The sequence below is a fragment of the Cannabis sativa genome, chromosome 1 (assembly GCF_029168945.1).
Source record: "Cannabis sativa cultivar Pink pepper isolate KNU-18-1 chromosome 1, ASM2916894v1, whole genome shotgun sequence".
Lineage (NCBI taxonomy): Eukaryota > Viridiplantae > Streptophyta > Magnoliopsida > Rosales > Cannabaceae > Cannabis > Cannabis sativa.
This window is the reverse complement of record NC_083601.1, coordinates 27384369-27456457: the sequence shown is the minus strand read 5'-3', so window position 1 is coordinate 27456457 and position 72089 is coordinate 27384369. Positions and strand designations below refer to the sequence as shown.

The window sequence follows — 72089 nt, the reverse complement described above, 5'->3', positions numbered from 1 at the left end:
CCAAAAAAAAAATTAATATATGTACTAACTCGTGGTATTAAAACCTCATGAGAATGCTTTATTAAATTAGTTGAGGGACCAACTCAAACTCAAACCCGAAATAGTAATATGTATTTTGTAATATGAATAGATATATAAATGAATATTAAACAAAAACACACAGAAGTGGAATCACATTTCACTACGACTACTCTACAATCTACTCCTTATGTTGGTCAACATTCAACAGTGAAGTGGTCCTATTAATTCCAACACCATTTCTAAAAATAATAATTTATTATTTCACTATTCATCATTTTTATTATAACTTTTTTATTTTTGTTTTTTAAGTAGATTTAAATAAATAAAATATCAATTTCGAAAATAAGTAAAAAATCCACGTAGTATAAAACTAAACAATGATATTTTATTTATATTTTTTTTAAATGAGAAAACTACACAATATAATGATAGTGTACAAACAAAACAAAACATTTTTCTTCTTAATAGTAAATGAGGATAGATACTCTTTTCCAAAAAGAGAAAAAGGAAATGAACTAAATAGTAAATACTGGCACTGCCAATAAGTAAGTGGTGTCAACTGTCATCACACACAACCATAAATAAAAAGCGCTTTATTATTTTCTCTTAACCATTTCGTTTCATAAAATGCTACTCTAGATAGTAAAATTTAATTGGCATTATTCAATCTAATCTAATTGGTAAAGTATAGATATTTGTATTTGTGCAGATTAAATTAAATTAAAAAATTAAAAAATAGGCACTTGTGCAAATTAAATATTGATTAATATGTAAAAATAATCAATCCATATATATTTACAAAAAAAATTTAAAAATTATATATACAATTAAAATTTTGATATAATAAAAATAGTAATTTAAAAATCTAATACACATATATTTTAAAATTTAATAAATTAAACGTATATTTCATTCTTATATATAATATTACTTAAACAAAATTAAATATTTTTTTATACATACAATTTTTTTTCTTTCTTTAAATTTTTTATTTTATTCCTATTTTTGTGAAAAAATATATTTTTCATAAATATTAAATAATTTAATATTAAAAAATAATCGATCTAATTCGCACTTTACGAATTGAATTAGATTGAATTTGAGTTATTGTGTGGATTGAATTGGATTTAAATATAAAATCACTTAGTGCAAATCGAATACACTATAAATAAAATAGTACGAATTGAACTTGATAAACACTTTTATTACTTTTTGATTAACTAATAATAATGTATTGTTTCTACATTATTTTTACATTCATTATTTTAGACATATCACGTTAATTATGCATAATACATATCATTATATTGTTGAGAAATTTTAAAATGTACGCGTAGTGTATTCTTGTAATCACAAATGTAATATTATTATTAGTGTAATCTAATATTAAATTTTACTTTAATAAATATTATAAATTATTGCTAACAAATTAAAGTAATATTTTATAGTGCTAACATCATAAATATCTTATAGCAAATCTCTTATTTTTTTATATATATATATATATATCTATTCTATATAAAGTGTGCCTATATAACCGAATTCTTAGTTTATGAGAAATTCGTGGGTGACTTTTTATTTATATTAAAAATAAAATAATTTATTATTAAAAATAAAATAATTTATGAGAAATTCATGGATCACTTCTTATTTATATATAATAAAATAAATCCCATTAAATCCAAAAAAAAAAACATCATTAAATAAAAACAAAAAAATGACTCAACATCAAATCTTCAATTACACAGCATGTAAATTACTCAACATCAAATCTTCAACTACACAATACATGTAATTACTCAAACATCACATCTTTCAATTATAAAAAAAAACAAATAACTTTTTAAGAGGGAAAATATGGTTGTCTAATAGAGCTAAAACAATATGTTTCCAGTGTGAAATGACTCAACATCAAATCTTCAATTACACAGCATGTAAATTACTCAACATCAAATCTTCAACTACACAATACATGTAATTACTCAAACATCACATCTTTCAATTATAAAAAAAAAAAAAAAAAAAAAAAAAAAACTTTTTAAGAGGGAAAATATAGTTGTCTAATAGAGCTAAAACAATATGTTTCCAGTGTGATGAAAAATTAAAGCAACAATTTTCTTAATATCAAAGAGTTTGTAAAATCCGAAAGAGTTTGGGCACAAAGAAATGATGTTTCTTTTTCTTACTCTTTTTAGAATCAATATATGAATAGTAATTTGAATTAATCTTATAATCTTAACTTTTTAATTCAATCAATAATTATTTGTCAGGTAATTATTAAGTCTTTTCCCTTTAATTTTCCTTTTATTGATGATGCTAATTTATTCATATTTTGATTTCTACAATTTTTGTGTTCAGACTATTAAGGTAGTGTTCTCCTAGGGGATCTAACGAGTTTTGTCCCTTCGCTAATGGCCTCTAAAAGTTCAAATTCCAATATTGTATAAATCTTCAATTTGTTCTATTTTTTATATTAACTGAAATTTTGCTACTTTTTTTTTTTAATTTACAACTTGATTGTTTATATCTTATTAGGGACATTCATGGAAATTAGGGTTTCTTTGAAATATACAATTAATGAGCATTACTTTTTGATCATAGTGTGTTTCCATGGCTGAAAACCTCAATAATCTCTATCATTTGATATCAAATAAAATAAAATTATTATGAAGTATACATTATGGTTATTTAATGAGTAATTAGTGTGTTGAAATTGTCAAGCTGATATTTAGAATTGTTTATAATTGAATTGCTACTTTGTCAAAATTAATATTAAGTATATTTATATGTTTATAGGTTTATCTATTTTCTCTTAGATCAATCATGCTCATATAGCAAAAAAATCATACTCATATAGACATGTTATTTTTATTTTGTAATTTAGATCTTCTTAGTCATTATTTAGTTCACTTAAACCTTTTCCGATTATGATAACTGAAGTTTTGTTTCTTTTAGGTACTCCATTACAAAGATCTGTATTACATGTATTATTTATTTTTGACTATGAGGAGGTGGATTTTTTTATTGGGAAACATATAGCGTGACAAATTATTGTTCATATATTGAATAATTATTTTTGATTAATGTGATTCATATATATAACTTTGTATATTGAATTCTTTATTCAAATAATTATTTTTGATTTTTACGTGATTATTTATTGTTCATATATCTAGAATTCTATTTGATTAAAGTTAAAATTATAAGATTAATTAATTTGTGATTTCTTCCTATACACATAATAATAATAATAATCTCACCGAATAACTAATAACATTTTTTCTTTAATTTTTAATTGTATAACTTTCAAATAACATAGAAAAAAATTAGCATAAAATTTAGTATACGTGCCTCGCACGTACCTTTTTGCTAGTATATATATATATGATACTAAAATTAATTAATATATTGTCAAAAAAGAAAGAAAAGTTATTTAAATTTAGTTTACTCATTTAATTTATGATTTTTATCTGATTTACTTTTATGTTTCTATAATTTATTTTTCAAGCAAATAATAATATCAAGATACTCTATCTCGAGTCAGAATATGATTCGATATTATAATTTAATTACTATTTTTTCAGTATTATTAAAAATGTGGATTCTTTTCAAATCATAAAGAAAATAAAAAATATTTATTATAGTTATAAGTTTTGTCTTACGGAAAGCTAGATATTAATCCGAAAAGATATTACGGAAAACTCAATGACCTTCCAGATATATAGCTTGTTTAGAAAGTTGTGGCTAGTTTGGATGGTCCTTCCAAATAGCTTGTCATCAATACGGAACTTCCAAATCCCAAAACGCTTATCCGGGATGCTTGAACTCGTCCAGATTATCAAATTCGGATCGACTCATCCGGATTGTACGTACAAAAAATGTGTTACTGAAGCTAACATGGAATGAGTTGCTGAAGTTTACTTAGAGACTTTAAATCTACAGAACTAGTTTTAGCAATAATGCAAATTAAATCTATATATATTTATCACCTTTGTAATGTATAGTGTGTATCTTAACAACTTGAGAAAAATTGTATTGTGTAAGGTTAGAGAGAGAGAGTATTAAACCTTTGAGAGAAAGTTCGTCTTAGAATCTCTATGAAAGTTTAAAAAATTTCTGTAACCTTATAAACAAATATCAATAAAGATATAGATGTTGTTGTTCTAACTTAGATATAAAATATTACACATAGTTCGAACTTGTTAAATCCTAATATCTTCTCCTCATTGATTTACTGTCTTAATTTCTAATTTTTATAATTCTTTGATAGTATTATTCTTAATTTGGTATTTTTTCATTCTATGTCATTGATTGATTAAAAAAAAGTTTTTAAAAAATACACGATCTTAGTTTACACGTGTATTATCAACTTGTTTCAGGATTTCAATTTTTATATTTTGTATGATTTGGTAAATAGCTGTCAATTTTAGTTATTAAATAATTTTAAAAGAAAAATTGTTACATCATCAAAAGTTACTTATCAAATATGCTTTTTCTGAAAGGATATTTATTTATTTATTTTTAGGGAAATACTTATAAAATATGCTTGGATAAGCATTATTCATTAACAAAAATAATAATAAGTAATTTCTAGATATAATTATTATTAATATTATAATTTTAAGAATAGATTGGTAACTAATACAGTGGAAAGTTGAAACCACTCTACCAAAAAAACAGAGAAAAGAAATAGAGGAAATTACACTTAGTATGAGATTTTAAGAGTTCTTATGATAAATATGGCACATTTAAGTTTGACCAATTTATATGGTATTTTTTTGTTTTTAAATTTTTTTATGGTATTTGATATGCCATATATATGTAATTAGGTTTCTAAATCCCATATTTAATGTTTTTATTTATTTAGGAAGTTTTATTTGTCATTGATGCCGTAAAAGTCACCGGAATTTACTGCCGGTGCCGGAAAAGTCGCCGGAGTAGCGGTCGGTCCCGAAAAAGTCGTCGGAGTTGCTGCCGGTGCCGGAAAATTCGTCGAAATTGGCATTGTCACCGGAAAAATCACTGAAAAATCACCAAGAAACTGGTTTCTTGAAGTCTAAGAAATCGGTTTCTTGGTGATTTTTCCGTTGACAATGCCAATTCTGACGACTTTTCTGACATTAGTTGCTACTCCGGCGACTTTTCCAGCACCGACAGTAAACTTCAGAAAAGTCATCAGAATTGGCATAGTCGCCGGAAAAATTATCAAGAAACTGGTTTCTGGTTTCTTGATGAAGAAACCAGTTTTTTGGTAATTTTTCCAGTAATTTTTCTGACGACAATGGCAATTCTGACGAATTTTCTAGAGTTGGTAGCAACTCTGACGACTAATACACTAGCAGCTACTCCGGTGACTTTTTCAGTACCGACAGTAAACTCTGGGAAATTCGTCAGAATTGGCATTGTCCCCGAAAAAATTATCGAAAAAATCACCAAGAAACTAGTTTTTTTGGTTCATCAAGAAACCAATTTCTTGATGAAGAAACCAGTTTCTTGGTAATTTTTTTTGTATTTTTTTTTTCTCTATTTGGTTGATTGATGAAACTGGTTTCAATTATTTTCAGCGTATATCATTTTTGTTTTGTTTTCATAATCTTTATTATTGTTGTGTAACAAAATTAGTTCTTTGATGAAGAAACCACTTGCTTAGTGAAGTTCTTGATGAAAAAACCACTTTCTTGGTGATTTTCTAATGATTTTGCTGGCGACAATACCAATTCTGACGACTTTTTTTACGCCAGCAATAACTCCGGCGGTTTTTCCAACACTAGGAACTACTCCGGCAACTTTTTCGGCACCGACATCAAACTCCAGAATAGTCGTCGGACTTGGCATTGTCACCAGTAAAATTACCAGAAAAATCACTAAGAAACCGGTTTCTTCATCAAGAAATCGGTTTCTTCATCAAGAAACCAGTTTCTTGGTGATTTTTCCAGCGACAATGCTAATTCTGACGACTTTTTCGGCGCCGGCAGCAACGCCGGTGACTTTTCCGGCACCGGCGGCTACTCTGACGACTTTTTCCGGCGCCAGCAGTAAACTCCGGTGACTTTTCCAGCACGAGTGACAACTTCGGCAATCACTATAGTTTTATTTGTTTTATTTTTTTAAAAAAAAATAAATATGAAGGGAATTTTAATATTTTTTTATAGTAATTTAATTAAGTTTTTATTTTTTATGAATTTTAAATTCATATTTCTTTTTAATGTTTTATATGGTTTTTTTTAGAAAAAAAGCCATATTTTTAGTTTGATTGGTTAGATAATGTCATATTTAATGACACTTACTTTGTATGCCATATTTATCATAACCTTAATAATTTTTCCCATATTTTTGAAAATAGCCCAAAGAAATATAATAGAAACCAATGACAATAAAGTCAAATATCTTAATAATTAAAAACATTAAAATATAATAAAGGGTCATGCTCAGACAAGTAGTAAAGTCAGGACAGATATATCATATAATAGTTGAATCGGAGATTTATATGGATTTATCATTACAAAATACAGTAAATAAATAAATACAAAATTTATTCTTAAAAAATATGTATAATCTTATCCTACAAAACTAGTATTTTTATTTATATTATTATTGTTGGAACCAGACAGGCATTTATAGTTGTAATAATGTATTGTTTATTTGATAAAAAAAGAAAAAAATAATGTATTGTTTCTAAATGTTCAATTTACTTCCCTTCCCCTTTTTAAGTATTGTTTTTTTTTTTATCAAATAAATAAAAAGAATTGTTAAAGGGTGGCTACATGTGGTATTTGAGTGTATAATTTAAGTTAAATTTAATTAAAAAAAATAAGTAAATATTATATTTGATCCAAAATTTATAATGGTGTTCTCATACATTAAGGTAAAATTAACTTTTTTTTATATAAAAAAGTGTAAAAAAATCCTAAAAAAAACATCAAATTTTTATTGAAAGTAAATAAAAATTATAATAAATAAATAAATAAAATGTAAAGTTATTAGTTACATTAATAAGTGACAAAAGAGTAAATAAAAAATTATATTTATTGTAATGTAAAATAAAATTTGACTTATATTTTGTTAAATTTAACATAAATTTTAACATTTACTAAATTTGGACTACTTTATACTTTACCACTGAAATTTATTTTTATGAAAATGTGCTAAAATATACCTATATACTATATTTTTTAGCACTCTATTAAGAATAATTTTATAATGTGTAATATTATTAACAATACAATTTAATCTCATGTCCTATCAATATCTATATATCTATATAATTTTGTTGTTAGGGTAGATGATGTGGCGTTCTCTCCTCTTAATCTTCTATTTTATCTAATTTGTGGTTTTTTTAATTTTTTATTTGTTATTACTTTTTTCCTTCTCATTTTCTTTCAATAGTGTAAACATTACAAATGAAACTCAAAACCGTTCCTAAAAAAATAACAATTAATAATTAATAATGATGTATGAATTATCATCTATTATCATTAATAATAATTAAACAAAGGAGTTATTATTTTCATTGTTATAACTATATATTTTTTTCTTCCAAAATAAGAATATGAAAAGATGATAACAATTGGAGAAAGAACCTATTGAGTGTATGCATATTAAGGTAAGCAAAGGTAAGCAAACGTTAAGGTAAACATTTAGTTAGTATCATTTTCATGTATGCATTTAGTTATATTTATTGGTTTCATATTAAACTAAGCAAACGTTTCATATTGAAATGAATGGTTACAAAAATATATATCAATGCCAATAATTGTTTTTTTTTATATGAGTGTGTACACATTTTTATTAGAATAAGAAATCAACTATAAACTCATCATGTGTTACAGTAGAGAGAGCGCTATATTTGTTTATATATATGCTAGCTAAAAGAGATGAGAGCTGATTTGACAAAAGCAAGACACAAATACTTTCGAGTTTCCTTCTGAGGTGGCTCTAGATTTGTAAATATATACAATATGTATATGCATATGTATATATATTCTTATAATGATGCAAATCCTATATATTTATATATCAATGTATGCTCTACTCTCTATGTATAATGATAAGAGAGTACACATTATATATGTTAGTAATAATAATAATCAATTTTTTTTTTTTAAAAAAAAAAAAATCCTTCTGATATTTCTTCTTATACATTTGATTACTTTGGTGTGTTGTGTGAGGAGAATGAAGAAAGCCACAAGTTAAGAAGTTTGTTCACAACATAGTAAAGTGATGATATGACCTCATTTAGCACATTATTCTTCGGGTGACATTCTAATTTTATGCTATTAGCATAATTTTAGTTTTAATTTATGTATATATCTATTAATATATATTTATAATTCTGTTGTTAGGGTAGATGATATGGCGTTTCCTCTTCTTAATCTTCTATAATCTTTTTGTTAGAGCTGGTGGGATGACACTTTAATATTTTTTCATTCTAATTTATCTATTTGCTCTATTTTTTCAATTTTTCAATTCTAATTTCTCTATTCTAACATTTCTTCACAATTTCATGCACAACCAAAAAAAAAAGGTATTGAGGTTTACCCTCCTCAATATATTAAAGAAAAATTAATATGTGTTTTCTTTTTGACACTATTTTGAAGGTACGCTAAAATCTCTGAATATATATATTTTTAGATTCACTTGCTTGAAATATCTATATTGTTGTACTTATATATATACTCAATGTTATATATGCATGATTAAGTGAAAATTTGTTAATTATTAATTTCTATCATGTTAAAAAAAATTCAATTGTTTCATTCTCATATAGCTAGAGCTTATTTCTATAGAATAAGGTATAATTTCTAACAAATTATCCTCAAATATTCAAGTTGGAATCTTCCTAACTCAATCACATTTTTTTTTTCTCTATGAAAGAATACAAGTGAGTGGCAGTCGGTGGAGACCCAATCTAATAACGACCAACTCATGTAGAGTTTTTTGTCGTTTCCATGGAGCTACTTAGCCTCCCTAATTTTTTTTTTCTAAGAAGCTCTAAAACATTAATGATTGGAGTTGTCTTTTTTGCCATTATGAACACACTCACGCTCATATACGCCTTTATTTTGTCGCTATGTTTTGGACATCGTTTGACTCAAGTATTATTTTTATTATTTTTTTAAAATCAAACTCAATTGTATCTTACTCTTATTTCCCCTTTCATTTGGTCAATGTTTTTGTTAGTATTCTTTGTTGGTTTTATTGTATTAATAAAGGTCGTTTTTATTCAATATCCAATTGAAAATTGCATAGAAAAAAAAAACAAAAAAGAAAGCAAAGCGAAGAAAAAGTCTAATTTGAATTATTATAGAGTGTTTGTAGTACACTTGGCTTTATAAAAAATTTTGAATCTAAAATATTACTTTTAGTAATGAAATATATATATATATATATTTATAGGTTTAAAATTGTAAAAATACATAAATCACAAAAAATAAAAATAAAAATGGAGTAATATAACTTTAAGAAAATTTTTAACCAGATTAAAAAATCTTGATATCAATATATAATAGTGATCATGATTATAATAAAAGTGATCTGTTTATCTTTTTGGTTTACGTTAATAAATTATTATGTATTTCCTTTTTTTCTTTTAAAAATTCTTTTGTACTGAATGTTTGTTTATTAAAATATATTTTTTATTACATTATTTTTTTGTTAGTATCTTTTAGAATATATTAAGGGGAGGGAGAAAACACCAAAGGACTAGCTCTAATGCCTTTTGACATCATATCATGATTTTTCAAACAGAATCATGTACAGCCTATGTGAATTTATTTCTTAAGCTTGCTTCTTTCAATTTTTAATAATTTATTAGCTTTTTATTTTATTTTTCTCATTTAATTATCTTTAAGTTTACTAAAAAATAAATAGGTAATCAACCAATAATTATACTTATAGTTGATAATAATTAATTTATTAGGAGCACATAAATATCATCCTATAACTTTATATATCATTATAAATTTGTAAAGTCTTTTTGTTGTGGTATTCATGAATGTCTAATCTATAAGAAGACCAATACCAAAAGCACGTCTATAGTTGAACTTCATACGAAACCAGCATTTTATACTAATTATACTCTTTTTTGGCATATGAATTATTTAAATTATTTTAATATTTTTACAAAATATTTTAAATAACTACAATTTATATCATTGCACACAAAAAAAAATATCTATATGCCTAAAACAGGAGTGCGCATAAAAAATTCATAAACAATATATATAATGTTAATTTTTTTTAAAAAAAAACTATAATATTTATACATTTTTTTTATTAAACATCCATTTTATTTTTGGGAAACTATCATATATAACTCAACTACTTTATTTCATCTGTCAAATATTATAATGTGCGCAATTATTTAGTATCGATAATAGTTCAGAAATACAATTTTATTGGGCAAATGTTCAAGGGAGAAAAAAAATAACAATTTATTACCATTATAATAATTTAAGTTATAGATTTCAAAAAAAAAAAAATAATTTAAGTTATACCATAACCATAAAGTTCACCATGAATTTCAATAGTAGTAAAATCATTTTTTTTTTATAGAGTAGTAAAATTGCTTTAAATAATAATAATGGGGGATTGTAGCCTCAAGTATAAACTATATATTTTTTAAAAAAATTAAGAGAAATATTAAAATATATATAATTCTTTAAATATATGCGATTCTCAATTGTTAGAAAAACCGCGCAAAGCGCGGTTATGTTTTCTAGTATATATATAAAGGAATGCACAAGAAGAGTTTAGGTGGCATTTTACTATTTTTTCTTCCTATTTTTCCTATTTTTTGGTATGTTCTCTTATTTTATTTAAAAAATAAACTACACATACAAAGTTAAAAGTCCCACATTGTTTAGAGATCTTTTAAGTGTTATGTATCTAGGTTATAAATAATACTTTTATTTTTCTACACATTTTTGTCTAAGATAAGAAATATTATTTTTTTTTATAGGTGATTGATTAATTTCTTACCTAATAAATTATATTCATAGATTTCTATAAGTAGTTATTTATCTTTTAATGATTAAATTTTTTATAATAATTTTTAGTTTTATATAAATTTATGAAATTAATTTAGTTTAAGAATTTATTTTAACATTCTAGATTTTTATATTGTTGTTTGTTCGAGTTAAAAATATTTTTTTACAACTAAAATATTCTTCCTATTTTTATATATATATAAAGGAATGCACAAGAAGAGTTTAGGTGGCATTTTACTATTTTTTCTTCCTATTTTTCCTATTTTTTGGTATGTTCTCTTATTTTATTTAAAAAATAAACTACACATACAAAGTTAAAAAGTCCCACATTGTTTAGAGATCTTTTAAGTGTTATGTATCTAGGTTATAAATAATACTTTTATTTTTCTACACATTTTTGTCTAAGATAAGAAATATTATTTTTTTTATAGGTGATTGATTAATTTCTTACCTAATAAATTATATTCATAGATTTCTATAAGTAGTTATTTATCTTTTAATGATTAAATTTTTTATAATAATTTTTAGTTTTATATAAATTTATGAAATTAATTTAGTTTAAGAATTTATTTTAACATTCTAGATTTTTATATTGTTGTTTGTTCGAGTTAAAAATATTTTTTTACAACTAAAATATTCTTCCTATTTTTATATATATATAAAGGAATGCACAAGAAGAGTTTAGGTGGCATTTTACTATTTTTTCTTCCTATTTTTCCTATTTTTTGGTATGTTCTCTTATTTTATTTAAAAAATAAACTACACATACAAAGTTAAAAGTCCCACATTGTTTAGAGATCTTTTAAGTGTTATGTATCTAGGTTATAAATAATACTTTTATTTTTCTACACATTTTTGTCTAAGATAAGAAATATTATTTTTTTTATAGGTGATTGATTAATTTCTTACCTAATAAATTATATTCATAGATTTCTATAAGTAGTTATTTATCTTTTAATGATTAAATTTTTTATAATAATTTTTAGTTTTATATAAATTTATGAAATTAATTTAGTTTAAGAATTTATTTTAACATTCTAGATTTTTATATTGTTGTTTGTTCGAGTTAAAAATATTTTTTTACAATTAAAATATTCTCTTAAATTTTAATTTGTTCAAAAGTTAAAAAATATATTTGTAAGAGGTGACACACTTATATGACTATATATTTGAGCATTTTTTATCATATTTTTTTTATTTATTTTTTAAAATTTTTTGTTACTTTTTTATTATATCAATTTTAGAATACAAAACATACCTATTTCAACAAATTGATTTTTTTATTATTATTATTTTATCATTTTTCTTATTTTTATATTTTCTAAGTTTAGTTTAAATTATTTAAATAGTTAAAATTATTAAAAATACTTTTTGTAGTTTACATTATAAATTAAAAACAAAAATATAAACTTAAAAAATGATTTATGTGGCATCCTATGTTAATTTTAATTGATGTTCTTTTATCCATTTTCTCATTGTTTATTAATAAAATAAAACAATCAATATCAATATATTTAATATTATGTTTAAATTCATGGTTGTACATTATAACAATAAATAAGTTTATTTTTTCCTAAATTATTACTAAAAAAATCATGTCTTTGAACTATTATCGATACTAAATATTTTTTAAAACTATTCAGGTTACTAAGTTGTGACCATTCTCTTACTTTTTGTCCTACATGAATTTTAATTTTTTTTAAAAGGAGTCCAAAGAATGACTAAATTATAATGATATTTTAAATTTAAATTTTAGTTATTTTTTTAATTGTTCATTTTACCAAATATTTAATTGGGTAAGATTGAGTTATTTTTTTTAGTTATAGGTTACAAGTCTAACACTAATCACACTTAAGCTATGTGGGACTTTTTTTTAAAAAATAAAAATAAAAACTCTATAATAAATATCTATATTATATGGAAATATAAAAAATACAAATAATTAAAGGTGACTAAAAACATCTAAAATATTAGAAAAAATTTAGTTGTTTTTTTTTTTATTTATGTAATCAAATATCAAAGATGTTGTCACATCATAAAAATGTATACTTAATGGAGTAACATTGAATTAATCAATCACCCATATAGTGAAAAAAAATGGGTGATATATTTATAGGTTACAAGTGTAACACTAATCACATTTCTAAGCTATGTGGGACTTTTATAGCATCATAAAATTATACTTTTATAATAAAGGAAAAAATATGCACTAATTACATTTCCTAAAGAATATAATATAGGGTGAAATATAATATTTAAAGAGAAAAATTTATTATTTATTATTTTCTATAAAGATAAATTCACATATTTCTTTTGAGATAAAAGATAAATAAATAAAAATATCAAACATCAATATATATCCTTTTCAACAATAAGTCCATAAAAAAAGCTATGACATTTAGTTGGTTTTTTTTTTTTTAAAAAAAAAAAAAAACTTTTAAATAATCTAATACATTAATAATTAATTTAATATAATTTTTGAAGTTAAAAATTTAAATAACATAAAAAAAAATATATTTTAAATTAAAAATTAAACAAAAAAAATACTAAAATTTAAAAGAAAAAAAATTCATAATTATAGAACTACATTAAAATTTTAACATATATTTTTATATCATTTAAAATTATAAATTCTATATTATATAGTAAAAGAAAAATATATTTTTATAGGGTAAAAAAAGACTACTTGATTTATAATGAATATTAAACTCATTTGTAGTTGTACTAATTATAAAATATATAAATTCATCACTGAGATTATATTGTAAAAATTATAATTAACCAAGTATAAATATATTTTTTTTATTATTAATTTGCTACTTTGTTTTCTTAAATAATATATTTCTTTTATAAATTAGGAGAAGGATTTAAATTGTTTCTTTTGGTTAAAAATAGAATATAAATAGTGTTTTAAAGAAACCTACATCGATGTAAGCATAATTTATTAAATTCTAAAACTGTTACTTTTTTTTTTTATTTTCTTATAAAAACATATGTAATTTTTTGGTTCCACCATTCTTAATATTTTTCACAAAATCACTATCTTTCTCTATATTATTTTAAAAATAAAAAATTATGTTTCTAATTTCAAAATATTTTATTTTAGATAATATCACTTAATAAGTACAATATATATATGTATGAAAAGATTATAAAATTTGAACAACACCGCGCAAAGCGCGGCTTAGTTCCCTAGTTTATTATATTACAAATAAATATTATAAAAAACCGCAAACAATTTATAAAGGCTACCTAGGCACCATAAAAATGGCTCATAGACAAATTGTTTGGAAAGAACACGCGAGAGGTATAAAAGGATGAAAAAGAATAAAAGTTAATTAATTATGAATGTTTAATAATCTATATATTTATATAATGCTGTTGTTTGGACAGATGACGTGGCGGCATATATGAACTCTCTTTATATTTTTTTATTTTCTTATATTTTCTAATTTTTCAAAAATTCTTTCATCTTTATTTTTTACTCAAAAGTCATATACACTATATTGATAAAAATTAATAAGAGATCATTAATACAATAAATAAAAGAATTAATGGCGTTATTATACCATCCCAAACTCAATATATCTTTTAATTAAAGAGATCATTAATACAATAAATAAAAGAATTAATGACATTAATATACCATCAGAAACTCAATATATTTTTTAATTATTTTTAATTAATATTAATGTTAAAAATATTAACAATTGCACCTTATTTATTTTTTTTTTGAAAATGCATTTGTGGTACTCACTATATTAAATGTAATATATTTTATGATAAACGTTAGTACACTATAAATATTAATTACTTAATTATGTACATGTTTCTAATTCTAATACAAAACTCAAAGGCCACAAATAGTTATATACCTATTTCTAATTCTAATACAAAACTCAAAAGCCACAAATATTAACAATTCTCCTTACATTTTTTTATTTTCTTATTTTTTATAATTTTTGAAATATTCTTTCATCTTTATTAGTTTTTAGAGCAATGATGTAGCAGCCTATCAAATTATGAATCTAATTTTCTTATTTTATAGATTTTCCAAATTTTTCTATTATTTATTTATTTTTTCTTATTAAAAGCTAATCACACAATTTATTACTTATTACTCTTCAACTTCTTTTTGCTCTACAATAATTCTATGCGCCTCTTCTCTTCTGTGGCTTCATCTCATTTTAATTTTTTTATATTTAAAAATTTAATAATAACAATAACTTATTATTAATTATTTATTAAAGGAGAATAACTAATAATTGATTATAACATTTATTAATTAATTTTATTATAAACAGATAATATCAATAAAAAATTGATTACAAATTTTATTAATTAAGTTACAATGTAAATTTATTTATTATTATTAAGAGCTATCATAGTATTAATGATAATAAAATTTAGTGACAACCTTTTAACTTACAAATGTTTACTAGCTACTTTATATATGAGCTCTCATATAAATATATGTGCTCTGTTGTAAATTATATTTTTGTTGGTGCTTTATATATGTAGTTTTCTTTCATTCTTTTTTAGTTTTGTTGTGGCAGATGTTAATTACTGTACTCATTTCTCTATGTATATTATGTGAACGCAAATGTATTTTCTTTTTTAGCTCTCAACATTTTCTAATTTCTATGCATTTTTCTTTTGGTTCTTATTGGAACACATATGATCTTTACAAAATTATATTCTTGATTTCAGGTCATTGAAGAGCAAATTGTTGTGTCAATTATTTGATAGCATTGGACAAGTAAGTTAATCCGAAAATTATTTGTTTAAGTTGTTTGTTTGTTTGTTTTTTTTTTTTGGTATTAACATATGATTTTTGGGAATTTTTTTTAATGAATTGTGAAACTGTATTACTCTTAGTTGCTTCTGTCTGGCACAACTAATTTATTACTTTCCAATTGTTTTTTTTTTTCTTATTTATTGGTATATATATTTATTAACAAAAAAAAAAAACTATATGTAAGGTACGTATACTTATTTTATGTTAGGTGTTTTATAATTTAATTGAGAATAGCTCAATAAATAATTATATAACTTAAAATGGTTTAAAAATTAATTTTAATTATTGTGTGGATTTATTTCGAAACCCATGGTGAAGCCCAATTTGAAATTTGCATAAAGAAAGAGAAGAGGAGAATGAGTTATTATAGTTTTTAATCTTCATCTCTTTCTTTATATAAACATTAATTAAAAATTTATTTAATTACAATAACATAATGAAATATTTTAAGTGGTTGAGATTAAATCTCACTCAAAATAATTGTAATTTTTTAAGTTGTTAATCTTTGTATTGAGAATACTATTTTTACTATATAGATATCACTATCTTTTTCACCTTGCTTTGTGTAAAATTAACATTACATAGTATTTATGTGGATAATATAGGATTCATGCCCAATTAATTATAATTTTTTAAATGAAATGCAACATATATTTTTATACTTTTCTAATTTTTGCCAAAACTTAAAAGTTTTTCTTTAATTATTTTTAACAAATATAAATAATTTATTAAATTTTGGTTTTTAAATTTTAAGTTTTTTACTTTACCCAAAAAAAAAAAAAAAACCTTAACAAATAAAAGTATTTTTTTAATTATTTTCCATTTCAATTTTTATATTATATTTTTTTATAGTTTAAAATTTAGAATAATTTTCAAGTTATGATGTTTAGTTGAGCTTGACATCTAAGATTAAATTGTTAACTTCAATTTATAGTTCTCTCATATGATAAAAATCTTACTTCCATTAATTATTTTTTATTTTTATCTTACATATATACTTTATTTGTTTTTTTATTCAAAAAATAATATGCCTAAACAAAACCGCGCAAAGCGCGGTATTATTCCCTAGTAATAATAATAATAACAGTAAAGTAATAATAATAATAATAATAATAATAATAATAATAATAATAATAATAATAATTAAGCGAAGGCGCGACTAGAAGAGGAGGAGAGTCTCACCCGCAGTCTCTCGTAGGTTTTTTTAATTTAATTTATTTTTATTATTATTTTGTGTTTTTCAAACGAAAAAAGAAAAAGAAAAAAGAAAATTTGAAAAGAGCATTAGAAATGGGTAACTGCTGCTCCGACGAAGCCGGTGGCCGGTCGGCAGTCGGCGGCACCTCTGCTTCTCATGCCAATCCCAACTCAGGTCCAAACGATGCCGTTGAACGATTCCTTCTGTATCGCGGCTACCAGGGCTGCTTCTCTCAGATCGAGGTTCTCATCTCTCAAACTCCGCCATTGATTCTTATTTTGTAGTTTCTCCGTTTATATTATTGAGCTATTCTTATTAAGTTTTTCTTCTAGCTTTCTTTGTTTTGTTGGTTCACTGGTAGATTCGAAAACGAGCTCAAGTCTTTTCGAATTGTAATTGGATACAGCTATGAACTTGTTCGGAGATCTCTGGCATTATTATTTGAATGTTGTGGATTCATCATTTTAGTGATTTTTTTAAATTATTGTTCTTAAAAGTGTGAAAATTCGTGCTACTCAAAGTGACTTTAGAAGCAAATTCCAGTGTACGAAGTACGAATTGAGTTCAAAACCCGTTGTTTATCCTAATTAGATTATTTTTAGTTTGTTTTAGAAGTTCTTTGAATTCATTTTATGTATTTTTTGTGCATAATTTATTTGTCGTCAGACTGATTAAGTACAGTGTTAGTTAAGCTTATTATCATTTGTTTTTTAAATTTCTTTAAAATTTATTTTAATGTTCTAAATTTTGCTCACTCGTGGTGATACAATGCAACGTGCAGTTATCTTTTTCTGCTTCCAGCTTACGCGATCGAGATGTGTTCTCCAAGGTTAGTTGTTTGAACATGTTTCTGTACTTGAATAACTTTTAATGGTACAAATAACAGTTCATAATCATAATATTCATTTAGTTTATTCTTGTCCAATGCTGCTTCTGAATTATAGCGAAAATTGTTTGGTTTTAGTTTTATGTCATCATCATCGAATTACAATTCTGTAGTGCTGTTTAATTTGATCTAGATGTTTAATATGACTTTTCTCTAATTGGCAAACTTATTTTTTCGACATATTCATCATTGATTAATCTATTCTGGTTGGTACATGTCATCTTTAATTAGACATATGATTTATATCTTGGCAGTTTTAGCTGTATAAAGGAGACAAGTACAATATTTAAGGTTCGATCTTATGCCCAAAGCCTACATCTGATATTTACCTAAGTATTCATTGTGTAAACATATTGGAGGATATTATAATAAAATCCTATAATCTTTAGAGATTTGGAGAGCATAGGGCATGAAGGTATACTGGAATTTTACAAGGTGTGAAGCAAGTATTTATTAGGAAAATTATTAATGGATTTATGTTGGTAACATTTCTCACTTGAGCTATGGCATCTCAATTGCTTTTGTTTTTTTCTCCTTAACACTTGAGGCATACAAATAGAGAGTGAGAAATGGTGGTGGGGAGCTGATTACACCTTGCAGAATTGCAGCTTGCCTCATATCTTGTAGCATGAAAATTTCAATATGAATTTCATTCTTTAGTCAAATATTAGTGATAACAACTTACTTTACTCTTAGAACAAGCAAAAATTTTGAAGCATTAACAGGCATTAGAGGAGTATTAAATGTAGCTACCATTAGAAGTCTTGAACAGATTTTATCTGGAGACCTATTATTGTTTGACTTAGTTGCTTTTTCCAATCACTGCTTTTGTTAATTAATAAGGACCATAGGGTCAACTTCGCCTTATCTTTGGAGGCTGCATCTTTTGCTTTAATTATTTAATGTTATTATTTAACATGTATTCCTTGTTTTTTACTTTTTGAACTTCAGAGTGATCCTATGGTGGTTATTTATACCAAAGGGAGGGATGAAACACTTATAGAGCTTGGTCGTACTGAAGTAATTTTAAATTCAGTAGATCCTACGTGGATCACAAAACATACACTCACTTATCATTTTGAGGTTGTGCAGTATTTAGTGTAAGTTTTAGAGCCATATTTCTTTTTCCTTAAAAAATACAATCTGCATCTTATTGGTTTTAAGATGATTGTATAGCTAAAGTTTTATCTTTATCTACAGGTTTCGAGTGTATGACATTGACACTCAGTTTCATAATGTAGATGTGAAGGTATAATAAATTTTTCCTCTTACCTACAGATGATTTTGAGGGAATGTTGTTGAATTACATATTGCAATATAATATTCCAAAGGCATGTACAACCTATCCAGATATGTGGACATGATAAAACTACCCTCTGTCTTGCTTTATTTAATGAGCTTAAAAGATTTCCAGGTTCATATATTTCTATTTTCTTTTAAATTTTTAAAACTATAGGAGAGTGAGCCAAGGCCTGAGCATTTTTTATCTTTTTACTTACCTGTAAACATTAGATACTTACTGTCTAGCCAACCCCATGGAGCTTGGTTTATTAGAATAAGAATATTGCATCATTTACATACAGTATTACATTTCCTCCCTTTATTGTCAGTTCACTATCATTAACTTCTTCTAGTATCAAATTTATCATGTAATAAAGTTTCTACTACTGTCCTGTCCATACAAAAAATAAAAATAAAGTTTCCACTACTGAGAATAATTAATAGTGGATGGTTTAAATGTGAAGAAGTGCAGAGAAAACTATGACCTCCTAGTATATGTTATAATCAGCAAGCTTTTCCTTCTGAAAGCAAGTTTTCATTATAACATATATTAATTAAGTTTGTGATGTTACATTCAAAAGAGGTCTAAATTTTCAATTTGTAGATGCACGCTTTCATTCTTTACTGAATGCATATATTACTCTTTTTACATGATACCAAAGGATTATAGATATAACTCTTTTTGAAGATCAAAGAGCTCACAGTTCTCAATCACTATTATTGTATTCGAGCACAAAATGTCTCTTTTTCAATTTGTTTCTCAACACCTGATTTACAATGCAGACGCTAAAACTTGATGAGCAGCAATTTCTTGGAGAGGCAACTTGTGCACTGTCTCAGGTATTACATAATTCTGTTAGAGTTCATATTTTCTTTTCCTTAACTGCAAAAGAACCTTCAGGATGGTCTATCAAACAAACAATAAATCAAGAGAAAGAGAGAGAGTGAGTGAGAGAGAGAGGATTTTTAGTTCTTTGAGACATTCAAACATGTGATGCAAAGTCAATGGACAATGAAAACCTACTTGATGCTCAGTTAAGGAAACTCATATATTGGGAATTTGAGATAGGTGATGTGAATTCTAAATATAAGGATAGCCTCTGTGATGTTATACACCTGTAAGTGCTCATTGTACAAGAAAAGCAAGGTAACTTGCTTGGAGAGTGTGCTTGTGGACCTAGTTTGGATGATGGAAATTATTAAAATTGTGCCTCTCCTAACAGCTATACCTTATGTATAGATTGGTTTTGTCTGTCCTCTTTCAGAGAGGCACTCATAATGAGAGAACTACAGTTCTCTTTATCAATAACAAGAACACCTCATTCATCTGTTATGATTAAGAGATTAAAAGGCAATCAAGGATTGATTCAATCGTTGTTTTTAGCAATAAAATCAGGGTTTTTATTATTCTGTGTGTGTATATATATAAAAATATTTGAATTAAGTATTTATTTTCTTATTTATTAGTGATTTGTTTCCTAGTTTTTTGCAATAATTATAATAAGAAATCAGCAGTGTTTTAGAATTTTCTTCTCTAGTATCTTTCTCACATGGTATCAGAGCTGGAATACCTTTGAGAGGAAAGCAAAATGGCCAGCTTTAAGCTGGCCCTCACTGGGTTAAGCAAGGATGCGAAGGAGGAAGTTGCTGCTTGAACTTCCACCGGCTCCATAATTAAAATAACTAGAGAAGGATAAAGAAAATGAATGAAATGGTCCTCTGTGTGTTATCTACCAGTAACAGAATTTTATTATTTCATATTACCTTCTCCTGAAATTTAAACCATCTAAAATGTTCAGAAAAAGAACATTACATTTTTCAAGTACTTTTTCCCACGAACATCCATTTTATCCATGCAGATAATGATTAAACAAGACAGGTCATTGACCATAGATCTTATGCACAGAGAGGAGTCCACCAGAGAAACTCGTCCTCGACACTGTGGAAAGATTACTGTTCGTGCTGAAGAGTCTGTTAGCTCAAAGACTACAGTAGAGATGATACTAAGTTGTATAGATTTGGAGTACAAGGATCTATTTTCAAGAAGTGTAGGGCCTACTGGCTCCTTATTTTATCTCTTTTTTCTTATGTTTTGTCCCTGTTTGATATTTATTTAAATGTCATTACTGAATATAATTTTCTTGCATTTTAGGATCCTTTTTTGGTAATCTCGAAGGTTGTTGACAGAGACATCACAATTCCTATTTGCAAAACAGAAGTTTTAAAAAATGAGCTCAAACCACAATGGAAGCCAATATATTTGAGTATTCAGCAAGCTGGAAGCAAGGTGAGTTATCTTTTTGGAGGTGTAAATCTGGTGCACGATATGTATGTAATTGGATACTTCTGCTCCAACTGGAGTAGATCCCACTTCATATTTTGTTAACAGGGATTGTCCCAGTTTCAGTATGGTCCTTGAGAACGATTGCGGAAGTGCCTAAATAACATTTTTATGTGTATTTTCTTTATTATATCTGTCAGTTCATTTTTTTAATTAATGCTAGGCCATACTATAATCATAATTGCTCCTAGCACTTCTTTTGGTAATCCTTTTTGCTATGTATATACTTCCATATTGGAGAATGGCATACAACTAACTCTCCTCTCACATACTAATTCAATAGCATTTCAATCTATTTTTGCATATTGAATTCTTCCATCTCTGTTTATTGACATCTTTTTTTTCCCCCTAATTGACAGGACCAGCAACTCGTGATAGAGTGTTTCAATTTCAATAGCAACGGAAAACATGATTTGATTGGGTAAACTTTTTATTTTGTCGACCTTCATGGTTTCTGGATTTCCTGATTTGCTTTAGCCAGGTGCTAAAAATGCTTATTTCCTGCTTTATCAGAAAAGTTGAAACATCATTAGCAGACTTGGAAAAACTTCAATTCAGTAAGCAAGGCGAACAGTTATATTTACCGACAGCTGTCGGACATCATCACGAGAACAAGGTTCTTACAACATAAACCATATTTTCTAAACCCTGAACAATCCTTTGCTTCTTGTTTACTAATTTCTAACTGGTAATGCAGGTATTAAAGAGCCGGTTATTTGTTGACAAGTTTTCCGAGAGTGTTCAACATACCTTCCTGGATTACTTAGCAGGGGGATTTGAATTGAACTTTATGGTCGCTATTGATTTTACAGGTCTGAATTATATATCTTCTATACTCAAAGGCATCTAGCCACTGTAGCTTTTAGGTTCTTGAATGCATTTTTATTAATTAATCATTTCCCCTATTTATCAGCTTCAAATGGAAATCCTCGCTTGCCTGATTCCTTGCATTATATAGATCCCTCAGGACGTCCAAATGCATACCAGAGAGTGAGAAATGGGTTCCGCTTTGTTTACTTTTCACAAGATATTTTTTTTAAAGCGTCCCTGTAATAAGCTGCCTAATTGTTGTTCAGGCAATCATTGAGGTTGGTGAAGTGGTACAATTTTATGATACAGATAAGCGCTTTCCAGCTTGGGGATTTGGAGCCCGCCCAATTGATGGTCCAGTGTCTCATTGTTTCTACTTGAATGGAAGTAGTCATTACTATGAGGTCAATTGGTTAAAGATCCAAGCTTGTTCTTTCATCTAGATGTTTGATCTATTATTGGTTGAATACATCCCTTTACTCACCATACATATCTGTATCTCAGGTTGAAGGAATTCAAGGAATTATGACAGCATATGCGGGTGCCCTACGTAATGTTTCTCTTGCAGGGCCAACTCTATTTGGACCTGTGATTAGTTACGCTGCATCAATTGCCAGCCAGTCTCTTGCAGATGGTGGACGGAAATACTACGTTCTGTTAATAATCACTGTAAGAGCTAGTGTTTCACATGAAACATTCTTCATTTGGTTTCTTTTCTTTGTAGATTCTAATGGTTGTCTCGGTTTATATCCTAAGCTATTATAATTTATAATTTTATTCATTTTAGCCTTCTCATTATGACAGTTCCTTTCTGCTATTACTCTATTCGGGTTATAAAATTATGCTATTTATTGCAGAACTACATTGTATTCTTACTTCATAAAATACCATTTCTGGTTCCTGAGCTCTGTTTCTGTTTTATAAAAACTGAACTCTTATAGGATGGAGTAGTAACGGATCTCCAAGAAACCCGAGATGCCATTGTAAAAGCATCTGATCTGCCACTTTCTATTCTCATTGTCGGGGTTGGAGGAGCTGACTTTAAAGAGATGGAGGTATCTATGCCAGTTTGCTTGGTTCTTGTCTAGATATTAGCAAACAAACAAACATATACTAAGTGGTTCTACTACAAATCATATTGCATACGAAGAAACTGATTTCCTTGCATAACTAATCGTCTGATCTGCTATTTTGTACAGATTTTAGATGCTGACAAGGGAGGCAGACTCGAAAGCTCATCAGGACGTGTTGCGTCTCGTGATATTGTCCAGTTCGTTCCATTCCGAGATGTACAAAGTAAGTTTCGCCATCCTTCACATTTAAATCAAAGCCTAAAATAAGTGTCAAAAAGTTGTTTTTGGGCAGTGGTAACATTCCTTATGCAGGTGGAGAAATTTCTGTTGTTCAAGCTCTACTAGCAGAATTGCCATCTCAATTTCTGACCTACATGCGAACCAGAGATATTAAACCAAATGTATGATCCTTTAAATTGTACATATGAAAATCAATTTGCCAATATTTATCTTCATGCATTTGGGAAAGAAAAAAAAAAACTTTTCTTTTTAATGCTGCATGGTAAGGTCCCTGTTTTTGTTGTGGAGAATGGTTTTATTTCGTATGGTCAAACATTTGGACTGGACTGAGATAAGATGGCTGCAAAAAATTTCCATGGCCTTTATGAAGACTTGGCAAAAGTTCTACACTTAAATGACACGACGATGTAAAGGATTACTGGGACAGCAAACATTGAAGTTTAAGGATAAGAGAAAATGTTTTAATTCTCTTTTTGAAAAGAAAAAAAATCCAAAAAAAGAAAAGAAGTGATACAAAATCATAAATTCAGGTCTTGAATTTTCTGATAGTCAAATTTTCAAAGTTGAGCAACAGAGAACTCTCCTCTCCTCGTCTATTTCTCTTGTACACAACAACTTTGGTGTGCATACTTTTTTTTTTTTAAATGAATTTGATTGATTGATCCATGGTAAGCTGTTCTGTTCTGTCATTACTTATTAGTCAATTAAAGAACAATTAAAGATGAGATAAATTCTATTTTGGATCTTTTGTCTTGCAAAAGTTACTAATAGAATTTTTATTTTGTTAAATGATAAAATGGATTTTGTTTTTTTCAAAATTGTACAAGTAAGGTCATGAACTGAGTTTTTATTTTAAAAAATATAAGTTTTATTTTGTTATTTAATAAAATAAATGGTCCAATCGATAATTTTTGTAAAATACAAAGTCTAAAATAATATTTACCCTTAAAGAAGCCATACTAGATAAGAAACCAGTGTACTGATTGCTCATTCTGTAAATAAAATCCCTTGCAGCGTTTATTAAGAGATTGAAAACCATGTACTTCATTAGTAATCAAAATCAAATTCAGAATTCAGTGTGTGATGAAGTTAGTTTTTCAACAAAATCACATTCATCATTTTCTTTTTTTATTAAAAAAAAAAACCACTTTACTGTATATTTATCTTATTTTGTGTGCAAACATAATTAAGCTTTAAAATTACTTGCTCAAAAACCTTTGACTTTCATTCTACATTATTTTTCTATTAAAAAACAAGCAAATCATTCCTTAAAAATGAAAAATGAAAAAGAATACGTTGACTTTGTTTTTATGAACGTGACAGTGTAACGTTGTTGACCAGCACCTCACTTGAAGAAAGATAAGCTTTGACAAAAGAGCTACCAGTTGAAAGCTCTCAATGGAACAACAAGATATTGTATGAAATATGAATTGAATTGGTGCAACACTTGATGAGAACCTCAAGTGATAAACCCAATTTTTTAATAAAATTAGCCTAAACTAACTTGTGAGGAGGAATAAAAACATAAAAATAAGAATATATGAAATTAAATTTAAATTTAAAAAAAATAAAAAAATTATTAATAATCTTTCTTTCTATTTTAAAATAGAATAGTTATTTTATTAAAATATTTAAAAACTACTATATTCTATACTTTAAAATACAAGCAAACAAAAAAAAAATGTTTTAATTCCATTTCATTTCATTGCTATAGTTCTACTGTAAAAAAAATGTGATGAATAGTTTCTTATACAATAAAGTTTCTTATAATTATTCTTTTAGTGTCTAGACAAGTTGTCAAATCACGAAGAAAACAAGGCAAGCGTTTGAAATATTGAGGAGTAAGGACATTAATTATACAATGTAATTCTAATCAAAGACTTGGTAAGTATGGAGTCAATTCTTCTAATCCTTGATTTATGTCAAAACACATCATTTGAGTTAACCGGGATTTGCGAGAAGGAGAAGAATGTCTCTGTCTCACATATCGAAAAAAAAAAGGACAATATTCATACAAATCTAAGAACTGGACTTTCTAAAAAAAAATGAAAAAAAAATAATTGGACATTAACTGGAAAACGGCAGTAGGCTGTAAGAAAAAACAAATCTCAATACAATCCTAATTTTTTTATATATTTGGATAATGGGAGAGAGAGAGGAGTGTTTTTTATTTTAAATTTTGTTTGATTTGCAATTTCAAATACAATACATTGAACCCGATTCTCTTATTTGTGATTAAAGGATTCAATCTTCTTTAGCTAACAATTAAATTAGACGTTGGAGGATATCCCTACTCAAATTCATATATAACAATTAAATTATAACTCTGTTTGTTTTAATATAGCAATTATTTATCTCAAAATTAAAAAGATAACCATAGGTGATAGTGATAGTGATAGTGATAGGTGCTTCTACTTCTTTTCTTTACGTTCGTATATATTTGTGAAAATTCGCTCTTAAAACCTCAACCACACTATTACTTTTGGTGTATCATCCTTATTTAGATCTTTTTGGTCTATCTATGGATGAGTGTGTTTTTTTTCAAGAAACGTTTTATATTACAATTTTGAGTTAGGCCACATGAGTTAGCATCAATTGATTGATGAGTATGTTGTTAATTAGTGTATTAATTTCTTTACATATTTGTTGGACTGTGTTCAAGATCATATATATTTTTATTCTTTACCTTTCTTTGATTTTCTAAAAAGAAACTATAATCAAGTACTAAGACAAATGAAGATGCAAATAAGTTATATATAAAGCTAAGGTAGAATTTGAAGAATTTGCTATGGTAGGGTGGGCTATTTGGAATTTGAAGAATTTGCTATGGTAGGGTGGGCTATTTGGAATTTGAATTATTTGGTATGGTGCATGGGTGTCTAGTTCAGATTGTGAAAAATTTGCTATGATAGGGTGGGCTATTTGGAAGGCAATAAATGATGTGTTTTGAAATGGTAAGGTTGTTACAGCACCAAAGGTGGTCCGTTAAGCCCTTGACTAATTAATGGAGAAATGCTCAAGCAAACAAGCAGTCCTCAATCCTCATTGTTACTTTTATGATCAACTAATAGTCTAATAATTAATAATAGTCATGAGCATTGGTCTAAACCATGTAGATCATGAAAAGGTCAAAGTGAATGTAGATGAAGCTCTTTTTGTGGCTATGGTTTGTTTTGGAATGGGGTGTTTAGCTCGCGGTCGAGATGGACACATGTTGGAGGCGTTTCGTACTAGTTGGTCTGGCGAGGGTGCAGCCTGAGATTGCTGAAGTAATCAGTGTTAAAAAGGCGGCGCTTAACTGGATCAACGCAAAGGGTAAAATGAGGTGGCGATGGAAATTGATTCCTTAGTAGTGGTTCAAGTGGTGTCATTTGATTTGTTAGTTCAAGAATATTGTAAGATGTATATTGTCTTATTTGAAAAAAGTTTTTTTTTTATATTTTACTAAATGATGTGTAAGTAAGGTCACTCATTCACTAGTGAGTGAGTCTTGTGAGTATTGTTTTATATTAGATTACATGTTTAATGTGGATAATGTTCCTTCAGATTTGATGTCTATTAATTATCAAAAGATTTGTTTTTATTCAAAAAAAAAAAAGTTATATAAAGTTAAAATATAATTTATTTAGCAATAAATTACAAAATATAATTTATAAAGAAAATGTCTCATATGTCATCGCTGCCATTTTTATCTTTTTAATTAAAAAAAATGTAATTAGCTAAAAAAAATTAAAAGTATGTTAAGTACACGTAGGATCAATTGAGCAACTATTCAGTCATAAGACAATTAATAATTACAATGAACTCATGAAAGCCCAAAGATTTGTATAGAAACAAAAATAAATAAATAAAAAGAAGATGACCAATCACTAATGTCACTTATTAAGTTTGAAAATATATATTAAATGAAAAAAGACAAATTGACTTGTATTATATTAAATTTCTGTTTAAAATGAATTTATTTTTTCAAAATAATAATAATAATAATAAGATGAATTGTCGATGAAGGAAGAACGGTATTTGATGAGATAGTGAGATGAGATGGTATCATGAATTAATCTTGAAAATATTTCAAGGTACATCTAGATAGACCGTTAAAACTCAATATTGTACCTATCATGATTTTTATTGAACAAAGTCAGCTACTTCCTATTTTTTCTTATATTGTATCCCAAATTTACTTCAAAATTTATAGATATTAATCGCCCCTCTAATTCTTTTTCTCTTAATTAATTTGATCTTCATTAAAACCCAACTGATCATCATCCTCTCTCTTTCTCTGCCATGCATATACTAATTCATGAGTGAAAAAAGAAAAAAACTAACTAGCTAACAAAAAGGAAGTTTTAGGTTCGTGTCTTTTTGTGATTATCTTGTATATATAATTCACATTTTAATAATTCTTATTAGTGATTTTGGTTTTGGAAAGATTTCAAAAATAGATTGAAAATTAAAAATATATAAATCTTATATATATATATAACTTACTTATAGCAAAGAACCTTATAATTAATTAAGAAACTAACTACAATTAATTATTATGCCCTCATAGATATATAGATTCTAAAGAAATATATATATATAAATATATAAATATATATATACTCAGTGAGGACTCAGAATTTTTATTTTCTGAGGTCTTATTTATCATAAAAAAAAATATATATAGCTACATTATAATCTAATGGTTCTCCCGATGTATACTTTCGCGATTCATTTTGTAATTTGTTTCTTATTAATATATTAATTTGTCGGGTTCAAAGTCTAATATAATTAATTTTCTACATATGATTTAGATATAGCTAATCTAGACCACCTTTCTCATTTATAAATCTCATATATATTGTTAAAATAGCACGAGTATCATGCATAATTGTGCTTGAATTTCTCCAAACTAATATATCATTTTTACTCTCCCTTGAAAAAAAAAAAAAAACTTTATATCATTTTCATTTTTTCTTTCTTCATCTATTAGTCGATGAGGTCAAGAAGTACATTGTTGTGTAATAATATTCATGTAATAGCATCAAAATCTACAATCAATATCGATTTGAACATATTAAGAGAGAAAAATATACAAAAACATCATCAATAGAAGACTATTTTTCTTATACATAATAATTTTAAAAAATCAAAAGAGTCGATCTATGCATATATCTATTCTATATAAAGTGTGTCTATATAACCGAAATTCTTGGTTTATGAGAAATTCATGGGTGAATTTTAATTTTTATTTAATAAAATAATAAAATATTATTTATATATAATAAAATAATGGTTTATGAAAAATTCATGGGTGAATTTTAGTTTTTATTTAATAAAATAATAAAATATTATTTATATATAATAAAATAATAATAAAATAAATTCTATTAGTATTTGAACTGACATTAAATAGCTCTTCCCCAATTTAAAAAAGAAAACATACCGTATCTTAAATTCCTAATGAAATTTTTATAGGAAGTATTTTAAAAAAATATATAATAAACAAAAAAAAATCTTCCTAACCGTAGGTTATATCACAATCCATATAAACTTTAACTTTAATTCAAAATCTTCCATACTCTCTCACACACATAGCTATCAATATGCATGGTTTACTCTTTTTTTTTTCTTCTTCTTTTTTCGTTACACCATTACAAAGTTCTAGCATTACCCTGACTTTAATGTTTGATTTATCTATTTTGTAGATTTCTCAAATAAATTAGTATCATCATCTACGTATTATTTATGCAATGGAGAGGTAAAAGTTTTATATTCTTTAAAGAGTATTGCTTAAGTAAGTTTATTTTATATATATATATATATATATATATATATCAACCATAAATTATATATGATCATAATTTTATTTATGTTTATGATTTTATTTATTTTATAGATTTCTCAAATAAATTAGTATCATCATCTACTTATTGTTTATGCAATAGAGAGGTAAAAGTTTCATATTTTTTAAAGAAGGCTTAAGTAAGTTTATTCTTTTATATATATCAACCATAAGTTATATATGATCATAATTTTATTTATGTTTATAATTGGAATTTCTATATTAATAGTATTATTGACTAAAGTATTATGTGCTCAATCTTAATTTCAATTTCAATAGGTATGTTCATTGTTATATATTCATATGAATTTTAATAATAAATAATACATATAATTTTTATTAATTATGGTTAGAAAAAAAAAAAGGTCACGTAGAACTTAACAAGTTTGCAGGAACACCGCCGCTTTGTCGACACTACCATATTCAATTTATCAACGAAAAAGTGGACAATCCAGATATATGCGGACCCGGCTAGAATGAAAACTGCAAAATACAAAAATTGCACTGTTGTCTCTATCGAAGCAAATGAAGATTGAAATCCACCAATGACTATCATTAGTTTCTTATCTACAATTTTTAGACAAATGCTATTTTCAATTATCAATAATTTAGAGATTGATTTTTAATTTTTTTTTTTATCTTACACCCATTTAAGTAATGTTTCTTTAAGTATTGGAACATCAATTTTTAATTTATTTTTGGATTAATTTAAGAACATATTTAAATCATCAAACTTTTTTAAACACTAATATATTGCATTCGGTATTCACTTTTAATTGACAACAATATAAACTATAATATTCAGATACACATAATAATAATCTCATCTAATAACTAATAACATTTTTTCTTTAATTTTTAATTGTATCACTTTCAAATAACATAGAAAAAACTAGCATAAAATTTAATATACGTGTCTCGCACGTAGTTTTTTGCTAGTATATATATATATATAAACTAGGTGATTGTTACGTGCCAAGCCACGTAGTGTTAGTTTTATTTAATATTTTAGTTTTTTATTTGAATTAATAATTAAAATAGTATAATTATTTGAACGATTTGTTTTATAAAAATAAAATATGTGTCAGTATATTTAGTAAGTAAAATATAGTTGTGTTATAATAATGTATGTTATTAATAGTAAAATGTACATTAATCTTCTAATTGAAAAAAGTTCTATTATCTCATTTCATATCTAATAATAGCTACACAACTATATATTTATAGACTTTCACATTCTTTGCAAATTACTAATAAGCACCAATAATATTTTCATATTCTAATATTTTTTAACCTTCTCCTCTTGGTGGTAAAATTAAAAATAAAACTAAAAATAAGCACAAACATATAAGGTAAATACTAATTACAGCCCATTTTATCTTTTTTTTTTTTTATTATTTTTTTAAGCCCAAGCCCAAAAATCTCTAAGCCAACACAATCAATCTTCTTTTATATTATCTTTTCTAAATATTTTATCTATATTTTTCTTTTTTAAAAAATAAATAAAAAAATTATTAATATTCTCCCAAAATAGGTTTGTTAGAGAAATATGTGGCTAAGATGATTTTTTTAATTTAAAAAGAGATTATTAATATTTAAAAGATGGTTTATTTAAAAGATTGTTTAATTTTTTGGTTTAATTATTGGGTTTATTTTTTAACGGGAGATCAAACCTAATCGTTAAATTTAACAGAATATTATTTTATTTTTAAGCATATTCTGTTAAACCAAGAAATGCCGTTAGATAGGCACTTTTAATATATACTAGGTGATCGTTACGTGCCAAGTCACGTACTGTTGGTTTTATTTAATATTTTATTTTAATTAATAATTAAAATAGTATAATTATTTGAACGATTTGTTTTAAAAAAATAAAATATGTGTCAGTATATTTAGTAAGTAAAACATAATTGTGTTATAATAATGTATGTTATTAATAGTAAAATGTACATTAATCTTCTAATTGAAAAAAGTTCTATTATCTCATTAGCTACACGACTATATATTTATAGACTTTCACATTCTTTGCAAATTACTAATAAGCACCAATAATATTTTCATATTCTAATATTTTTCAACCTTCTCCTCTTGGTGGTAAAATTAAAAATAAAACTAAAAAATAATCAAGGTAAATATCTATATTTTTCTTTTTTTAAAAAAAAAAAATTATTAATATTCTCCAAGATAAGTTTGTTAGAGAGATATGTGGCTAAGATGATTTTTTTTAATTTAAAAAGAGATTATTAATATTTAAAAGATTGTTTAATTTTTTGGTTTAATTATTGGGTTTATTTGTTAACGGGAGATCAAAGCTAATCGTTAAATTAAACAGAATATTCTTTTATTATTAAGTATATTCTATTAAACCAAGAAATGCCGTTACATAGGCACTTTTAATATATAAAGATATATAAAGATATTGCTTTATTAATTTCTTTCCTCTTTATTATGCCCTTTTTAAGATTGTATTGTTATTTAGTCCTTACAATTAGTTAATGATATTATTAAAATTTATTATATTAAATTATATGTTACTCGATAGTTAATTGTACTATACACTACTACGGTTTCCTTTTAGCATTTTCTTTTAATAACTTTTTTTGTTGTTTTTTTTAATTATGAAGTATGCATCAGAGCATGCTCTCTCAAATAAATACTAATAATAAAAATTGGATTTTTTTTTTAAAAAAAAAAACATAATTATTTAATAAAGAAAGATGAATGAAACATGCGGTATCAACCATTTTCTTCGGTATTCGATAGTGTGTTCACACCAATATATACTATACACATACTAGTTATTAGTTAGGCAACAAAATAAATTATATATATAAATTAATAAAGATGTTTGTAATTGTATATATAGCAAACCCTACTTCTCATCTTCGATCTTCTCTAGTACTCTTCTCTTTCTTTTTACATATTTCTCTCTCCAACTTCACTACAACTGTCTAGATCAAAAATTCCATGCATCTAGCCTTCCCAATAATAAGGTATACAATATTATTAGCTCATGTACATGATCACTATATACTATAAGTAACATATATATAAATATATATATATTAATTATTAATCAGCGAAAGTGGCTGATCGAAGAGGGAATTATCATGGTGGGAAGAGGCCCTTTCCTTCCGATGGTCAATCGGAAGATCAGAAAGAGGAGCAAGAACCCATCTTCCCAATTTACTCAGCTCGTTCCCAGCAAGACATGTCGGCCATGGTTGAAGCCCTTGCTCAAGTAATTGGGAGCAATCAAATTAACATCAATAATAATCATGGAAACCCTTCCTTTATCACAACCACACTACATAATAATCAACCCCAATTATCTCATGATCATCATAATAATCAAGGTAATATAAAAGTCTACTGTCAATAATATTATAATTATTATTAAAATTTTAACATATATATGTGAAGCTAATTAAGCTAGTATATTTATATTTATAGATAGATATATATTTACTAGTATACATGATAATCTCTACAAGCAATTAATCTAGCTCTAAACATTTTTATATATTATTTTCTTGATTTTTTGTGCATCTTTTCTAGATCTACATATATAGTTGATATATATCTTGTTTTCCGGCTTTTTATTGCATTATAGAATAAGTACTTTTGCCTTTCTTTTATTCTTTTTTTTTTATGTATGGCATGGATATGTTTTACAAACTTGTAAGCTTGTAAGGAAAGAAATATTTTAGAAAGTTACATGTTCATATTTTCTATAAATATATATAACTAAAAAAATCCCAATAAAAAGCTAATATTATTAGTTCTACATGATTTATCTAATTAGTATCTCAATTCATTTATATTAATTAATTAATAATTACAATTATAGATTAATTTTCCAACTATATCATTTTAGTTTAAATGTTGTATACTTATTTATATTGTTTGAAAAGATTTGAACTTTTTTCTAGAATGCAAGATTTTATACATATATGCATAATGCGTAGTACTTTATTAATAATAATTTCTTCATGATGGATCATATATATATATATATATATATAATGATAATATGCATGCTAAATGATGAGCAAGAGCTATATATATATTGTAGAATACACGGTTATAACTTTTTGTCTTCTTTTTTTTCTCCCTAATTATTAGTGGGAAATCAAGGTTAGAACATATAGGATATATGTATGTACGTAGTTATCATTATTTTATATTAGCCGACCAAAATAATAATACATATTTCAATATAGTGTGCGTACTTAAAGGTACTCTTTAATTATACAATGAATTTTTTCAAAATTAGTTTTGAGTTCAAACTATACAATATATACAGCACATGATAATTAATATTGGTTGGAACACGTATTCATCACATGTGTGTGAAGGGAACAACAATGTTGAGAGGAGAAGACACTACAGAGGGGTGAGACAAAGGCCATGGGGAAAATGGGCAGCCGAGATTCGGGATCCGAAGAAAGCGGCTAGGGTTTGGCTTGGGACATTTGACACGGCGGAGGCAGCCGCCCTTGCTTACGACGAGGCCGCTCTCCGCTTCAAAGGAAGCAAAGCTAAGCTTAACTTCCCAGAAAGAGTTCAAGTTGGAGGAGTAGCAACAACATCTAGTACTAGTCCTAATAATAATATTATTACTAATCATTATCAATTAGGTACTACTTATAATAATAACCTTAGTAATACTACTACTACTAATCAAGATTATGATCATCAGTCTTATACTACTACTGCTCCTCTTCCATATAATTATAATAATAATAATAATAATGTTATACTTTCTCATGATCAACAATATGGGCAGTTTAGTGGGTTTAATAGTAGTAGTTTCTATGGATCATCATCAGCTGGAGTTGTTCCTCATGATCATCAATATTCATCTCAACAACAAGAACATAATAATAATGAGCTTTTGAGATTGACCATGCAATTTGGATCTTCTAATTCATCATCCACTATGTCAGATCCTTTCAACAGTACTAGTACTAGAAGCAGAGACTTTGATGACTCATCCACTGATCATCAGTACTGGAAATGATGGTTTTATATATATCTATACATATATACATACGAAATTATATGTATCCTGGTCAATTATAAGAAGGGTCCGGGAAGAAACTACATCTCAAATATCTTTAATTATCTGTGATTGGATAGTACGTTTGGCTTTGTTTGTGTGTTTTTTAATTGGACAATTTGTATCTTATATATGTTGTGTATGATCATTTACCGTATCAAGGTGGAAGCCTTTGTTTTTGCATTTATTGTTTGAATTGTGTGTGTCAATTAAAACTTCAAGCTAGAAAGTTATTAATATATATATGCATGTGCAAAAGTTTGTTGCCCTATCTACTTTTTTATATGAATAATAAAGAAATACTTTTATTGGGATTTAAACTATTGATCTATTATAGCTTAACATTAATACACTAAAATTAATATTATTATATTTATAAATATTATTTTTATTATAAATATATGTCATAAGTATATATTTTGGAGCATTGATATTAGACACCAGTAAGTTTTAGTACTTTTGCGACATGTTGCGTTGCTATTAGCTAGCGATACTCCCTAAAAACTATTATATTAAATTATATGGGACCCGATATTTAGTTTGACCAATAACGATATTGACACATAGGAAGGTGCTAGACACCACTGGTGCCGTTTAGTATTTCTCGGGGAAGTGACTATCACCTCGCCGACTACAAAAGTGAAGATTAATATATTAAGAATAATAACTGATGTAAGATATATTATACATTTTCATATTGATCTGATCATGTATATATTTATATGGTATAATACATATTATGTGTCTCCATATTTTCATATATAGTACTATAATATTTATATATATACACTCATATATTTAATCAGATTATCATTTACGGTTTTGTAATCACATATATATACATAAAATCTATCAAGAATTTTACAGCAGTTTCAAAACTTAATATTGCACATATATATATATATAATATATATTACCAAGCAAAATATATCATATGGGTCATAATAAATAAAAATTTAAAATATTCATAAGTACATTAATATTATTTCATCTGAAATCAGAAATATATACATGAAATTTACCCTTTCAGTTATGTGCAAATGATATACATAATTATAATCATTTCAACTAAGAGCATAATAAGAATGTATGTATATACATACCATTTATATATCCCATATATATTAAGAAGGCAGTAGTAGAATTTGTATACGATATATTCATATATCTTTCTAAATTCTAAGAGAATTATAAGAGAGAGAGAGAGAGAAAGAAGAAAGAAGAAAAGGGAAGAAGCAATTAGAAGCTAATAAAGAAAAGAAATGAATGAGAATGAACAAATACCTCGAAATTAAATTATGTATATATGTACTGAGATCTGACCATTAATTATGCACAGTACAAATTTCCTTATAATTAAGAATATGTATATATATTATGTATTGAGTGTGTGTGCGAATGCTCTGGTGAATGAGCAAAGCAATATATATGTAATTAGCTAATAATATATACAACTAGCTAGCTAGCTGGGTAGATACGTTTCTTACGTCTCTTAATTAGGACATGTTTAAAGATCGAGAGAGTTAAAAAAAAAAATAAAAAAGTCAATTGAAGTTAACCGGCAAATATAACCATATAGATTTAGATTAATTATTGAACATATTGGATATAATTATCATTAAAAACACATTAATTAGACATAATTTAAATAATAATTTTTAGATAGATCGTCCATATTCAGTGAATAATATATATTGAGAGATTTTTATATAAATATTAACGCGTATATATGGTCATTGAAATCGGCGGCCGGAGAGAGCTAGAATGATGACAAATTACAAGTTATTAGAGGGATATATATATATCCGATCATAGTTATAAAACCAAGTTATACTTACATGAGATACACATATAGATATAAATGTATTAATAATTGTTGTTTAATTTGAATGGAATCAGTACGTACGTGGGTTTGACGCGTAAAGTTATAAATTTGTGTGTGCCGAAATTTTCTTTTTTTCTTCTTCTTGATTATATTACTCAGTGCTACTATATATGTTTTCCTTTGACCGGTCTCATCATCCATCCATCGGTTAATTCCTTCACTCAAATTAATGTTGTTATTACAAACACACTCATCGTTTCATCAATTTCCCATGTGATATAACTACAACGTGATGCCTAACACCACTCACAATAGTTTTTCAAAAATATACAAACTTTAAAAAAAATTAAAACAACTTTATAACAAATATTTTAAATTCTAAAAATATTTTATTAATTGTTTTAGATTTTAAAAATTATTTTTATATAGGGATATATGTGTATACACTACAAAAATTATTATTTTTAGTAACAATCTTTTAGTTACAACATAATTTTGTTTTGAGTAAATGTAACTTTTAATCATAATAAAAAATTATTTGTAACTAAAACATATTATTTAGATACAACTTGTCACTAATTTAGTTTTGTTCATAACAATATATTTTGACTAAAAATTAATTTAGTAACAACAAATTGTAACTTTTGTGACTAATTAATAACTTTAGCCATAAATCTTTTAGTCACAACATAAGAATGCTGATTTATAATTAGTTACAAATTTTTTACTTTTAGTCATAATTTGTTGTGACTAAAAATTAAAAAAAAATGTAATGATATATTATTATTATTTATTTAAAATGGATAATAATATAATAAAATTTTTAAAAATAAGGTTTTTATTTTAAAAAATTTAATGTATGATATGATGTAAAAGTGAATTGTAAAATAGAGAAAGTAGAGTTAACAGATAAGGTACATAAGTTATTGAGAGTACTAATAGTAAATTTTAAAGAAGCTTTAAAATAGAGAGATTTAGAGCATGTGTATTTTTATTTTAGTTCTTTAAATATTTTAAAATAACTCAATAATGTGAGCTCTCTTAGTAATTTATAATATTTATTAATAAAAATTAATAAACTTTTGATATATTTTTAACACAATAAATTTTTGATATTTAATTATATTATTAATAATATTTACATTAAAAATTAAAATATATATATGCACTATCATATTATTAGTATGGGTAAATATTATTTTCAACCCTGCGTTTTGCAAAATTATTAATTGGACCTTCTGTCTTGTTAAATGATAAAATAGACCCAGTATTTTCTAAAATGATAAAAATAGGACACTGAGCTCAATTTTCAACAATTTTATTTTTTAATAAAACTAACTTTAAGACAATTTCTAACACGAACAAATACAGAAAATAGAACTAATTTTGTCATAGCAGCTCTAGATTATATTATTATTAAGTTTTATTTTGACACAAAATCAGTTCAGGGTTCTATTTGTACAATTTTAGAAAATATAAGGTTCATATTGTCATTTAACAAAACAGAGGGTCCAATTGATAACTTTTACAAAACACAAAGTCCAAAATAGTATTTACCATATTAGTATTAAAGACTAGTATATTGTTATTAGATACCATTTTATTATTATATTAAATAATGTTGGATCTAATACAGTACAATATCTCTATATGAATATTTTAGTTAAAACTAACTTTTTTAATATGTTATAATTTTTTTAAGCTCCGTATTAATTGAAAGTATATATTTATATAAGAATAATTATATTTTAATAAGATATATACATATAATTTATAAATTTATTTATATAAAATGAATAATTTTATGTTCTAAATAAATGTATAAATATTATATTTACTCTATTATGTTATAACATGCCTTAAAAATTATTTTATTGTTATTATATTAGTATTTTGACTTTTTTTAATGTAATTTTATTTAGTTATAATTTTTTAATTAGTATATAATTTACTTTATTTTAAGTATATTCTTAAATAAAGTTTGACTGTATATATAACTTTTTCAAATACTGTTAATCAAAAAATTCTTCATCTTCCTCATTAATTATAGTTTACCAGTAGTCTATACTTTATGTAAAGTACTTTATATTGATTGCTTGAGATGGAAACATTCCAATGTTTTAATTTTTAATATATACATATATAAATAATATATAATATAGGGTGATTCTACAATGCACCCCTTTAAAAGGGATGTACTGATGCACCCTTAACTTGTTTCGGCATTCAGAAGAATTTTTTAGTCTAATTTTTTTTCATATTCATGTACGTTATAACTATTTAAGATATCCTACAAAATTTTGAAAAAATCGGAATAATTTACAATATAGAAAACAATGTTCAAACAGTCTATTTTACACGCGTATAAAATAAAATAGTCACGCGTGCAACACACTATTTGAACATAGTTTTCGGCGTGTTAAACTTTTCCAAATTTCTTAAAATTTTGTAGGATTTCTTAAATAACTATAACGTACATGACCATGAGAAAAAAATTGACTAAAAAATTATTTCGGATGCTAAAACAGATAGGGGTGCATCAATATATCCATTTAAAGGAGATGTATTGTAGAATTTTCCTATAATATATAGGACCAGAATTTAGTACTCTTCAGAACGGATACCAGAATTATCATTTATATACCTTTTACAATTGTGTGATATGTATATAGAAGACTTCTTAAATTAGCTATAAATATTAATTGTATTATTTATTGATGGGTACTAAATAAATTTAACTATAAATATTAATTTTAAAAATATTTAGTGATTAAATTTTAATTCGATGGTGAATAAAAAAAGATAAATTTAAATTTCTACGCTTAAATTAGCTACTTAATTAAAAAAAAAATTATCAAAAAATACATCTTTTTACACTATATCAAAAATAAATTTATATAAAAAATATTTAAATAAAACTCAATATTATTTTATTATTTTTTTTTTGCCGAATTTTTTTTAATATTTTTTTTTTCTGCAGATGGATTAACCTCAACATATAATGAAAAAATATGAAATTTTTCTAATTAAATAAAAAAATTAACCATAAAAACTCAAATTCTTCTAATATTAACCGCACCCATATATATATAAATATAAATTGATTCTTTATACAAATTAATAAGAAACGTTGATTTGGGTCAATACACAAAAAGTTATTTGGACTTATACTAGAACAAAAGATATGTATTTTAAAATCTGTTGCATGAATCCTTTTTGACTATATATATACGTACGAGCTATATATATAATTAATGTTTTTTATTTAACTATATAATTCATGTTGATCAGTGAAGTACAATATTTATTCTAATATATTGTTTTGTGTCTGTATGTATACACTTATACTATAATTAGGAATTTTGCTATTTAAACTTTTTAAATTATGCTTTTTTAATTTTTTTAAGAATTATTAAGATTATTAAATTTCAAAATTTTTATCTAATTTAATTTTATTAACATATCTCATACCCCTAAACTTTATGTATATGCATATATTATTGTGGACATTATTCTATATAAAATAAATAATACTCTATTTATCATCAATTAATTTTAACATAAAACTCTATAATTTTGGACGCAAATTAAACAAAAATATTCACATGATATAGATTATAAAAAAAAACACCAAAAAAGTAACTAATGTGAATGGGATGCCACCTAACTCAATGAATTTAGATTTACCTATCTACTAATTAGTAACTCTGTGAATTTCATTCTAATTCGATGGTTAATTGCATTTTAAAAAAATTAATTGATGATAATTATAATTACACACCTAGCTACTTAAGAAACTAGGTACTAGTTTACCAGTTTTTAACATGTACTCGAGACTTTGAATTAAAGTTAACATAAGACTTTCTATTCGAAAAAAAAAAAGGTTAACATAAGACTTAAAATATTAAAATCTAATTTTTTTTTTTGATAAGTAAAGTAAAATCTAATTAATCTCCCAAAAAAACACCTATAAAAGAACATAAATCCTTCTAAAGCACAGAAATTAATTAATAGAATGGAGCTACTCAATTTCACATGCATTTGGTCAAATATGAACAGCTGAAACGCGGAATTGTTCCACATTGATTTAATTCTGACATTGTCGCAATGGATAATGATGGTTGGCAATATATATATATCATTGTAAGTTGAATTCAACACATTTACTAAAAATGCCATATTTGTGGCTTTAAACTAGAAAATTCATTTGGCATAGAACGACTTTCTGTTTCTGTTCCTTTTTGCAAAAATAATAATAATAATAAGTGAATGACACGTGGCTTAAACAACAGTTTCAAAAATGACGTGTGGCTGCCGAAGGAGTCCTTGAATGATCTCCTAATTTCTACAAGGTGCAGACGATGCCTCGGCTCTGTTTTGACTCGATCACAGAAATTCTCTATTTTTATTATAAACTGATTAAGAGTAAATATTTACACTTTGAGTTTTGTAAAAGTTATTAATTGAATTTTATATTTTTTAATTTAAAATGATAAAAATAAAACTCTAAACTTAATTTTTGATAATTTTTTTTAATATAAGACCATTCTTAATACGATCAAATACAGAAAATGTAAATAGTTTTGTAATAACACTATTAGATCAAATTATTATAAAATTTTATTTTGATAAAAAATCAGTTCAGTGTTCTATTTATACTATTTTAGAAAATACATGTAAATTTTATCATTTAACAAAACAAATAATTCAAATTAGTAATTTTTGCAAAACACAAAATCCAAAATAATATTTAACTACTAATCAAATTAAAATGAAAAATTAATATACTTTAAATATCGAATCAAGATAACTAAAGACATAAATAAAGCAACTAGTACACCTTAAAAATATCCAAACCTTCAATACACCTAACTACTTGAATTGATTTTTTCGTGGTAAATGATACTTAAACTGTTAACCATTACATTTTCTTACATTAATTTGTAGGTACTCATCGTTATTGGTTAAGTGTAGAGATGGAAATTTATACCGCGGGGATGGGTAATCGCGGGGACCCGCCCCTAATGGAGTGGGGATTCCCCATCTTAGTGGTTAATGGGGCGGTGGTGGGGGACAATTTCAATACCCGAAGCGGGGATGGGGCGGGGGCGGGGATAATACTATCCGCACCATATCCGACCCCGATATAAATATATATATATATAATTTTTTTGGTTTTTTTTTCAAACTTTGACACATATTTAGTTTTTATTTTCTATTAGGTTATGCTTTTTTTAAGTAGGTTTATTTTTTATCTTCTATGAATTATGAATGCATAATAAATATTTGTGAGAATATTAGTTTAACTTATTTTTTTCAATTATTTTAAATTAATTTGTTTTTTCATTTTACCTTAATGGATACCCGATGGGTTCCCCATAACCGATGGGTATTCCCCTACCCCGAATCCGTTGGTTATTAGACGGGGATGGGGCGGGGATGGGGGCAGGGCCGGCCAGAGGGTGGGGCGGCCGGGGCATACGCCCCAGGCCCCACTATTTTGGAGGCCCCCGAAAAATTAAATTGATATATATACACACAAAAGAGTATATATATCTTTTAGTTCAACAAATATCTAGAGAAAGCTGTAGCACAAGTGGGAAGCAAGGAAGCTGAATTTTGTAGAGATTGTTGAGGTCCAAGGTTCGATTCATTGTTGAGACCAATTTTGGTTATTTTAAATTTTTTTGTGTTTTACATAATACATCCATATAAGAACAAATACATAGTGAAGAATTAGTTTAAATTTGTAAGGTTTATTTTATTTATTTATTTCTTTAAAATAAGAATATAATATTTTGGACCAAATATTATATTTTGTATATTTTTTGTGAAATTACTTTAATATATAATGTACAATAGTATTTTAAGGTACATACTGGTACAAAAATTAGAGAAAATATTAAAGGGAAATTACTCCATATACTATTTTTTTTATTTTTTTTTTCAAATTTACGATTTGGGTTTCTAAAGTGGTTGCAGCGCTAGTTGCAATAAGAGTTTCTATGTAGAATTTCGAAAAATGCAAAAAAAAAAAAAAAAAAAACTATTTTAAAGTGTAAAAATGAAAGAGCCCCAATATTATATTTAGTATATTTTTTTTATGAAATTACTCTAATATATAAAGTACAGTAGCATTTCAAGATACAAACTAGTAACAAAAAATTAAAATAATTTTTGATATACTATTTTTTTTTATTATATTTTTAACAAAAGTACCAAAATATATAGTACTCCAATAGAGATGTTATTAATAATTAAATATTACATTATCGAGTTAATTTACGTGGCAAGAAAAATTATTTGTTATATGGAGATAAAATAGTTAAAATCGATATTGTGTCAAAATTTAAATAATATTTATTTTAAATTTTTGTGAAAAAAAAAAAAAAAGCCTCATTTCAAAATTCGCCCTAGGCCTCTCAACACCTTGAGACGGCCCTGGATGGGGGTATAAATAGATAACGGGGATGGGGGCGGGGATTGCATTCCCCGTACATTAACCGACCAATTTCCATCTCTAGTTAAGTGTTATATCGATCGATCAAAAGACTATGAGTCACTTAAAAATATTTTGATAATTATAATTTGTAACTAAAAGTAATCTTTTGAATTAAGAATAATTTTCAATATTCACGAGAAAATTAAACTTTACTAAAAAAATTAGTTTTGATAATTACTAATTTTGTAGTAAAACTGTAAAAGACAACAGAGAGGAATGATAAATCCCCAATCTAGAATTCAAACTATTAGAATCACAAAAGTTTCATTCCTTTCCCTTACACTTATAAACTAAAGACACTTTTCGTATCACATTCTAGAATGAAAATGCAATTATAAATTGACCAAATATTTATTGTGCGCAATACAAAATATATGAACATTTAATTCAAAAAATACATGGATACACACAATAAAGAGATAAAAGTTGTAGAAGTGGTGACATTGTTGGTGTTCCATATTTGTTTTATGAAAGTGACATAAGAATATAATGGGCCGGTTAACTGGGCATGGCCCAATGGTTAGATGAAATTTGACTTTGAGAGGGGGTCGGCCCGCCAAGTTTGGGTCTTTCAAACTTTTCGGCCGTCTAATTTGTGCTTTGTTCTTTTCCTTTTTTGTCTTTTCAAGTTTTCTTTCACTTCTACGTAAACATTGTCTATAATTAAGTATAAATGATTTCTTCTAGAACTAGTAACCGAAAAACGAACATATTAAAATAAACTTCCAAGAGAATTTTGTCTTACTTTTACCCAATTTTTTTGGTTTGTGTCGTTGCTTTATCAATATCTTTTTTCATGATTATTTTACTGAAAAAATTAGTTTAAACTTTAAAAGTTGATGACTCAAAAAGTAAAATGGTGTTTTGTTCAATGTAATGAAATATTAAGGTAATAGATTAATAGTGTGTTCGTAGAAATATTTTCACTTTAATTTTTTTTTTTTTTCTTATAAAATGAGAAGTATAAGGGCTATTTTGTTGGCTAAATATCATTTTGGATCCTGTGTTTTGTAAAAGCTATTAATTGAACTTTTTATTTTGTTAAATGGCAAAATAGACCTTGTATCTTTCAAAATGGTACAAATAGGACCTTGAACTGATTTTTTTTTAAGATAAAATTTAATAATAATCGGATTTAAAGGTATTATGACAAAACTGTTTATATTTTATGTATCTATTCGTGTTAGGAATTGTCTTCAAGTTAGTTTTATGAAAATAATTCATTTAATAAACAAAATGGAGTCAATCTAAAAATATTTTTCTACCTTAATAAGTAGAGCTATAGAAAACAAACTCGGTAACTTTTTGAGTGTTAAAAAATTGTAAATGGTTATAAATTCAGAGTAAGTAACTTGTGTGTGGCAGCTGGTTAAAGAAGCCAAAATTGAAGTTTATGATTAGAAAGTAGAAGCACCGCTAGAACTTTCCTTTGTTTGAAGTAATAGTATAATAACTAATATCTTTTATTACATATTAATAATTAATTCAAGATGAACTTTCCAAAGTATTTTTGAAACATCGTGGGATATATAAATGCAATACTTTTGTATAATAGCATGTAGCATGTTGTCTTTATTAGTATTTTTTAAATTTTAAAATGAAAATTAAAATTATAAAATATAGATTAAGAAATTATAACTAATGTTATAAACTGGTAAATGTTGTGTTGGAGGCTAGGACTTTTGCTGTAGAGAGAGAAATTTGTTAGATTAAATTTTGGTAGGATTATTTAGCTAAAATTAATCAATTATAGTTAACGTTTTCTAATCAGAATATTCTGTCAAATATTAGAATATTCTGTTAACATTTTGACAGAAAAATAAATAATAACATTAAACCAAGAATTCTGTTACATAGCCACATTTTATATAAAAAAAAAATATTTTTAAAAAAAGTCACAAAATAATTTCTCATAAACAAAGAATTCGCCACATTTTACCAAAAAAAATAAATAGAAAAATTCTTTAGCAAAATATATATAATATATAAATAGTAGTAAATTATTATTTAGAATAAAATCAAACTAAATAATATAAGTATATTTAGAAAAGCCAATCGTAAATGTACAACAGCAAAAACTCAATCGTATTTTTTTTTTTGGATTTAATGGGATTTATTTTATTTATTTTATTATTATATAAATAAAAAGTAACCATGAATTTCTCATAAACTATTTTATTTTTATTAATAAACCATTTTATTTTTAATATAAATAAAAAGTCACCCATGAATTTCTTAGAAAAATTCTTTAGCAAAATATATGTAATATATAAATAGTAGTAAATTCTTATTTAGAATAAAATCCAACTAAATAACATAAGTATATTTAGAAAAGCCAATCGTAAATGTACAACAGCAAAAACTCAATCGTATTTTTTTTTTATTTAATGAGATTTATTTTATTTATTTTATTATATATAAATAAAAAGTGACCATGAATTTCTCATAAACTATTTTATTTTTATTAATAAACCATTTTATTTTTAATATAAATAAAAAGTCACCCATAAATTTCTTGTAAACCTAAAATTCTGTTATATAGACATACTTCATATAGAATAGATACTTGAGTTGTTGGGCTTTGAACCCATAATATTATTTTACTCATGTTATCATTTTAATAAAACATATAATAATTTCATGTATATTTTTCTGTATACTGGTGTCTTTAATAAATGAAAACAAGATAAATTAATTCATTTCAAAAACAAAAAAACAAGACAGATTAATTAAAACGATATTTCATGAGTGTGTTCTACAATTATTATCTAGGTATATTTTTATTTTTTAATATTTTAATTAAAAAGTATTTTTAAAAATAAATACTAAAACTGTATTTATTCTTTTACTATTTGAAATAAGAATAAAAATTTGAGAAAAAGAATTGAGAACAAAAATAAATTACTTTCAAAATTTATTTAAACACTTTTTTTCTAACTGTAATCTATTTTGTAACATCAAACCCTAATTCTAGTTCCTAGCCTAAACTCAAATCGGGACACAAATCCCAACCTCACCTCCCTACTCGACTCGGCTCTAGCTCACACTCTCCTTACTTAAATTAAAAACAAACGGAAAATTTTGAAGAGCTTTTTTTTTAAAAAAAAAAATAATAAAAAAAATTGTATTTTTCATTTATTTAGTTTAAACAATTTAAATAAAATTAAGAAACGAATTGATTAATAATTATCGTATACATTTTAATTTAATATTTTATTTTCTCAACATATAAAAATGAAAAATATTAAAAGACACAATAGTATCTAGTGTTAGAATTTGAAATAAGCTAAATAAGGTACTATCTCAAAACTAATTAGCAATGGGAGGACTAACTCATTCTCTGATATATTCTATTATCTTTCCACACATTAGCGATGTGAGACTCTTTAACATCTAGTATAATCTTATGTGTCAATATCACTATTGATCTAATTAAGTATCGAGTCTAAATAGTTTAATATAATAACTTTTAAGGAGTGTCGATAGTAAATTGTAAAACGATAGAAGGTGTTAGGCACCACTAATACCCAATAGCAATAATCTATAAAAATAAGACATGGATTTAAGTCCATCACAAGTAGCATAAGTATTATTCAATATCACTCATTGTAGGTACATCAGTAATCAGTGACGGATCTAAAAAAAAATTTTGTGGGGGCTTTTTATTATTAAAAAATATTTATACATATATTATAATCATTTTTATTAGATTTATTTAATTTTTTGGGGGCTTTTCTACTATTTTAGTCCATAATTATCAAATTATAAAAAATAATTTAATTTTTTTAAAAGGTAATATTTTTATTAGTGGGGGCTCATTAACGCAAGTGGGTCCGTCCCTGTTAGTAATACATGTGTTATGTACTTAATACTATTTATAGGGCTCGTTTGGTACGTCGTACTGTATCGTATTGTATTGTATTGTATTGTATTAGTATTAGTATTATTTAATATAATACAATGTTTAGTATTGACTTGTATTAATTGATCGTGTAAAGTTATAATATATTTTCAATACACTCGACCCCAACACCAACTACAGGTCTGGGTTCGGGTCTCGGGTCCGAGTTTGGGTCGGGGTCGGGGTTCAGGTTTGGGTCGGGGTCCCGGGTCAGGGACCGAGTTTGGGTCGGAGTCCGGGCCCCGGATCTAGATCCCGGGTCCCATGTCTGGGTCAAGGTCCGAGTCTAAGTTCGGGTCTAGGTCCGAGTTTGGGTTCGGGTCCGGGTCTGGGTCCTGGGTCTGGGTTCGGGTCGGAGATTGGTGTTTACTCTAAATCCTTTATAAATTTATAATACAAGCTAATACGGACCATTTGTTATGTATTAAATAATACAACATACATTGTATTAAAAATTTTGATTGTATAATATTATTTATTATTTAATACAATACAATCCTTATACCGCGTACCAAACAACCCATAGACACTATACTTAGCATTTTACGTCTGATAAAAATTTATTTGGTATGAACATTTCTAATCTTTGTAATTGTAATTGATGTTTATTTATTCCCTATCAAATCAATGGTACTGGTATTATTGGTATTGGCTTTTTCTGTATAAAACTTCCTCATTGAAAAAGTAAAAAGGCCCAGCACAAATAAGATCTCCTTCCACCCCACCATGAAGGAAAGCAAATAGGCCCAATGAAAGGCGCCCCATTTTGATAGCATCAGGGCGGGCCTTTCATAGTTCTTAGTATTTTCCTTTTTTTGGTTACACAGAATGGATGAACTAATATAGTTTCATACTGAAAAGGTCAAAATTGTGTACATAGAATTTTTTTAATTTATTTGAGACATCTCGTTATTAAAAGAAAAACTAAAGATAAATGATATTAAAAAATGTACACATTATTTATTGAAAATTATTTAAAAGAAAAAACAATTTAGGATTTTTGTTAAATTTTTAAGTCAGTTAAAAATAATTCCCAAACTATCTACAGTACTGTAAAGTAGTCCTATTAGGTTTTGTTATAAGCAAGGTAAAATAATAAATATGTCATAATTTGTGGGTAAAAATAATATGCATTAATATTCAAAAAAAAAAAAAAAAACTTTTAATGCAATTTAATATCAAAGTTTTTTACTTATTTTAAATTGATAATTAATATAAAAAAAAAAAATCACTAATCACACATGTACTATCGATCAGCAATTAATTAATGGCAACTTTAGTTGGTACACAAAAAATTTCATGAAAAATTTCAATTCCTAGTTGAAAAAAAAAATAGTTAATTTTGGTAATGAGAGAATAAGATAGGAGTTGTTTAAATTAATTTTTTATGTGTAGTTTTTTTTCTTCAATAAATTGTGAATTAAAATGACACTTCATTTATTTAGAGTAAAATTGTTTCTCCAAGAAAGTGGAAAAGTTTCTCTAACAAAAGATACGAAGATAATTAATTTCTTTTCTTTCTTTCATTACTTTCTTAATAAATGAGGATTAAACAATTAGATTGTTGAGCGAACTTAATTAATTATGAACTCTAGCTACGATTTCGAATGTGACTATGAGAGAATGTAATATTATGAACATAAATATAGCACAGTACTACGTCTACATATAGTATATACATACAGGAGTACGTAATAGTACTTAGGATAGGACAAATAAATATGCATCGATCAAAATCAAGTCAAATGCCACATACCATCGATGAAATATCAAGTAAAACACACTAGAAAATAGACTTAAATTACAGTTTACAGCATCATATATAAATATATATATATTGATTAGAAGGGAAGGAGATGAGCAGCGGAGGCAGAGCATGCAGTGGCAGTAGACGGAGCAGAAGGAGTTGAGGCAGCAGTGGCGGTCGCGGCATTACGCTCGGCGTGGCAGAGCTGACGGAGCTTGGTTGGGACGTACCAAATGGAGAGACGCGGATGGGTGGTGAAAATTGAATCGATGTCCCATGCAGCCTGGCGAGCGGCTATGGCCACGAGTGGCTTGTAGCACGCCTGGCGCCACGCCCCGACGTTCTCGCCTCGCTCCTTGTACGCCCGCCTCAGCGAATTGGACCCCTCTTCGTCGAGGCAATGCAGGGCGTAACAATGCACGTAATGCCTCATTTTTGGCTTGTTAATGTGGCTCGCCCCAGCCTTTTTTGCAAACCTAAACACCTCGTTTGTCACCTGTACGTACGCACATTTCAATCCATATTATTTATTTATTTATTTATATATTACAATCGCAAATAGTATTTTACCTAGTATAAATTATTGAGATATGATAGAATTAATGAAAGAACGGTTATGTATTGCCAAACAAAACAAAGCACATGTTTCGAATGTACTATAGCGTGTTATGAGTGTGATATAGTTAAAAAGAAAAAACCTTATGACCACCCACATTGAGAATTGTGAGTTTGTGACAACACTAATCCAATGTGTCAAAAACCGACAAGTCAATCATAGAGATTCGTCGTATGATTAGGTGTTTATGCCAGTTGTCAAAAGCGGGTGTTTCCACGTGGAGTTATATATATACTTTTGATTTAAAAGAAAGAAAGAAAGATAAGGACACTGAAGTAGTCTTCACGAAAGTAGACCACTGCCCAATACAGTAATTCAGACCAGCATGGGCAGAAAGCAACATTAACTATTAAGTGGAACGTACAAACACATACCATTTATATTCGCTAATTAATTAATTCAATTTATTTTATGTTTTTTTTTTTGTTTATAATTTTCACACTCTTTGATTTATTTATCTGGTTAGACTTGAACCCAACTAGTCTTGTTGAGTTGTCAAGTTCTGTTTGGAACACCTGCTCAACTCAGAAATGGGTCCCTAACAAAACCCATCAGTCACCAAAATGACAGAAGACCCCAATTTCCATCTCCCTACTGAACTCCATCCAGGTGAAACTTTCATCGGAAAGCAGCAGCATATATATATATAATATCTATTTTAAAAAATATAATTAATTTTAGGGTAAATAAGACTGTTTAATAAAAGTTATTAATTGGAGTCAATAACTTTTATAAATTGACAAATTAAATTTTGTATTTGTTTAAAAAAATGGTTAAAAGATATTATTGATGATTAACACGGACATTATATAATTAATTTTAAAAAATAATTTTTAGATGATTCGAACATCGTAAATACTCACACTAGCAATACTCAATAACAATAATTTTTTTAAATCAAAAAATATTATAACAAAACTGACTAAGTTCATAAATACTATTTATACTATTTTAAAAAATATAAAATCCATTTTAATCATTAAACCAACAATTCAATCAATTATTTTTGGAAAATACAAACTAAAAAATGGTTAATATTATTATTTTAAATAAGCAAAAAAGAAATTACCTTGGTAGGGCATTTATCACCGCGCTCCTTGGCGATGCTCTGGACTTGAAACAAGAAATCACGACACTGCTCGTAGAGATGAAAGAGATAATCGAGACCGTTCTTCTTGCCACGTGCAACCTCCCCAGGCTCCGTCACGATAAATGGATGCTCACGCTGTCTCTCGCAGGTAATCCTGATCTGATCGGAACTACAACTATTACTTCGACCGCTCTCCTTTCCAAAAACGACATTATTATTATTGTCGTCGTCATCTTCGTCGTATTCGTCGTCATCCTCCTCCTGATCCGCAGCGTCGTTTATGTCGTTGACGAACTCGTGAATGTTGCTATCCACCGCCATCACTCTCCTTTGTGCCCCCTTTGAGCTCCGCCGTCTCTGCTTCTTATTATTCCTCCTCTCTACATGAGAAATCACTGCCTGGTTCTCCCATTTTCCCCCTCCTCCTCCTCCGCCACTCCCCACCATCTCTTTCTCTTGTTGCACTGGCTCCTCCGACAGTCCTGATATATATGATATTAGTTAGTTGAAGTTAGTTACATTAGCTATCTCTTTCTGTTATGAGTTAGTTAGCAGCTCATCTTCTTTACTCAAATATTCTGTTCATCATTATACTCTCAAATTTATATATTAATAAATAATTCAAAAAAATATTAAATAAAACAGTGAATTTCTTCTTATAAAATTGAGCGCCTAGCCTAAGCACATGGCTTCTGTTCATTGAAGTAACAGCAAGTAATAATAATTTATAAAAGATACATACGGAGGGAAATTAGTTATATATATATACCATCTTGGGAGAGAGCATCGATGACATTGGTGGGGGTATCAGCGGAGGAGCGGCGGCGAGATAACTCGTAGTCTTCTTCCAGACGGCGGCGCTCGGCTCTAACAGCGGCTTTGATTCCGTACCTTTCCCCAACGAGTAACTCCCAGCGAAAAATATGTTGGACACTGTTCATCATATCATCGAGCTCCTCGTCCCTCATATTAGCCAGTGTCCTAACTGTGAACCCTAGCTCTGCTATTTTAGCCACCGTGTAGTACCTGATTCCGTACGCGTGGAACAGCTCTTCCAAGCCACCAAGCTCCCTTACCGGCCTAGAAGCCGCCGCTGCGTAAGCCGCCGCCGCCGGCACCAACTGCGGTACCCCTACCGATGAAGGAGACACTGCTACCCCTCGTGGGTCCCACTTGAAAAAGCTCGCCGTGAAAGTATCAGGATCCATTCTCACTTGCTATTTTGAGCTGGTTCTCTTCTCTTCCTTCTTTTTTTCACTATTGGGAACGTTCTTGTATAAATATAAATAAAATTATTAAGTGTATAACGATATTTTTCAGGGTTACCGAAATTACCCCCTTAATTTTTTTGATTTTGGTTGTAATAAAAAGAACAATAAAAAACAAATAATTATTATTATAAAGTTCTGGAGACAGGGTTGTGCTGAAGCCTGAAAGCAGCTGCTGGTGATGTTGCTTTGACAGTGGTGGAAAGTACTCCAACTATAACAATAAAAACAAAACAATCTAATAATTGTGGGTCGGGTCGTGATTCGTGGGTCCCATTACCCAAGAGAGGTTTTAATGCCACGTCACCATCTTCTAATTTTATTCCTAGTGTTAATTCTTGGTTTTGTTTTGTTTTGTTCTTACTATAAATTTTCGTCGCTATCAATAGTTCTATTTGGTGAAAGAGAGAATATATAAGATGATTAAAGCAATGTTGATTAATGGTTTTAGGAATGGTGTGATACCTATATCGTGAAATCACGGTAAGAATCAAAATGAGGTAATTTTGACCGAAAATTAAATGATGTTATAAAAAGAGAGTGAAATAGACATTGATAGTTGAAAAATTATTATTATATATGTTGGAATTTGGGATTGTCAACTCGGGGCTTCCCCATTCGACGATTAACTTAGTTGACGTAGAGACTAGTCTACAAGAGATAGCAAGCTATGTAGTGTGTATTATGTATTAAATAATAATTAACAAAAGTGACTAGCTTTCACCTCAAATCTTTTCACGCTGAAATGATACTACCAAATGTTTCTATTATTAATATTGTTTTCAAATATGTGAAATTTTAGAAAGAAAGGGAAAAAAAAATAAGTGTTGTCATGAGCATTATCACGGTGAAAATAACATAGAAATTGCCTTTTCAATTGTTAAGTTTCTGTATGAATATGATACTAAAATGAGCTAATCAAATGTGTAAACAAGCTTGAAGTAGAAACTAGAAAACGACAGTTCAAATATATTATAAATTCGAGCATATATATTCAACTATGTATATGTTGCGCGCAGTGTTCCATAAAATAAAATAAAAAACTATATTGCAATGCAATTAACTTTTTCTAGTTTTCAAAAAGAAAAAAAATTCTCCTTGTTTTTTAATTTGTTCACATTGGACAACATTATCCCAATGTATTTCACATATTTAGTAGTCTTAAATTAATTCTAAGTTTTGTGCCCTCTAATATTTAAGAAATTTTATGCCTGATAATTAATAATATATTTATTTAATATGGAATTAATGAGGATTTTGAAGATATATGAAGACCAATCATGTATATATTTGGTAAAGGGATCATAACTAAGAAGGATAAAATGTATAAAAACAAATACATTAAAAATAGAATAATAATTTCTTTAAATGCCTAGCTTGTTAATAATTTTTCTCTATAAATACCTAAGTTTGAGTTGAAATATTTAAGTTTGTCTTTAACAATATTAAGAAAAAAATATACTAAATAATACTAAAAATTCGAAACTATAAAACACTAATTACTAGCATGATATAAATGTGTGTGTATATTATATTTACTGTAAAATATATTTACGTTTTTATTTTTTTTTACTGAAAAAAATAATTAATAATAAAGAAAAAGAGAAAGAGAAAGTGAATATCTATGATGATGAGAATGCTGGGTAGATAGGAAACAACCCAACTAGCTTGAGGTTTATGTGCAAAGGGACAAATTGGTAAAAGTGGTAGACGATAGTTGAATTAATTACTTAAAATATAATATTATATTATTTGATATGGAAGGAGGTTCCAGTAGTACAGAGGAAGAAGTGTACGTAGTAGTGGAGACAGATGGTTTCTGAAAGGCTGATTAAAATTGTACTTTGAAAAGAGAAACATCACTACCCAACCGACTTTACTTGGCCCAACCCAACCCAAACATACAATACTATGCTAGGAGGTTTTGGTACAATACTATTCTATATAATTTAATATTATAATTATTGTAGAATATCTTTAATTATTTGTTATTGAAGTCGATTGTTCAATCCTTGTCCTCTTATGCCATGAGTATTTTTATGATCCCATTAGATATTTGCAAAGATGTTGACAGGCTTATGAGGCAGTTTTGGTGGCATACTAAGTCCTTAGAGGGTCAAGGTATTCATTGGAAAAGCTAGGATAAGCTTTATCTCCATAAACATAAAGGTGGATTGGATTTTCGCTATCTTCGTGATTTTAATTTATCCATATTAGGCAAGCAAGGGTGGAGGTTGTTGACAAATCCTACGTCTTTAGTGGCTCGAGTTTTCAAGACTAGATATTATTCCCAAGGTTCATTTTTTGATCCTGAGCTTGGAGCTGCTAACCCAAGCTATGTTTGGAAGAGTGTCTTTGAGGCAAAAACGGTTGTTAAAATGAGAGCTAGGTGGAGGGTGGGTTCTGGTTTTTCTATCCCTGTACTTCATCAACCATGGCTCCCTTGTAAGGAGAACCTGTTGGGTTTTATGCCCTAAATAAAACTCTATTTCAATGTAATCCAGATTATTCAATATCAATAAAGTAACAGAAGTATTTTTCATTCATTTGTGTATGTTTTGGTTCAATTAATCAATTGTTTGTCTATTTGATTTATAAATTCATCCAAACGTACCCCTTTCACATACTTGATCATGTTTATTGTGTTGTCAACACAGTGGAAAGTAAACATGACTATGTGAATAAAGTATTCCTAGATTTATCAGAACACTGGGTTTTACTGATATGACAATCTACAACAGAGTTTACTTGCATTTGGAGAAATGCTATGTTCTTTCCAGAACATAGGTTAAAGTAAAGCTCAGGTTGGATGCATGGAGTATGCATTGGAATGGACCGATATTGAACTTTGAAATAGATTTATGAAACTTACCGTAAATATCTATTCAATTCAATATCATAAGTTGATCCTAGATCACATGATCGAAATCCTGATATGGTTAGGCTCAATCTCGAGAGTGTTATTCGTGTTCTTTGATTTGTTAGTTAAGCCTAATTTTTGGTCAGGGCAATACATACATTTTGGGAACACGGTAGTACGATTGAGTGGGAGCGATAACATAAATATGGAATCTATAGCTTCTATCTGGCGAATAGTAAGCAAAGGGTGATTTCCTTCGAGCTTAACCAAACGAGATAAATGATTGAGTACTCATTTCACTTAGTTGAAATATCATTTATACAGGGTTAAGTGTTTTAAGGATAAAATACATTGTAGGGTGTTACGGTAATTTAGTCCCTTTACAGTGTAAATCATCCATATAGAGGATCATTGATCACATTAGGATTATAACAATGGATAACTAATGATGTGTCTATATGGTGGAACATATAGAGCCTTCTATATACTAAGAGTGCAATTCTGAGTTCCATGTGTGGATTCAATGAAGAATTAATAAGTCAGTGAATTTAAGTGGTAAATTCTAGATTTGCTTATTGGAAGCTCGGATATATAGACCCATGGTCCCCCCACTAGTTGAGATAATATTACTTGTAAGACTCATTTAATTGATTTTAATTAATCAATTATAATTCTCAAGATAGACTGTGTCTATTTGAGAATTTATCACTTATTAAGGGCAAAACAGTAAATAGAGATTTTGAAGGGCATATTTATTAATGAGGAAACTTTAATTAGTTTTATTATTAATAAAATAAATGACAATATATTATTTGATAATTAATTTTAATTATTAAATAATTAGATTTGACATTTATGTGGTTGAACAAAGGAATTGGCAGTTTTTGACAAAACAGGAAACTATCAATGTAGGAAAATGACAGTTGGAAAAGTGGCAAGCCTTGTTTCCACAATGCCTAGGCCGGCCACTTAAGCTTCCTTTTCTCTTTGATTTTTTCAATTTTAAATGTCAACTAATTCAATCATAGCCCTGGGTGGTCTTCTATAAATAGAAGGCAAAGGCTTTAGTTTTCAACAACACATTCACAACATTATTCTGACAGAATTTTCTCTCTGAAAATTCTCTCTGAGCCGCCACCCTCTCTCTCTCTCTATTCCTTCACTGTTTCGAAATCTATAAGTGTTAGAGTAGTGCCCACACACATCAAGTAATACCTCAATCATAGTGAGGAAGGTTGTGTAGAATTCAGAAATAACAAAGAAGGACTATCGGGCTCAGATCTTGATTATACTCTGCTACAGAAAGGAATCAAGGGTTAGAGATCTGAGTGGGAAGAGACATATATTCCGCTGCACCCAATGTAAGATTTCTGATACTTTTATGTGTTTGATTTTCCGTCGTTTTAGAAGTTCATATTTAGGTTGTTAAATCAACATACTTGTGAGTATATCTAAGTTCCTGATAAAATAACTTCCAACAGAACCCTTATGTGATCTCTTCTCATGTGGCTCTCCAAGAGTGCAGGGTCTATAATTTACTAAAAGCAGATTGTTTTCAGTGGGATGATGAAGTGGGATGATGAAGTGTTGGAGGACTTGTTTGAACAAAGGAACATTGATTTAATCTGAAGTATCCCCTGTCTTCAGCTTCAATTGAGGATACTTGGTTTTGGGCTTTTAAGACTTATGGTGATTACTCAGTCAAAAGTACATATCGAGCTTTGCATGTGAGTAGTGGGAGATGGAACTCTCAAGATAATTCAGATTTTTGGAAGAAGTTTTGAAACCTGCAGTTGCCTCCAAAAGTGAAAAACTTTATCTGGCGAGGTCTCACAAATTGTCTCCCAACTCTTTTTTCTCTTCGATCGAAACGTGTTAATGTGAGTAGTTTATGTCCTCTGTGTAGTAGGGAGGATGACACTTTTCGAAAGTTCTACCATAAAGACAACAATTGGCGCAACAAATACGCACAACAAGCTTATGTAAGTTTACATTGATATTTATTAATTTATGAACATTTCTTTCAATTTATTTTGTATTCAAATTGACTATTTAATTTAATTGATTTTTTTAGGACCAAGTGGTTTAGTTGGCTGCAAATCAACCAGTGCCCATTGAGGATCAGCCTGCTGAGAATGCTATTGTTGCGAAAATTATTAATTACTACGCAAGTGCACGCAATCAAGTAGTATACTCACGCAAGTGAGGTCGAACCACAGGGAATTGGATTAATTACTACTAAACTATACTTATAATTCTATTTGGCAAATCAAAAGTATTTATGATTGAAAAAGGAAGAAAGAAATTCAAGAAACTTAAAGAAACAAGTGAATATTAATCAAGATGAGAGAATAGGGAGACGAATCCTGTTGTTAAGTTACCAATGTTAATGTCTAATTGCTAGCCTTCTCTTGAAGTGAATGATAGATTATAAATTAACCTAGCTCTTTTCAGATCTTCTAGGTTCTAAATCTCATGCTCTCTAATTAATCTCTTAATTAAACTAACATGAAATCAGCATTAAGCAATAATTTAAATGTCACAAAGGCTATGTAAATACTTTCGTTTCACATCAAAACCTAGACTATCCAATTTTAGCATTCTCAATTCTCACTTTTCAGATTTCGAATTGAGATCATAAAACATGTAAAAGGTGATCAATCTTGCACATGGAAATTAAACACAAATATGAATAGTGTTCACAATCAAGATGGAGGAATGGCAATTATTCATTAACTAGGAAAAACTTAAACAACATTCATCATTCTCCCTAAATAGGAGTTTAGTTCAAAACATCCATAATCAAATCCATAATTAACATTGAAACAGAAAATAGCATAGAAAAATTAAAGAGAAGAGAAAGAACTAGTTGAAGCAATTGATTCGGGTCGCCACAAGCCGCTCTTCTAGCCTCCTTCTTTGTTTCTAGGGTTCTATTCTGAATAATCCCTAATTTTCACGAACTCCCTCTATTTAAACCAAGTCTCATCTTTAAAATTCGTGAAATTACGAAACTGCCCAAAAATCTCGTCACTGGGGTCTCCGTCGCGACTGGCAATGCCCCCGTCGCAACGGGGTTAAACTTTGGGACTTCGAGATTTTCTCTGCCAGTTCCCGTCGCAACTGGCAATGCCCCCGTCGCGACTGGAACAGGCAGCAACACAATTCTTGGTTTTTCTTCTCGATTCTTTCACCACTTTTCCTCAATTCTTGTACATACTTTCTTTAAACACCCGAGGACCTGAAACAAAAGAATCAAGCGTAATATAGTCCTAAAACTAGAAACAAAGAGTGAAAACTAACCGAAAATAAGACCCAAAACTTAGACTAAAATTAGCCTAACAAATTCCCCCAAACTAGATTCTTACTCGTCCTCGAGTAAGATAAATGCTACTAACTACTAATCTACTAACTGCGCTATAAGATAATCACAATACTACTGCTCATGTGTTGTTCTCTTCCATTGCTCAAACTAGAATTTCAATTCCACCAACTCTAACAATTAATTTAGATGCTCAGTTTTTCACATACTGCACAAACACAAGATGACTTCACAATCGAAACAATGTTATAATGGTTTTACTCTTTCCAACCATTCCACTACCCGATAACTCATATGCTTGCATGCTTACCTCTCTCCACTAATGTTGACAACATCCTTTCGGAATCAATAGGGCTTTTTGAGGTTTAGAAAGTATGGCTTAGATATTTAAAAAATGAAAAACAATTTTGGCTAAAGATATCATAAGCACAAAAATAACCCACAAGCTTCTTCTAATTTCAAATTTTCCAAAGTGCTCCCACAACTAACCATGATTGAGAATTTTTTTTTCTTTCTTTTCCCGACATCACTGAATTTCATTATTTTTCTTGAATCATGTTTTTTTTTCAGTGATATTGAGCTTACCAAATATCTGTTCTCAATCTTGCAAGTTTCTTTTTCTTTTTTTTTCTATCTGCTCTCACACCATGTATTTTGCTCCCCCAAACTAATTGTATAGCTTATGATGTCATTGATAAAATAGTGAGGACAAAATTAACAGTGTGGATACATGTATTTCGGTTCAACAGGTGAAGAACAAAACAAGTTTAGGCTCAAGAGGGTTAACTAAGGATAATCATTTCATGGTAGGCTTGAAAGGCTCAAACTATCCAACAAATGCCTAAATCATATTCCTATTGAATGTTGTCAAGGATTTTGCCTCAAAAGAATAAGACATGCAAGTTCTAAGCTATCCAGCCAATCTTACCACAAACCATAGTAAAACAATTATAACATAATTCACAGATCATCACATTGCATTCTTACATATGTTATACAAGCATCTAAACTAATCCAAAGAGTTAACAGAATTAAGCACACAGTTATTTTGTAATTTCATAGCACATTACAATAAACAGCAGCACACAATTATCCTCTAGCTTTTTGTCCATTCCTAACTAAAAACAGAAAATTAAAAATGCAGAAAATAAACTTTTTAAATCCCTCCCCCCAAACTAAAGATTCACATTGTCCCCAATGTGACATTAAAGAAAAAGGAAATTAAGGAAACTTACCTGAGTGCCACATCAACAAGCGGTTGACGCCCGTAATAAGCGTCATGCAAGACAACTTGAAAATTGTTGTTGTACTTGCCTTCAAGCTTGGCAAGTGATGAGTTTGAACTAAAATCAGCACCAACAACATAAGACTTTGGATGATGTGCTTGGGGAGAAGCCTTTCGTAGCTCGTAGAGGATATAATATGATGTTGATGAAATATATGGATTCATTGGTGGTTTATCAGTCAATATCCTTGATGAAGTCGAATCAATGATGCCATGTTCTTCTTCATCCTCCAATGTCACAGTTTCTACACTTTCATCTAACAACTCTTCTTCTTGTTGATCACTCTCCACTTGGCTATCCATACCCTCACTTGTGATTTCATATTCAATGACTTCCTCTTCACAAGGATCTTGATCTTCAATTGTAGGCTCATTATCTTCCTTGTATTCAAATAATGACCCTTTTTCATTGTACCAACAACTCTCATAACTTTCATCATTGGAGTTATTACATTCTGAATCATGAGTCATTGAATTATCACATAAGGATCTCACCATGTCAGTTAAGCGATTAATCTCTCCTGGAAGTGATTGTAGAAGTGATAGTAGTTGCTCCTCTTTTTCAGTTTGTTGGGATGAATTTGGGCAATAAGGTGGGTATTGGTGACTCCAACCCTGAAGTGATGGATCCCAATGCCAGTCGTAATCAAAATCTGCCATATAATTCAACAGATTTATTACATCATAGCCTCTCATTAATAGAGGCGCTCCAGTTGCCTCTGCTCCATAATCAACCCAACTTCTTGTTTCATCGTTAAGTCCATTATAGAAGAGCCACGTAAAACATCCACTTGAGAAAGTGGGATAACATCTCTCTCCAAGCTCTTTAAATCTCCTCCAAGCAGAATAGAATGGTTCATTGTGTTGTTGAGCAAAATCCTCAAGATATAGCATCTGGATTTATCTTGCAAGTCAAACTCATAAGTACAACATTAGTAAAATTAAAAAAAAAATAAAACTAAATTATTACTAAAAAGATAAAAATTTGAAACAACAAAATTAATACTAAAACTAAAAAGAAAAACTAAATTAGAACAAAATTTAATTTTTAATAATATTGCAAAATATAATCTAAAAGAAACGGATTAGAAACAAGCAAAAAGAATTAACCAAAGTAGAAGTTAGTATAATTTTATGTAATATCAATCTTTATACAATTCCCCGGCAACGACGCCAAAAACTTGTTGCGAAAATTATTAATTACTACGCAAGTGCACGCAATCAAGTAGTATACTCACGCAAGTGAGGTCGAACCACAGGGAATTGGATTAATTACTACTAAACTATACTTATAATTCTATTTGGAAAATCAAAAGTATTTATGATTGAAAAAGGAAGAAAGAAATTCAAGAAACTTAAAGAAACAAGTGAATATTAATCAAGATGAGAGAATAGGGAGACGAATCCTGTTGTTAAGTTACCAATGTTAATGTCTAATTGCTAGCCTTCTCTTGAAGTGAATGATAGATTATAAATTAACCTAGCTCTTTTCAAATCTTCTAGGTTCTAAATCTCATGCTCTCTAATTAATCTCTTAATTAAACTAACATGAAATCAGCATTAAGCAATAATCTAAATGTCACGAAGGCTATGTAAATACTTTCGTTTCACATCAAAACCTAGACTATCCAATTTTAGCATTCTCAATTCTCACTTTTCAGATTTCGAATTGAGATCATAAAACATGTAAAAGGTGATCAATCTTGCACATGGAAATTAAACACAAATATGAATAGTGTTCACAATCAAGATGGAGGAATGACAATTATTCATTAACTAGGAAAAACTTAAACAACATTCATCATTCTCCCTAAATAGGAGTTTAGTTCAAAACATCCATAATCAAATCCATAATTAACATTGAAACAGAAAATAGCATAGAAAAATTAAAGAGAAGAGAAAGAACTAGTTGAAGCAATTGATTCCGGTCGCCACAAGCCGCTCTTCTAGCCTCCTTCTTTGTTTCTAGGGTTCTAATTCTGAATAATCCCTAATTTTCACGAACTCCCTCTATTTAAACCAAGTCTCATCTTTAAAATTCGTGAAATTATGAAACTGCCCAAAAATCCCGTCACTGGGGTCCCCGTCGCTACTGGCAATGCCCCCGTCGCGACGGGGTTAAACTTTGGGACTTCGAGATTTTCTCTGCCAGTTCCCGTCGCAACTGGCAATGCCCCCGTCGCGACTGGAACAGGCAGCAACACAATTCTTGCTTTTTCTTCTCGATTCTTTCACCACTTTTCCTCAATTCTTGTACATACTTTCTTTAAACACCCGAGGACCTGAAACAAAAGAATCAAGCGTAATATAGTCCTAAAACTAGAAACAAAGAGTGAAAACTAACCTAAAATAAGACCCAAAACTTAGACTAAAATTAGCCTAACAGCTATAGATCCCACCTAGTATCCACGAGAACTGCATGTTATGATGCAAGTACTGGGTGAGCAATATCGACATTTGAGAGGCTTTGTCCATCTCCCATGATTGAAGGCAGTTGGGGCCAAAAGAGCACGTGCCACGAATTCTTCTGCCTCATCAACTATTACTATGGAATAGTATGAGGCCTTATAGAAAAAGTGGAGGAGGCACAACAGGAATATCTGTATTAAACACAACAATTCTACTTCAAACGATTCCAATATCAGTTTGAGTATCTCTCTCAGGTTGTGCCTGATTTCATAGGAGGTCTTCCACTATTCTCTACTCCTCCTAGTGCTAGATCGTCATCGCATCGTTTTGAAACTTAGAATAATAATTTTGATGACATTACCGACTTTAGAATAAATATCTTTTAATATTTTGTTTAGTTACTAATAACTTTAGAAACTTTTGTTTACTTACTAACTTTAGTACAAATTGAACATGTTTACAAATTTTAGTTCGATCGTGATACTATTTAATTATAAATGCTAATACCGTTTTTTTTAATTATGTTTTTTTTAAAATCTAATTTAACATTTAAAATTAATTATAATACTATTATAAATTATTAAAATATAATAAATGATCAAAATTTAAAAAAAAATTAAAACAAAGGCTTTTACAGAGTATTTTTGCACCGGCAAAACTTATACCCTAAACACTAAGACTCTTTTCTACGCATAAATGCGCTGGTATAGGTCACTCACGAAATCCATTTGGTGGGTAAAGGTTTGCCAGTGCAACTATGCATCGGCATAACTTTTCTTTACCCAACAAATGAAAAAATGAACAAAATTTTTATCGGCGCAAAGATGCATAATGGTACCGGTAAAAGCATGTTTAATTTACCGACAGAGATTTACGATCAACTTTTGCCGGCACATAAAGTTTGTCGGCGCGCTATGCCTACTTTTGCCGATGCAAAAATACTCCGGCAAAAGTAACATTTCTTTAGTGCTAATAATAGTTTCACAGTATTAAATTATAACTCGATTCCCTACTTATACTAATACAATACCCGCAATCCCTACTTATATGTTTAACATTTTTTTTCAGGTGTATATGATTTATTTATTTTTTGGCAATATCGTGATCAGTTCTTGTTGATTCATTCAAATACAGTAGAACATCTATCCAAGAATACACTTGGGACCAAGAAAATAATATTTTAATTAAGAGGTTATAACTAAATAGAGTTACACTTGAAAAAAAAAATTAAAATATAAGAAAATATCAATGTAACAAAAATACCAATAAACAATTCTTAATACTATATTATATTAGAATTATTTTCGAGAACATATAATATTTATACATGTATTATAATTTGAAATAAAATTATTAATTCTACATAAATAAATTTATAAAATATATGTATATATTTTTTTAAGATGTAATTATTCATATATAGAGATATATTTTATTAATATGGGACTTAAAAAATGTATAACTAATTACAATATAGAGGTTATTCTTATTTATAACTGACCCAAATTGAGACTTCATTTTTTTATAACAAATTAGAGGTTATTCTTGAATAGATTATTCTTAAATAAAGGTTCTACTGTAGTATTATATTTTTAGTTTTCAAATAGAATTGAAATAAATATAAGTAGGAGTATTAATTTTTCAATATCTTTATACATATGTGAAATAGACTCAGTTGGAAATTTATTGACTGTGCTCTTGACTGCTTTGGGTTCCCCCAGAAGTTCCATTATTGGGTTTCACAGTGTATCTCCACAACCACTCTCAACATTTGTCTTAATGGGGGCAGGTTGGTAAAATTTTTCCATCATGCGGTCTTCGGCAGGGTGACCCTCTTTCTCCCTACCTCTTCATATGTGCTGCTGAAGTATTATCAAGGTTTTTGGAGGAGGCCATTGGAAAAGGGAATATCAAAGGCATTAGACTAAGTAGGGGAGGTCCGAGTTTGTCCCATATTCTTAAAACGATCACTCTAGATTTTACCTTATGCAAATAAATTTGAAATGTTTGAAAAATTTCATGAATTTCTAGCAATGGTGATAAACCATTAAGGTAAGTGGTTAAAGATCTTGCGAACTGATAGGGGTGGAGAAATAGTTAGTATATATGCAGTTCAAAGATCATTAATTTAATTTTTGAATTATATCCAAACTTACCTCCCCAAAAATTCGAGTTTCATATTGATGATTAGTTACTAGTTGTTGCCTAAATCTTTTTATGGTAATATAATTTCAGAATGATGCAATGGTTGTATACTTAATGTAAATCATTACTAGATTCATGGATGACCTAATCGAAATATTAAGAAAAGCTAGAACTGCTAACCCTCGTTTGCATGTTTGTTAGCTATTCTAAGTGATTAGGGGTGGACCATCTCATAGTCATTAGATAAGAAAGTATTTGTTTAAATAAATACTACTTTTCTAAGAAAATGACTAAGTCTGAAAATAAAGTAGCAAATAAAGGAGATAATTTTTTCTTAATTCAAAAAGTGTTCTATCATCTCATTCTACATATGATGATCCCATTGCCTCAGTTGTCTTGACACAACCGAAGAGGTTGATACTATTTAGTTTTCTTAGACATAATTCACGGTACCTTGTCGTAGTGGGAGGGTTTCTAGGAACTCACCTTATTATGACTTGGAAGACACTAATGATTAAAATCCATTGTGAGTTTAAACAAGTAATGGATTGTCAAAATAAGAAACTAAGAAGAAAAGCCAAGAAAACTATGGTTTAATCCATTCACATGGAGTAACCTAAATTTTTCTATTACAAGGGCATGAAAGGAAATTTTTGTTAATAAGTCTATTCAATGGACTTAACAAAACTTCATGTTCCAATATTATAGGTTTGAGTTTATCTAAACCTATGGCTTGTGGTATACCTGGTAATTACTTACTCTAATGCAAGCAACTTACTTTAGTAAGATGCTGAAGCATTTTCTTTCCAAAGGCAATCTATAGAAGCTTCACAACTTCTTAGACATAGATTTTATTTATTTAAGGAAAAGTCTCAACTATTTCAGAAAAGATAAAGCCATGAAAGAATTTCTTAAATCAACAGTGAGAGGTCTCAGATATGCTTTAGTATGCCTTAGACCAGACATTTGCTGTTGAGTGGGAGTAATGAGTAGGTATCAGATTAATCCAGGAGAAGAACATTGGAAGATAATTAAGTAAATCTTAAGATTAAGGAGAGGAACTATATGTTAGTCAATAAGGGTGTATTTAAAACTCTTAGACTACACCACATCAGATTTCGAGACTTGCCTTTGTGCTAGAAAGTCTGCTGATAAAATTGTGATTACTCTGGGGGTGGAGTAGTGATTTTGGAGAAGTGTAAAAACCTATCTGAAATCTCTTAGTCTACCAGAGAGAGACTGAATGTTAAAGCTGCAGGAAAGGTACTTATTCAGTCTAAGGAAAGTTCTATACAATTGTGGCACCGTTCCAACTTGTCTTAACTACTAGCGTTATTTCCTGAATAACCAAAAGTAGTTGCCAAAGGTATAGAATCCAGTATCCCAAAAGAGTAGACATATAGAGAGGAATTTCACAATATCAAGGATTTTGTGATTAAAGGAAAGTAATGGTGGAGAAAAGGTTGTTGTTAATTCAACCTGTCAGATCCTATTACGAGGAGTTTACTACTACTACACTTGATTTGTATATCAAGGTGTTGAGATTATTTGAAATGCACATTTTGTTTTATATTAGTGCAAGTGGGAGTTTGTTGGGTTTTATGCCCTAAATAAAACCCATTTCAATATAATCAGATTTACTTATTAATAAAGATCAGAAATAACATTTTATGTTGCATGGTTCACATGATTTATTTCGTGATTATATATATAATGTATGAATACTATTTAAGTCCAGAACATATGAATTTGTTAATGATTATAGTGTTGTCAGCACAGTGGAATATAATCTTAATTATATGTTCGAAAGTTTATTCCCTAATTTGTCAGAACACTGGATTTAGACTGACATGATATAATCAGCGATAGGTATTCTTACACCTTGGAAAAGTGTTATGTCCTTTCCAGGACATTGGCAAAGTTTACCAGTATCGGATGTATGGAGTATACATCGGAAGGGATCGATATTGAACTTTGATTAGATATATTAAAACTTACCGTAATATCTATTCAATTCAATATCACCTGTTGATCCTAGATCAAATTATCTTAATCCTGATATGGTTAGGTTCGATCTCAAGAGTACTATACATGTTCTTTGATTTGTTAGTTAAGCCTACTTTTGGGTCAGGGTGATACGTACATCTTGGGAACATGATAGTATAATTGAGTGGGAGCGCTACCATAAATATGGAATCTATAATTTCTATAGGAATTTAGAAGTGAAACGATGATATCCTTTGAGCTTGGCTAAACAGAGATAAATGGTGGAGATCTCCTTTCACTTTGCTGAAATATCATTTATACGGAGCTACGTGTTTTAAGGATAAAATACATTGAAGGTGTAACGGTAACTTAGTGCCTTTTCAATGTAGATCATCTATTAGAGGGTCATGTTGGGTTTTATGCCCTAAATAAAACTTTTTACAATCTGATTAGTTATCAATATAAGAAATTTGAAGTGATTGATGTTTGCCTGAATTTTACATGCAAATGGTTTAATATGTTTATTATATTTACGTATGTTTATTCACAATTACAGTATCGTCAACACAGTGGAATGTGATTGTGATCATATGAATCAAAAGAAAAGGTCCTTGTTTCATCAGTGTTTTGAATTTACACTAATGTGATAATCAGCGATGATGTGTACTTACACTTGGAGTAAGTGTTATGTTCTTTTCAGGACATTAGTAAAGTATACTAGTTTCGAATGTATGGAGTATACATTGGACTGGACCGATATTGCAACTAAGTTAAGATATTACAAACTTACCGTCATATATATCTTTCCAAGTCGATATCAGTAGTTGATCTTAAGATTAAAAGAATCTAAATCCTGATATGCTTAAGCTCAACTCAGGAGTACTATTCATGTTCTTTGATTTATTAGTTAAGCCTACTTTTGGGTCAGGGTGATACGTATATTTTAGAAACATGATAGTATGATTGAGTGGGAGTGCTGAACATAAATATGGAATCTATAGCTTCTACTAGTGTATAGAAGTCAAGTGATGATTCCCTTCGAGCTTAGCAAATAGAAGTAAATGGATGAGCTCTTGTTTAACTGACTAATTATTAGATCACTAAACACCATTTACAAGTAGCTAAGTGTTTTAAGGGGCAAAATACATTGAGGGGTGAGAACGGTAAAATTATCCTATCTCGATGTAAATCATCTATATAGAGGATCTTTAAATCACAATAAGATTATAACAATGGTTAAATGAGATAGCATATTGATATCGTGGAACATATAATATGCTCTATATAAGTCTGAGAGTGCAATTCTAAGTTCTAAGAGTGGATTCAACGAAGAATTAATAAGTAGGAATTTACTTGGTAAATTTGGTTCACTTATTGAAAGCTCAGCATATAGATCCATGGTCCCCATTCTACTTGAGAACATTCTGCTTGTAAGACTCATTAATTGATTCGTGATTGATCAATTATAATTCTAAAGTTAGACTATGTCTAATTTATGAATTTTCACTAAGCAGTGGTGAAATTGTAAAGAAAAGAGATTCTAGGTTTATTTATTTATTAATGGACTTTATATGTCTAGTTAATAATTAAATTAAATGACAATATTATTTAATAATCTATTTTAGTTATTAAATAATTAGTTTTGGCATTTAAATGGTTAGAATTGGAAAATTGGCATTTGAGAAAATAGAAATAAAATTTGTTAAAACTGCAAAATCAAGTGGGGCCCATTATCACACCATGGTCGGCCACTATTTGTGGAAATTCAAATTGATATTATCATTATTTTAATGCCAAATAATTCCTAACCTAAACCTAGTAGTTGCCTATAAATAGAAAGTGATGGCTCAGTCAAAAATACAACTTTGAACACAATTCATTAGTTATCTGACAGAAATTTCTCTCTTCAGAAAAACTGAGCCTTCCCTATTTTCTTCTATTGGCCGAAACCCCTTCTCTCTTTTCCTCTTCTATATTTCGTGACCCTAGTGAAAGAGTGAGTGCCCACACACAACAAGCAGTAACTCAATCATAGATTGGAAGACTGTGAAGGATCAAACTCAAAGAAGAAGGACATTCGGGCTCAGATCTTGATTATACTCTGCGACAGAAATGATATGTTGCTATAATTTATAAACACTACGCAAGTATACGCAATCAAGTAGTAAAACTCACACAGGTGAGGTCGATCCCACAGGGAATTGGATTAAATACCACTAAACTATACTTATAATTCTATTTGGTGAATCGAAAACAATTATGATTTAAGAAAGGTAAAGTAATTCAGAAAACGTAAAACACAGTTAAAGTTTAAGCAAGATGAGATGATAGGGAGGAGAATCCTGTTGTTGTTTACCCAAATCGTTAATGCTTAATTACTATCCTATTCTTGAAGTGAATGACAGATTATAAAACAACCTAGCTCTTTTCAGATCTTCTAGATTCTAAACCACATGTTATCTAATTAATTCCTTAATTAAACTAACATGAAATCAGCATTAAGTAATAACCTACTCGTCACATAAGTCATGTAAATACTCTCGTTTCACATAGAACATCGATTATCTTAATTTTAGCATTCTCAATTCTCACTTTTCAGATTTCGAATTGAGATCATAAAGCATGCACAAGGTGATCAATCTTAAACATGAAGTTAAACACAAATTAAGATAATTTCACAAACAAGAATGGGGTAATTAAACATTAACTAGGCCAAACATTAAACAACAATCATCATCCTCCCTAAATGGGAAATTTAGTTCAGAAACAAATCCATAACCATTCCTAAAGCAATATTCAACATAAATAAATTAAAGAGGAATAAAGAAAAGAACTGTTGGTGGATGAATTTCGGATCGTGACTTGAATCTCTGTGCTCTTCCTGCCGCTCTCTGCTGTGTTTTAGGGTTCCAAATTGCTTCCCCTGACTTCCAATCGCAGTTTTATATTTATAACTAAAATTTAGGGTTCGATGGACGAAATTGCCCCTGGTCCGTACGGGATCTCGCCGCGGCCAAGCTTCCTCTCGCCGCGGCCAGATAGGTGTCTAAAAAACACCATTCTGTAACTTCACTATGGCCGCGGCGAGGGTGTATCTCGCCGCGGCGACTGTAGCTTCGATGTTCCCCCATCTATTTCATGATCTAGCCGCGGCCAGATATCCAGTTTTCCTCGAAATGGTGTCTTTCTTGTCCCAGCTCGTCTTTTACTAGACTTTTACATCCCGAGTCCTCTATTATTCCAAAGAACCTGAAAACATAGAAAACAAGCGTAATTCTGTCCCAACACAGCGAAAAACGCACACAAAATAGATCCGAAACCTAGGCTAAAAATAGCCTAACAGGATACAAGGGTTAGAGATCTGAGTGGAAAGAGACATTAATTCCGCTGCATCAATGTAAGATTTTCTTAACTTTATATGTGTTTAATTTATCGTTTTAGAAAGTTCATATTTAGGATGTTAAACAACATACTTGTGAGTAGATCTAAGATCCTGGTAAAATAAGTTCCAACAGGTCATTGATCACATTAGGCTTATAACAATGGATAACTAATGACGTATCTATATCATAGAACATATAGAGCGTTCTATATGACTGAGAGTGCAATTCCAAGTTCTAAGTGTGGATTCAATAAGGAATTAATAAGTTAGGGAATTTACTTGGTAAATTCAGTTTGACTTATTGGAAGCTCGGTTATATAGACCCATGGTCCCCATACTAGTTGAGACCATACTGCTTGTAAGACTCAGTTAATTGATTTTAATTAATCAATTAAAATTCTAAAGTTATATTGTGACTACTTTATGAATTTTCACTAAGCAAGGGCAAAATTGTAAAGAAAAGAGATTCTAGGTTTATTTATTAATTAAGATACTTTATATGTCTAAATTATTAATAAATATATTAAATGACAATATTATTTAATAATTAATTTTTAGTTATTATAATTAGAATTGGCATTTAAAAGGTTAAATTGGAAAATTGGCATTTTTGAGAAAATGGGAATGAGAAATAACAAAATGGAAAAGTTGCAAAGTGAGGCCCAATTTCCTTATCTAGGCCGCCCACTATGCATAGGCTTTTACCATTTTAAATTTTCATTATTTTAATGCCATAAAATTATAACCTAAACCTAGAGGGCATTCTATAAATAGAAAGTGTTTGCTACAGGAAACTATGCATTTGCATCTCATTCCTTCAGAGCAAACTTTCTACACGCCACTTTCTCTCTCTTTTCCTCTCTTCAATTTCGAAACCCTTGAGTGATAGAGTAGTGCCCACACACATCAAGTGGTACCTCAATCATAGTGTGTAAGACTGTGGATAATCAACATCAAAGAAGGAGAGAAGGAGATCCAGATTCAGATCTGTATAATGCTCTGCTACAGAAAGGAATCAAGGGCTAGAGATCTGAATGGAAGGAGTCATTATATTCCGCTGCACCCAATGTAAGGTTTTCTTAAACTCTTATGTGTTTATTTCATTATTTTAGAATTCATATTAGGATGTTAATGAAACATACTTGGTAGTAAATCTAGATCCTGGTAAAATATTTCCAACAGCAAGATCTTGGAGGCAAAATACTTAAAAGGGAAGGATTTTCTCAGTTACAGATATAAAGACTCTGATTCCTGGTTTTGGAAAAATGTTGTGAAAGAAAATGCCATTTAGAGAAAAGGGGCCTTTAAATTGGTGGCCAATGGCAGAGATACTAGTGTTTGGAGGGATCCTTGGATACCCCCATTGCAAAGGTTTCGTCCCGAAATCGAATGGTGATGTGTTGTCAGAACACTTATTCGTGGTTGATCTTCTACTGACTAGTGGGGATTGGGATGTCCATAAACTGAACAGGAGACTGTTTATGCTATCTTAAAAGGTGGTAAGCCCTCGGGGCAAGGTCAGGACAAATGGATTTGGACTTTGGAAAGCAATGGGCAGTTCTCGTGTAAATCGGCTTATCTATCCCAGGCCTTGGATAGAGGTCCTCATTGTGTTGTTGCTCCAGCCCTTTGGAATAACTTTTGGAATAGTAAAATCTTGGAACGTCATAAAGTGATTTGGTGCTGTATCCTTTCTAATGCGCTCCCTGTGAGATCAATCATAGGAAGAAGGTTTCAGATTGAGAACTCAAATTTCCCTTTCTGCGGGTTGGGGGAGGAATCTATGGAACATTTATTTCTCTCATGCGAGGTGGTGCAACACCTATGGCGTGCTTCTCCTTGGGGTATTTACCCTGTGTGCGATAATGAGATTCGTGTTTGGAATTTGATTAAATTTATTTGGGACCTTAAACATAAGTGGAGGACGCGCAATGAACTGGTACACAATAATTCCCCCCAGATGTGATGAAATGTATTGACAATATTTGTACTTCTTTTGCAGAGTTACATGATTCTCTTTTGACTACCCGACACCGATCTTGAGGGAAATTTGGAACCTTCCTCCACAGGATTGGATAAAACTGAATTGTGATGTTAGAGTGGGCTTAGAGAGCATGTGCATAGCTGGTGTAGCAAGGAATCATCTGGGAAAGGTGATTCGGGTTGACACGTCTCGACTGGATTTCTTAGATGCATTATGTGGAGAAACTGCGACCTGCTGTTTGGCTGTTTCGATGGCAATGGATTTAGGGTATAAGTATATTATTGTGGAGAGTGACTCGAGGCTAGCTATCAATGCGCTCAATGGGAAGGTAACCCATTGGGCTCTTGAGAACTATGTATCTTTTTGTATTAAGTCTTCTTGTGCTTTTAATAGTTGTAATTTTTCTCATGCCAGTAGGACTTGTAACTTTGTTGCCTATAATATGGCTAAGTGGGTTTTCTCCCACTAACTGTATGGCTCTATTCTGATCTCCTCGCTACCGAGGAATCTATTTTGTAACGACCACGAGGTCTAACTGTTTTATTTGTTTAATGAATATTATCAAGCTTATTTAAAAAAAAAAAAAAAAGAAAAAAGAAAAAAAAAGAGAGAGCTAGTGGGTAGAGGTGAGATGAAGCAATATTATGAGTTTAAGTGGGTGATTGATTTATAGGGAAGAGAAAAAGTGTAGAGTTTTAGGAAATCTTCTTTAATTAGAGTTTGATGATCTTCTTTTCAGAACAGTAAAATCCTTAGTCAACTAGATGTACGAAGTGAGATTTAGACAAATGAAAGGTTGACACGTCATGATGTCGGTTGTATCCATGCAATACCATTAAAACTGACTAGTTCCGACTCCTCAGTCCTCTCAGTATAGATGACCACAGCCCTCAGTGCCAGACTCATTTGCATTAACTCTTTCTTTATTTTTATTTAACAAATTTGCAATAACTCGTTTTAAAGTTTAAACAGTAATATTCCTTTTACTTTGTCTTTCTCCATTCTCTCTCTATCTCTCCATTTTTTTTACCTTTACTTTAATCTCTTGTAATTATACCTGAATAATTGCAACAACCATAAAATATATTAAAATTGAAAATGTATATATTGATGGATGTGTTAAATCTGTAACATGCCTAAACTTGATAAATTTAGCAAATAATAAGTATTTTTTTATCTTTTATTTATAATAGTTCTATTAAATATTAATAAGTGATTTTAAGACATATTTTGATTATAATA

At 28.4% G+C, this 72089-nt stretch overlaps 4 protein-coding genes and 1 long non-coding RNA gene across 7 annotated transcripts; 4 read left to right on the top strand and 1 right to left on the bottom strand.

The window, feature by feature from the left end:
* The first annotated feature begins 16951 nt into the window (after window positions 1-16951).
* On the top strand, window positions 16952-24302 carry LOC115706461 (protein BONZAI 1). Of its 2 annotated transcripts, XM_061106957.1 has the most exons (17): window positions 16954-17247; window positions 17787-17834; window positions 18146-18182; window positions 18843-18991; window positions 19092-19140; window positions 19956-20012; window positions 21032-21220; window positions 21325-21459; window positions 21873-21934; window positions 22027-22129; window positions 22211-22325; window positions 22427-22503; window positions 22590-22727; window positions 22828-22992; window positions 23265-23378; window positions 23523-23619; window positions 23709-24302. In XM_061106957.1, exons 1-17 carry the CDS (start codon window positions 17162-17164, stop codon window positions 23801-23803), a joined length of 1716 nt encoding a protein of 571 aa, XP_060962940.1. In that variant the 5' UTR covers window positions 16954-17161; the 3' UTR covers window positions 23804-24302. The 2 variants fall into 2 exon arrangements, with proteins under 2 accessions (XP_030489976.2, XP_060962940.1); XM_030634116.2 differs by lacking the exon at window positions 18146-18182 and having other exon boundaries at window positions 16952-17247.
* Window positions 24303-29014: 4712 nt separating this feature from the next.
* LOC133032726 (uncharacterized) lies at window positions 29015-30100 on the top strand. 2 transcript variants are annotated; one of them, XR_009685297.1, is made up of 2 exons: window positions 29015-29415; window positions 29856-30100. It is a non-coding gene; the product is annotated as an uncharacterized LOC133032726 (long non-coding RNA). The 2 variants fall into 2 exon arrangements; XR_009685298.1 differs by having other exon boundaries at window positions 29849-30100.
* Window positions 30101-32674: 2574 nt separating this feature from the next.
* On the top strand, window positions 32675-34712 carry LOC133032725 (ethylene-responsive transcription factor ERF113). Its single transcript, XM_061106954.1, has 2 exons — window positions 32675-32819; window positions 33822-34712. Exons 1-2 carry the CDS (start codon window positions 32675-32677, stop codon window positions 34484-34486), a joined length of 810 nt encoding a protein of 269 aa, XP_060962937.1. The 3' UTR covers window positions 34487-34712.
* Window positions 34713-48429: 13717 nt separating this feature from the next.
* Window positions 48430-51587, bottom strand: LOC115695615 (floricaula/leafy homolog). Its single transcript, XM_061106952.1, has 3 exons — window positions 50976-51587; window positions 50186-50688; window positions 48430-48996 (listed from the first exon to the last, which is right to left on the bottom strand). The coding sequence occupies exons 1-3, from the start codon at window positions 51412-51414 to the stop codon at window positions 48595-48597; spliced, it is 1344 nt and encodes a 447-aa protein (XP_060962935.1). The 5' UTR covers window positions 51415-51587; the 3' UTR covers window positions 48430-48594.
* A 1644-nt stretch (window positions 51588-53231) lies between these two features.
* Window positions 53232-71246, top strand: LOC133033584 (uncharacterized). The gene is made up of 6 exons (XM_061108492.1): window positions 53232-53289; window positions 53527-53595; window positions 53692-53894; window positions 70335-70802; window positions 70933-71175; window positions 71241-71246. Exons 1-6 carry the CDS (start codon window positions 53232-53234, stop codon window positions 71244-71246), a joined length of 1047 nt encoding a protein of 348 aa, XP_060964475.1.
* The last annotated feature ends 843 nt before the right edge of the window (window positions 71247-72089 follow it).

Excerpts from the sequence above, each read along its gene's own strand:
- LOC115706461 (XM_030634116.2), top strand. The coding sequence starts at position 17,098 with ATGGGTAACTGCTGCTCCGACGAAGCCGGTGGCCGGTCGGCAGTCGGC. Across the intron at positions 21,460-21,872 it reads TTCAGCAAGCTGGAAGCAAG|GACCAGCAACTCGTGATAGA; the intron begins GTGAGTTATCTT and ends CCTAATTGACAG. Across the intron at positions 22,130-22,210 it reads GACATCATCACGAGAACAAG|GTATTAAAGAGCCGGTTATT; the intron begins GTTCTTACAACA and ends CTGGTAATGCAG.
- LOC133032725 (XM_061106954.1), top strand. The coding sequence starts at position 32,675 with ATGTCGGCCATGGTTGAAGCCCTTGCTCAAGTAATTGGGAGCAATCAA. Across the intron at positions 32,820-33,821 it reads TGATCATCATAATAATCAAG|GGAACAACAATGTTGAGAGG; the intron begins GTAATATAAAAG and ends ATGTGTGTGAAG.
- LOC115695615 (XM_061106952.1), bottom strand. The coding sequence starts at position 51,414 with ATGGATCCTGATACTTTCACGGCGAGCTTTTTCAAGTGGGACCCACGA. Across the intron at positions 50,689-50,975 it reads CGATGCTCTCTCCCAAGATG|GACTGTCGGAGGAGCCAGTG; the intron begins GTATATATATAT and ends CATATATATCAG. Across the intron at positions 48,997-50,185 it reads GTGATAAATGCCCTACCAAG|GTGACAAACGAGGTGTTTAG; the intron begins GTAATTTCTTTT and ends GCGTACGTACAG.
- LOC133033584 (XM_061108492.1), top strand. The coding sequence starts at position 53,232 with ATGGAAGGAGGTTCCAGTAGTACAGAGGAAGAAGTGTACGTAGTAGTG. Across the intron at positions 53,895-70,334 it reads GTTCTGGTTTTTCTATCCCT|GAGACTGTTTATGCTATCTT; the intron begins GTACTTCATCAA and ends TAAACTGAACAG. Across the intron at positions 70,803-70,932 it reads GGAGGACGCGCAATGAACTG|GATTGGATAAAACTGAATTG; the intron begins GTACACAATAAT and ends CTTCCTCCACAG.